Genomic DNA, 65513 nt, shown 5'->3' on the forward strand with positions numbered 1-65513 from the left:
CTCAGACCCCTTTTTCTGTATCTCACCACCTCCTGGCCTGTCTTCACTTTGGTTGTTGATGCCATCAAGAGACATTGTGTAAAGTATTGTATGGTTCTACAAAAGCATTTTCATACAGCATCTTCTTTATTTTTATGACAAACCTCCGAAATCGGCAATATCCCCATTTATAGATGAGAAAATAAGGCGCGGGCAGCTTAGATGACTCCACCAACTTGTGGCCGACCTGAGATGTGGGATGAGATTCAGACATGAGCACATGAGAGTGTTACAACTTAAGGCAGACGCAGGCAGGGTAAGCTGTCAGGTGCCACAGAGAGCAGGGGAGAGAGGGATCATCATGGGAAGAAATGCATCTTTGGAAGAACCGTATCTTTAAGGATGGAAACAGCTGGCGAGAGGTGTCCAGAGGCTACTTCTGCAGGGAGCAGTGTGAGGGCACGCATGCCAAGGACAGGGTAGTTGGCTCAGGGTGCTGGTCCCAGCTTGGCCCTGACCTCCCGGAGCCTGCCCTCACATGCGGTACAGCCGTGATAATGCTGATCCAGTCCCACAGAGCTGTTGTGAGAGCTGAACGGCTCACGCAGAAGGAGTTTGGAAGGCATAAAGTGCTTTACAAATCAAAGCCTTATTATTCCAACTTCAGACAAGAGGAGCTTGAGGTTCAGTCTTTTTTTTTTTTTAATTGCTTTGTGCAACTATTTTGTTTTCTTAATTTTTATTTATTTATATTTATTTTTATCCTTTTTGTGGGGAAGTCATTAGGTTATTCATTTTTTAATGGAGGTATTAGCAATCGAATCCAGGATGTCAGGCTTGCTAAGCATGTGGCCTCGCACTGAGCTATACACCCTCGCCCCCGATGTTCAGAGTCTTGAAGACCTTTCCCAGGATCACACAGGGAAGCTCAACAGGACCCAAGTGTCAGCACCAAACTCCAACATTAGACCCTAAGTCTTAGTCAATATTTGGAGAGACACCAACTGTTGAGTTTTCTGTCCATGAGGACACGCTGCTTTCTGGGAACACAAAGAAATAAACTAACTTGAGAGAAATCTACCTGCACATTCATGGGTCTGAGCAAGGAGGATGGAAGGGGTTTCTCAGGGAGGGTCTTCGGTTCAGGGCCCCCGTGCTCTGCAGAGGGCAGGCCCAGTTACCTTCTCTGTCCCACCTGGAAGTGTCTGGCTTTGCACAGGGCTTCTCAGACCTCTCTATGGTAAAGCCCATGGACTCTTCTCAGTAATGGTATCAAGTACATAAATTGCCTAGCACTTTGAAAGAGACCAATTATATTGAAATATCTTATAATATTAAAAATACTATCAAAATATTAAAATATCTTATCAAAATATTAAAATATTTGTTATAGAGTAATACATATTTGCTTCTTTATGGAAGTATTAGATAAAAGATTTAGCTGTGGGCCTAACAGCTACTTCAATTTCTAGGGAGAGATATGCACAAATGATATTTCAAGGCAGTTGTCATACCTGTAAAGTATTATTTAAAAATATACAATTTCTACTGGTGACAAGTCATAGATAGCTGTAAGTACTGCAGTGGCTTGTTGGCAACCTTTGCAACTGAAACACGTATTACATTTCAGTTAGAGATTAGTGAAACAAAAATGTCATTTTTTTCTTATCCAAATCTATGTACATTCTCCCTTTCCACCCCAGAATTCTATCCATGAATCTGCTGGGACCCCAGATTAAGAATCCCTGGTTTAGAGGAAATTAAAGAAGGCTTTTGAGTGGAAGGCAATACATTGTGGAGGAAATAACACTTACGATTGCACTTATGTTCACTTTTTTTCATTTAGTAGTAATCTATTCACCATGTTCAATTATACTTCACTGCAGATACTGATTAGATTAATTAATGATTTCTCACCAAGAAGTATTAGTAAAATGAATGGCTGGACAATTAAGAAGCAAAAGGTACGTTTTTAAATCACCAGTGTATCACAAACTGTTACCCTAATGAATTTATGCTCTGTGCTTCAGTTTCCCCAGATCACTGATGACCAGGGTTAACAGCAGCAAAGAGAGTAATATAAGGGTCAAAAGTATGGCATGTGGAGTCTGAAATAAATCCGTTCCAGCACCACCACACACTAGCTGGGAGGTCATGGGCAAATTACTTGACCTCTCCATTATGTTTTAATTATATGAAGTGGGAGTAATGATATCAACTTTTGAGGGTCACTGAGAATTAAATGAGATTTTATTTGCATTTGGCACTGCATCTAACACATTCTATGTGCTCAACTAGAGGTTGCTATCACTGCCCCCCACAATTATTATTAGCTGTTATCACGGGGCATTTTGGCTATCAATTGAAAGTCAATATGCCTGACGTATGACAATGACAAACTGTAGGCTGCTTCCCAGCAGGATCCTCAGGTAGATTTAGAGGGGATGAGAAAGGATCAAAACCTGCCCCATGCTCTGGTACCAGCATCCTCAGCGAGAAAATGGCACAGAGAACAGCCCTTGTGTGATCAGAGAGGCCTGACCTTTGGTGTGTTTGGAAAAATAGGTTATGTTTGTCTTGGAGAGTCTCTTATCACCTTTTCAGAGCCCTCTCAGTTTTTTGTTGTCTCGTCTCCTAAAATCCAGAGTCTCTGGTGTCCAGGCTTCTCTCCCTAACCCTCCACTGTGCACCTCACACGAAACAGGAAGGGGAGGGAATCTGTATGTTTGGGTCTCTCCAATGTGCTGCACTGTTGTGTTCTCCTTAAGTGATAAGTGGTCTCAAGCTTGAGAGCTTTTTAAATTTTTCTGTGCTTCATTCTTTCCAGGTCCTGTTTTGGAGGCCACACTGGCCTAATTTTAACCAACCAATAATACTGAGGTGTTGAGGGTGATTTAAGCTCCCAGTCTGCTGCATAAAATATATCCGTATCTCAACAGATGCTTTTCATACCAATACTGAGATGGTGTACACACATAGACCTGGATTGCATCCTGGGTCTGCTGAATCCTAGCTGTGTTACCTTGGACAAGGCATGAATCTCTCTGAAACCATTTTTCACTTGTAAACTAGAAATGATCATAGCTAATTAGAAGTTTTGTTAAAATTATGAAATGAGATTTTGTTTATAAACATCTTACAACACTATATATATTTCAAATGATAGTTACCATTAATAGACATAATGGGACTTTCAGCTCATTGGAGCACATTTGATGTGAGACTGGAAGAACTTTCAGATGCCTCTTATCACCTTATATGGGATCTTACTTGCTTTGCCAATGAGTGGTGTTTCTTCTACACTGAAAAGATAAACATGCTTCAGTCTTTTCATGAACACAGCACTCAGGAAAACTCTACCCAACCGATCTTCAGATCTAGTTTGGAGGTGATCTGGGCATCCTGGAACAAGATAAAAATCAAAGCAAGGCCAGCACACTGACTTGAGAGTGACTGCAGGCTTCCAGCCTTTTTCCCTCTTCAACTTATAATGGCTTGAAGAGGCAGTCAGTGAAGCCTCTGGGTCCTCCTTAAAGTCTGGGGCCCTTCAGCCGTAGAATCCAAATTACTCTTCTGGACGCTCTCCCAGAGCAAAGCTCTGGCTTCGAGAACTCTCTGGACGGCAGCCATGGTAAAGACATTTGCTACTGCCAGCGTGTAGAGGAGGAACATGGAAAATATCGCTCAGGCAGGAATACAGTTGAGTGTTTCTAGGATACGTCAGCTGGGAGGAAGCTTTGCCACCAGCCTCCCAGGATAGAGAAACCGTTCCCTCCGCTTGCCACTTGATTCGTCATCAGTAGTGTAACAGAATGCAAAGGCGCGTCAAGGGACTGAAGAACAGTCTGGGAGAACAACAGTTCATGAACTGAAGAACAGACTCTCAACCTGCATTTCCATCCTGCGGGGCTCACGTGCTTCTTCCATGAGCCTAGGTAAAGCATCCACGGGGAACCATTGTGCCTTTGGTGACACTCTGTTCCACATTGTGTATACCTTTTTCTTTTTCTTTTCTTTCTTTTTTTTTCGCTCTTTGCTTTTCTGAATGTTAGATGCAGAGCTTTGATTTAATCAAACACCTTTCTCAGTTCATGGCATAGCATTATGTTTGGTCCCATGTATGGAAGGTCTCTTTCTTATTTTCTTTTAGTTTTCCCTGCTTCTCCCACCTCTCATTACTATTCCTCACTATAGAGTGGGCATCTTCCCTATAATGTTTAATATACATTCTTGATATGTTCGTATCTGCAGGAAATACGTGGTGGTGTTTCGTGTATGTCTGTGCTTTCACCTTATGCAACAGTGTCTTGTATTTCTTACCTTTTTACTCAATACTGTATTCTAATGTATACTCACTAGTTTATTGCTTCTCAGGGCTGTGTAATATTCCACCTGATGATGGACAGCTACTTGCTGCTGCAAATATGCTGCTGTGTGCATTTTTCTATGTGTGCCTGATGGGCTTGTGTGACAATTTCTCAGGCATGTTCCCAGAAGAGAGACTGCTGTATTGTAAGGCACATAGACTCACTAATTCTTCTTGGAGCTGCTAGACTACTTTCCAGAAAGGCGTGCTAGTTCCTTCTTCCACCAGCTAGGCATGTGGATTCCTGTTTCCCCTAGCTTGTTGAAAACTTGAAGTCCTCTAATTTTTAAGTTTTTGTCCATTAAGTGAGTATTAAGTCATATAATATTGTTGCTTTAATTTTTATATCTTTTACTATAGGTGAGGAGAGAATCTCTTTAACTTTAGTCATTCAGGTTTCTCCTTTTGTGCATTGTATTCATATCAATTACTCATTTTCATATCTTTTCAATGATTAGTAGGAATTCCTGTTATAATCTATTAATCCCACTGATTTTAAACTTTGCAAATTCTTCTCTAGGTATGGTACACATCTGTTAATGTTGTATACTGTGCCCACACTGAATAGAAATTCTTAATGTCTGTGTAGTCAGATCCAACAATTTTCTACCTTATAACTTGTGTTTATAGAGTCTTGTTTTAAAAAAATCTTTTCCCACTCTAAGGTCATGTTTTCTCCTACTAGCTTTAAAGTTTCACCTTTTACATTTTGGTCTTTAAGCCATCTGGAGTTTGTTGCATACATGGCATGAAGTAAGAATGTAAATATTTATTTCTCATAAGTGAGCCAGCTTCTTAACACTATCTACTAAACAATTTCTCTGTTTCCCACCTCTCTCATATTCTATTTCCTTACACATGTGCTCTGTTCCTGGGCTTTCTTTCTGTTCCATATTTCATTTGGCTGCTGCTGTGCTGGTATATACTATCCTCTCTTCGCTCTTTGTATGTGTGTGTGTACACACACCTGCACGAACAAAATTGACAAGTATTTGTGAAACCTAATTCTTCAATGTAGATTTTAGAATTGGATTGTCAAGTTTCTCAAAAATTTCTGCTAGAGTTTACATTGGAACATATTAAATAATGTTAATTTAGGGGAGAGCTGACAAACTTATACTATCAACTAATTTCACCTATTCATTCATTATTCATGTCTTCTTCTATGACTTTTAGTAGAATTTGAAAGATTTATCTATAAAACTGTGTACATTTCTTGTTGTTTCTATTCCTGGAATAGAAGTTAGACATTCTTGATATTATGAATGCCACTTCAATTTCTATTAGTTTCTTGTTGGTTATTGATAGCATAAATTGAATTTGTATCTGGCAGCCTTGCTGAACTCTTATTAGTTTAGTAGTCTATTATGCTGAGGGTTTTTAATGCGTATCTGACTTCTTCTATTAGATGGTACCCTGAGGCCAGATGCGTGCTTGCTCTTTACATTTTTCATCACTAAATCTCCTCAAACCTTTTCCATGATGGCTGACACTGTTAACAGAAATTCTGGCTATCACTTTTTAGCATTTACTATGCCAGGTACTAACCTAAGCACTTTACATGCATTGTCTGACTTGATCCTTACTTGATTTTATTTTTATCCGCACTCTACAAAAGAATAAGTGGAAGCTAAGCTGTCTCAGGTCACATAGTCAGTAAGACACTGAGACAAGACCATGTATCTTTGATTCTAAAGCTGAGGGCCTCTACACTGGTGCTGATCTAAATTTGGGCCTCAGACCTGTTCACGATTAGCTAGTAAACTCTATATTATTCACCCACACACACACTGTCAATGAAAAATGTGTATAGTTTTTATAATTTTACCTATGCTATGTTTATTCTGATTATATTTAACTCTAATTTAATATAATTATAATATATTAATATTATATCAATATATTTTATTATATTAATAATTAACATCATATTAATATAATACATTATAATTAACCATAATTATAATAAATATCTTTATATTAACTGTAATATTAAAAAATAAAAATTGTCTCTACTCATAAACTTAAAGTTGAGATCTTGTCTTTGGCATGTCTTCTCTTTTATTTACTTATTTTCTTTTTTTTAAGTGGGGGTATGGGGACTGAACCCAGGACCTTAAGCATGCTAAGCAGGCACTATACCGATGAGCTATCCCCTCCCCAGCATGTCTTCTCTTTCAAATGTATTTTTCTGATTACTACTTTTATTATGCTTTATAAAACCATCAGTTGAGGACATTTTAGAAAAAAACTGATTGTCTACTACTGATAGTTGGAGAAGCACTGATTTAAAGCATGGGTCCTTTCTCTACCAAATTATCTCTTACTTGCTTAAGTGCCTGAAGATTCAAACAGAGTAGAACAAAAGTCCTGAACCTCTATATTTGGTACTTAGTTGTCTCAATCATTTTAAATGGGTGATTTGTATTTCTGAGTTGCTCTAATCAAATGAGAGTCATCCTGAGAAAGCTTTTTCCTACAGAGAAATCCTTAAAATGTCCCCACCCAGCCTCCGCTGCTGCTTCAGACCACAGTGTCCACTGGATCTATAAGAGAAGAATCTACAGCTGGCCCTGGAAATACCAAGCAATGCCTGAGCTCTGAGCTGGGGAAAAGTTTTTTGTTCTAATACCAACCTCCAGATTCAACTCTCCTCCATTTGGAAAAATAAGTTCCGAGTTTAAGCATGGAGATTAACAATGTTGTTAGCAACGAAACTATCTCTGTGAAATACTAAAGTACAGTATTTGAACATAAGTTGAAGTATGTAAGCCATCAGCACAGTCAGCTTGTACAGTAGTACTGAAATACATCACTGAATCTGTGAAGGAATATATAAAATCATAGAGAACTACAGAATAAGAAAAAAATTTCAGATCAAATCACATGTCTTAGGAAAAGTTGTGTAGGACAGTCTTCTGACAGATCATCCCACATGATGGGCAACTCAATGAATTTACAATCTGGTTCTTTTTAAAAAACTAATTATCTGGCTGTGTTTTTGAGTGCACAATATTACCATGTTTCAAGCATAATAATTAGAGCTAGCAGAAGAAACATGGCTTTTACAATTAGATTTTAACTTTCTTGTATATCACTTGTACAAAGATCTTTATAGCAGCACTCTTTAGCTCATGGGAAAAACAAAACAAAACAGGAAAAATTCCAAATATTTAACACTAAGAGAATGTTTGGTAAGCCACTTTTATAAGTATAATGAAATATTTATTGCATAATCTTTAAAAATAAGTAAGCAGAATATACCACTATAGTGTAACAAATGCTCTACAAAAGAGTATTAGTGTAAATCACAAAATCGAAAGATGGAACACATATTCAAATTACAGCTGCATAAAAATGTGTTCATGAGTTCAGAAAAAGAATTGGAATTTAGCTAGATGGAATTCACTGTATGTTTTTCATCTGTAAGGCTATGATAAAAATATTTTTAACAATAAAAATTTTTATGTTGCGATTTTTAAAAATTATGTGAATGTATAGATAGTTTATGTAAATGTAGGGACTTCCATAACTTTCAATGCTAATAAGGAATACATAAAAATAAAAGACAGTGGGTGTTTTATAGTGAGACAGAGAAGAAGAGGGCAGTGCAGAGACATTCAAGAAATGACACAGTGATTAACATCAAGATGGCAGAAAGTTCAACACCCAACAGAACTTGAGGCCCAAGATGGCAGGAGATTTGGCTTCCAGTGGACCTTGAACTTCATTATATGCTCATTGTAATATATTAACATGGTAAATGGCACCCGAGAGGCACCATGACGGTTCTGAGGCTAACCATAAAAGGTCAAAAAGTGAGTGATGGCCCAATTCCTGGAAATCACTGCCCTTTCCCAAAGTAGCTGGAATAACCCTCCCACTTGTTAGCATATGAAATTACTGAGTCTATAAAAACTAACAACCCTACACTTTGCGGCTGCCCTCCCATCTAAGTGAGACAGCCCGCACTCTGTGGAGTGTGTAACTACTTTTACTTTAAACCAAACACTCACCCCACGCCTAATGGTCTCTCACTCCCTCGCCTGCCGAGAGGGTCCTCGCTATGTCTACGGAGTGTGTGTATCTTCTTACTTTAAACTAGCACCCAGCCCTGCACCTCGTGGCCTTTCTCTTGCCTTCTGAGAAGGCCTGCACTCTGTCTAAGGAGTATGTATCTCTCTGAATAAATCTATTTTTACTCAACTATGGCTCACACTTAAATTCTTTCCTGTGGGAAGCCAAGGACCCTCACTTGGCAGGGCATGTCCCAGGGATTCAACCAAGACCCGGGACACGGCCATCCTCTCACCCAACATTTTCCTGTATCAGTAGAGCCCTCTGGATGAGGGGTCAGTAACCATGGTCTGGGCCAGATTCAGCCTGCTGCCTGTTTTTGTAAGTAAAGCTTTATTGGAACACACCCATACCCATTTGTTTACGCCCTGTGTATGACTGATTTCCAGGGCCAAGTTGAGTACTTGCAACAGACGCAACTGATCCTGAAACCCTAAAATATTTGCTATGTAGCCCTTTATTTAAAAAGTGCTGTCTCCTAATCCAGATTATTGGTGGAGGAGATATGAATTAGAATCTATACTCATTCATAGGATTTCCATTTAAATAACACAGATATCAAGGAAAGATCTCTGCTTTAAATTATTTAGGTTTCAGTGTGCAAAGAAATGTACCTGATTGATTTATAGGTCCAAGAGGGTTTGGAAAACAACCATGAAAGTGTTTTCAGAGTTGAGAAGTTTTAGAGTATAGACTTTTATTTCTAAGTAAAATATTCATAAGTGTACCAGAGCTATGAGGCCTGAGTTTGGAGTAAAAGTGAACAAACAGAACCCAAGTGATAGCCTGAGTCACCAGGGCCTGTCAAGACTCCCCTAAAAGCTTTTGTAGCAAGGCTGTCTTGTAGGATGCTATCTCCTCCTAGGGACATACAATGTTTTTATGGCAGCATTATGATTTTTTTGAAGGTATCAGAACAAGAATCAGTCTCAGGAGAAATTAATAAGCAGTAACAAGGGGAACTGCAAATTCTATTTCTAGAGCAGTTGTCCATACTCGCAGGTTTTCTCTTTCTTCTGCTGCATCATCCAGGTCCTCCCTACCTTTCCCCTTTCTCATCCCTGGAAAGATGGTTTTCTGCCTTGGGTTGCAGGCAAGTGACTCGTTCCAAAATGGTTTTATATCCTGAATAGGCCATGCAGAAACTTCATATCTGAGTGCCGTTTTGTCCTAGAATCTTAGAAAATGTGTCAGCCTGCTTCCAGAACAACAGTTAACTCTGTTTTGAGGTCACCTCCATAGACACAACTTCAATCTTCCGTGAAAGAAATGAAGTTTATCAGTTCAGAAGCTGGAGAAGAAAGCCAGTAATTTTTGGTAGTTTGTGCAGTGAAACGAAAGACATTTTCTGAGCTCTTCTTTTTCTCAGATCACCCCTCCAAAGTGATCACAAGTAAATTTGTATTTGTAACATTATGGAATATTCTAGAATACTCCCTCCATACTATGCATAAACTTACTCTACACTGTATACCACTTGCTATATCCTGGAATCCTGGAATGAAGGCTGCTTGGTAGACAGACACGCACATACATGCACACACATGCACTGTGGTTGATGATAGCCCCCGAAAATGTGAGACTGAGGACAAGAGAGGAAGAGATCTGAGGAGTGTGGCCGGCTGTGGGGCCAGAGATCCTGTTAAGTCAGTGAGGATGTTCTGACATCCCTTTCTGGGTCTGTCCTTTTCTTTTTACCCGCCTTTGTTACATTTGTCCCCAAGGCATCCCCAACCTGGCAGCAGGCGTGCTCACACCAATTCTCCTATGACTGAAGAAAGTTTTCTGATTATTTTATAAGCATATTTTCTAATTATCTTAAAGCATCAATGACTCGAGTATGATCACTCTCAAGGATATTTCCATTAAAAAGAAAATTCAACAAAAAACAAGAGGAGAGGGCAATGCATAACTGGAATAAGTGTATTTCTGTTAGTTGCATTTCCACACCATAGTGACCCGTGGGGAAGATATTTTTTTTCAGGATTGTAGAGAGGGCCCTTACATGTCCCTCAGATCACAATACACAAGTACTCTTAACTCCCTCTCCCCTCCCTTTCTGTACCTACCTCCCTTAGCTGCTGAGAGCACTTACCCATGAGCCCCAAAGAGACTGCAGTTTGAGGCACAGCCCCCCACATCCCCCGGCAGGCATCATCCAGGTCTGCAAATGTCCAGAATGACGCATGCAATGTGAGGATGCTCAGCCGGCCAGCTGGCAGGGAGGTCACAGCTCTACTTTGCTTTCCTCTACTCAAACCTTCTCTGAAGAGAGACAGAAAGCGTCTGGGAGAACCACTGGCTGAACCAGATCAAAGAATTCATCACTGAGGGCCCATCGCTGAGCAGATAAAACTCAAGAGAGGAGCTAGAGTGAGGGAGACGGGAGGAGAGAGCCGGGAAGTGAGAACACGCTGGGGAGAGCAGGTGATGAGAGTCAGAGCTGGCTCAGGGCCAAACCCTGGAGCGAAGTTTATTCTGGGGGCCTTCATCTTTCTTAAGCTTTACTGTGCCCTCAGGCTGGCAGTTCCTACCCAGTGCTACCCTGGCCTGCCCCCTGTGTCCACACCTCTCTCAACTTTTGCCTTTGAAAGAGATTTATTCTGAGATAAACTTCATCCACCCTCTTTTCTTTCTTTCTTTTTCTCAGGCCCTGCCTCTCTCTTTTTCCTAGAAAGGAATCCCTGCTGAGGTTTTAGAGAGTAACAAAGAGTCAGTTAGCTGACCTTCTCAAATGAAATATTTTCATTTTAAAAGGAGCCAGAGAAAAGGTAGAATTTCAAAAGAAGCTCCCTAAAACTACCCCCACCCAAAGTAAGTCCTGGTCCTAAGAAGGTCTTGCTCGTTAAGTACCCCTGTGTCTTCTTCTCAGGATCACAATAATTGAGGGCTAAGGAACTATAAATTGTCTTTATGTATGTTTATATGATATTTACTAATGCCTAGCAAAGTTGAATTCTAAATTTATAAATAATACTAAAGTTATCTTTTCTTGGTAACTTTAAACTGATACTTTGTTTTTGGTTTCAGTCTGGATTTCTGATCCAGATTCTCAGAAGTGTAGTTACAGGAGTTAGTTGAGAACAGGGATGGGGAAATACACAAAGAGAAAAGAATCAGAGAACGGTTGAGTTTTTACTAAAAATGTTTCCTGGACCCCAGTCTGAGGGAATCAGTTGTGCCATCTGCTCTTACACAGTACAGACGTATGGTTAGACAAAGCCGCTCTGTTCTTTTCTCTTAGTTATCATTATTCTCTCGAGGGCAACTATCATAATTGCAGGAGTTTTTCCCATGAAGAAGCGAGAACTAGGAACTCAGAACACGTTGGGTGAAAACTTGTTTTTCTCTTGCAACAGTGGGAAGAGCTTTCACATGGGATAAAGTTAACCATGGGTCTCCTACACCAAATCTCCACACTCATGTCCATGGAGGGAGAAGCTCTTTTTAGATTTGTTTGGAGATGAGAAGTGGACCAAACAGTTCTTCCAAGGAGGAGAAAAGTTGGTCAGACACCAATTTATGGCACTTGCTTTATATTAATCATAACAGTTATATAAATATGTTTAATGTGCGAACACAAGAAAGAGTCATGGGTCCCATAGGAGGCTGAGGAAAGCTTTACATCTGTGCTTATGACCTTTTCCTCTGTGCCCCATTGTTAGGAATGTCTTGCGAGTCATTGTTGCTCCCCAGCTGGGCCATACCAGGTCCTCCTGGTTGACAGATGGCACAGTCAGGTAACTAGTTCTTCATAGCACAGTGTGAGGCAAGGTGGAACGTTAGCAAATCAGACAGCATGTTTAGCATATTTGGAAATTTTTCACTAGAATGAAACAAACCTTTGTTGATTTTTCCATTTGGCCTAAGATTTCTGATTGTTCTTCTGCCCTGCCCCCTCTGTTTTAGTCTCTAGATAGAACTGTCCATCGCTGTGAGATCAGGTCAATATTTACCTCCACTCAATGCCTGGTGTCCTCAAACACACATGCTGATAAAGTACAGAGAAGAGTTAATATTTTCCATGTAGTTCTCGGGTCTAAAGACAGCAACAGGACCAGCTTGTCCTCCTCCCAGAGAAAAGATAAAAAATGTATTAAACATCAAAAAATCTTTTGATTACTTCCTCAACGCCTTCAAGAGTCAAACCATCTGCAAAAGGCATCCGGCCCACCTCCTTTGAAAGTTGTTTCTTGACAAGGAAATTTGTCACTTGCTTGTGAGGGTCACTGAGCTCTGTCATGTAGCTTCTTCATCAAAAGCATGCCATGATCCTCATTAGCACAAATTCTCTTTCTAAAGATATTTTCCTTTGATGTAGCCACTTCTACTGTCTACAACTTGTTGAAATTTTTAGCCTTTATTCTCAGTCATTTCTGCATAGCAGGAGATGAAATCTTAATTGCTGTGTATTTATAGTCAATCTCTAGACTACTGGATTAATTTATGCATCAATTCAACAATTCATTTGATAAATATTCATTAAAATCACACTTGCGCCATGCACTGTGATAAGGCTCTGAACACTGAATAAGACAGTTTGGAAATAGATATTGGTGATGGTTGCACAATATTGTGAATGTAATGAATGCCACTGGATTGTACATTTTAAAATGATTTAAGTGGAAAAGTTTATGTTACATATATTTTACTATAAGGATCAAAATGCTTTACCAAAACAATTGAGTAAAATAGCCCTGGTCTCCCCACTGCACAGAGTCCAGCAGAAAGACCAACACATGCAATGAAGAATCCTTGGTAGGAAGACAGACGGATGTAAAGGACACACTGGATGCAAAAGAGGAAGCTGTGAACTAAATTTAACCTATCTGTGCTTGTTTGTTTCATTTTTTAGTGATTGTGCTGGTGGTTACAAAAGACGTCTAGAGCTGAGGCTTCAAAGATGAGCAATTCTTCTCCAGAAGCCAAAGGTTCAGGTCTTCCCTTTCTACTGGATTCTGCCATGCAGGCAATAACACATTTGAATAGCAGTAGAAACCTTTGGCAACCTAGTCTTAATTCCATTACTTCTTTCTACTACCATTAATTGATTCAGCCCACCCCGGGCAAGATTAGAGTAAAACAGGGAGGCGCCTAGGATACAAAATTTAAGGAGCCTCCAGCTCTTACAGGCAAGCAAATGCTGACTCTGTGCTTGCATGGCCCTAAGAAGTGGCCTCCTTAACTGCCCACAGCTCCATCGTACTAATCAGCATCCTATTCTGCAGTTGCCTGCTTACGTACACACTATAAACTATGTCTTGTACATCTTTGTGTCTCCTGGGGCTAGTCCAATATTTAAAGCCTCCATTGTCCATGGCAGCATCTGCCAACTTTAAGGCAACAGCTGAGAGATTAAGAAACAATTAAAAGTTCAGAGCCCACCTAGGGGGAAGGGCTCTGATAAATACGCTCTACAATTTTTCCTGGATTCCTGAAGGTCTAGATCAGACCAGACCTCACAAAGATTGGAACCTAGCTTCAAATCACCTCAATTCAGGATTGGATTACGGTGAACTGCCTCTTATTTAACTGCTGCCAGAAGTAAGTGCAGATCCTCATGGAAGAGAGATAACACTGTCTGAAGTCTGGCCACTTGTCACTGTTCCCACTGTCACCCCCCAGTGCAAGTCAACATCTCCTGTCACATGGACCGTTGTTACAGCTAGTTGACCTCCACGTCTGCAGTCCTGCCGCCCTTCTGTCCACACAACACTACATCCAGTGTGTTCCTTCTAAAACACAAATCTTATCATGTCACCCTACCCTTCTCAGATACTTTCCTAAAGTTCATTAGCTTTTATAAAATGATACTGAGCTTTGTAGAATAAAGCCCAAAGATTTTTTAACATTTTTTATTGATTTATAATCATTTTACAATGTTGTGTCAAATTCCAGTGTTCAGCACAATTTTTCAGTTATTCATGGACATATACACACTCATTGTCACATTTTTTTCTCTGTGAGCTACCATAAGATTTTGTGTATATTTCCCTGTGCTATATAGCGTAGTCTATTCTACAATTTTGAAATCCCAGTCTATCCCTTCCCACCCTCCACCCCCCTGGCAACCACAAGTCTGTATTCTCTGTGAGTCTATTTCTGTCCTTTATTTACGCTTTGTTTTTGTTTGTTTGTTTTTGTTTTTGTTTTTTAGATTCCACATATGAGCGATCTCATATGGTATTTTCCTTTCTCTTTCTGGCTTACTTCACTTAGAATGACATTCTCCAGGAGCATCCATGTTGCTGCAAATGGCATTATGTTGTCGGTTTTTATGGCTGAGTAGTATTCCATTGTATAAATATACCACTGCTTCTTTATCCAGTCACCTGTTGATGGACATTTAGGCTGTTTCCATGTTTTGGCTATTGTAAATAGTGCTGCTATGAACATTGGGGTGCAGGTGTCATCCTGAAGTAGATTTCCTTCTGGATACAAGCCCAGGAGTGGGATTCCTGGGTCATATGGTAAGTCTATTCCTAGTCTTTTGAGGAATCTCCACACTGTTTTCCATAGTGGCTGCACCAAACTGCATTCCCACCAGCAGTGTAGGAGGGTTCCCCTTTCTCCACAGCCTCTCCAGCATTTGTCATTTGTGGATTTTTGAATGACGGCCATTCTGACTGGTGTGAGGTGATACCTCATTGTAGTTTTGATTTGCATTTCTCTGATAATTAGTGATATTGAGCATTTTTTCATGTGCTTTTTGATCATTTGTATGTCTTCCTTGGAGAATTGCTTGTTTAGGTCTTCTGCCCATTTTTGGATTAGGTTGTTTATTTTTTTCTTATTGAGTCGTATGAGCTGCTTATATATTCTGGAGATCAAGCCTTTGTTGGTTTCACTTGCAAAAATTTTCTCCCGTTCCGTAGGTTTTCTTCTTGTTTTATTTCTGGTTTCCTATGCTGTGCAGAAGCTTGTAAGTTTCATTAGGTCCCATTTGTTTATTCTTGCTTTTATTTCTTCTAGGAGAAAATTTTTGACATGTATGTCAGATAATGTTTTGCCTATGTTTTCCTCTAGGAGGTTTATTGTATCTTGTCTTATGTTTAAGTCTTTAATCCATTTTGAGTTGATTTTTGTATATGGTGTAAGGGAGTGTTGTAGCTTCATTGTTTTCCATGCTGCTGTCCAGTTTTCCCAACACCATTTGCTGAAGAGACTGTCTTTATTCCAATGTATATTCTTGCCTCCTTTGTCAAAGATGAGTTGACCAAAAGTTTGTGGGTTCATTTCTGGGCTCTCTATTCTGTTCCATTGGTCTATATGTCTGTTTTGGTACCAATACCATGCTGTCTTGATGACTGTAGCTCTATAGTATTGTCTGAAGTCTGGGAGAGTTATTCCTCCAGCCTCTTTCTTTCTCTTCAGTAATTCTTTGGCAATTCTAGGTCTTTGATGGTTCCATATGAATTTTATTATGATTTGTTCTAGTTCTGTGAAATATGTCCTGGGTAATTGGATAGGGATTGCATTAAATCTGTAGATTGCCTTGGGCAGTGTGACCATTTTAACAATATTGATTCTTCCAATCCAAGAGCATGGAATATCTTTCCATTTTTTAAAGTCTTCTTTAATTTCCTTCATCAATGGTTTATAGTTTTCTGTGTATAATTCTTTCACCTCCTTGGTTAGATTTATTCCCAGATATTTTATTACTTTGGGTGCTATTTTAAAGGGGATTGTTTCTTTACTTTCTTCTTCTGTTGATTTATCGTTAGTGTAAAGAAATGCAACTGATTTTTGAACGTTAATTTTGTAACCTGCTACCTTGCTGAATTCTTCAATCAGCTCTAGTAGCTTTTGTGTGGACCTTTTAGGGTTTTCTATATATAGTAACATGTCATCAGCATATAATGACACTTTTACCTCTTCTTTTCCAATTTGGATCCCTTTTATTTCTTTCTCTTGCCTGACTGCTGTGGCTAGGACTTCCAGGACTATGTTGAATAGGAGTGGTGATAGTGGGCATCCTTGTTTTGTCCCAGATTTTAGTGGGAAGCTTTTGAGTTTTTCACCGTTGAGTACTATGCTGGCTGTAGTTTTGTCATATATAGCTTTTATTATGTTGAGATATGTTCCCTCTATACCCACTTTGGCGAGAGTTTTTATCATAAAGGGGTGTTGAATTTTATCAAATGCTTTTTCTGCATCGATTGAGATGATCATGTGTTTTTTGTCCTTTCTCTTGTTGATGTGATGTATTACACTGATTGATTTGCGTATGTTGAACCAGCCTTGTGTCCCTGGGATGAACCCCACTTGATCATGATGTATAATCTTTTTTATGTGTTGTTGGATTCTATTTGCTAAAATTTTGGTGAGGATTTTGGCGTCTATGTTCATCAGTGATATTGGCCTATAATTCTCTTTTTTTTTGTAGTGTCTTTGCCTGGTTTTGGTATCAGGGTGATGGTGGCTTCATAGAATGAGTTTGGGAGTATTCCCTCCTTTTCAATCGTCTGGAAGAGTTTGAGAAGGACTGGTATGAGTTCTTCTTTGTATGTTTGGTAGAATTCCCCGGTGAAGCCGTCCGGTCCTGGACTTTTATTTGTAGGGAGGTTTTTAATTGCTATTTCTATTTCCTTTCTAGTGATCGGATTGTTCAAGTGTTCAGATTCTTCTTGATTCAGTTTTGGTGGACAGTATGTTTCCAGAAACTTGTCCATCTCCTCTAGGTTATCCAGTTTGGTTCCATATAGTTTTTCATAATATTCTCGTATGATAGTCTGTATTTCTATTTTGTTTGTTGTAATTTCTCCATTTTCCTTTCTTATTTTGCTAATTTGTGCTCTCTCTTTTTTCTTCTTTGTGAGTTTGGCCAGAGGTTTGTCGATTTTATTTACTTTTTCAAAAAACCAGCTTTTGGTTTGGTTGATTTTTTTCTATGGTCTTGTTAATCTCTATCGTATTTAATTCCTCTCTGATCTTTATTATTTCCTTCCTTCTGCTGCTTTTTGGGGCTTTTTGTTCTTCTTTTTCTAATTCATTCAGGTGGTAGGTTAAATTGTTTATTTGAGATTGTTCTTCTTTTTTGAGGAAGGCCTGTATCGCTATAAACTTCCCTCTTAGCACTGCCTTTGCTGTGTCCCATAGGTTTTGAGTGGTTGTGCATTCATTATCATTTGTCTCAAGGTATTTTTTAATTTCAGCTTTGATTTCCTCATTGATCCATTGTTTTTTCAATAACATATTGTTTAATCTCCATGCTTTCCTTTTTTTCTCCTTTGTTTCTCTGTTGTTGATTTCCAGTTTCATGGCATTGTGGTCAGTAAAGATGCTTGAGATAATTTCTATCTTCTTAAAATTGTTGAGGTTTCTTTTGTGCCCAAGTACATGATCGATCCTGGAAAATGTTCCATGTGCACTTGAAAAGAATGTATATCCTATTTTTTGGGGGTGTAATGCTCTGAAAATATCCACCAAATCTAGTTTTTCTATTGTAGTATTTAATTTCTCTATTGCCTTGTTTATTTTCTGTCTGGAAGATCTGTCTAGTGATATTAATGCAGTGTTAAAATCTCCAACTATGATTGTATTCCCATCAATATCCCCCTTTATCTCTGTTAGTAATTCTTGTATGTACTTAGGTGCTCCTATATTGGGTGCATATATATTAACGAGTGTAATATCCTCATCTTGTATCACTCCTTTAATCATTATAAAATGTCCTTCTTTATCTTTCTTTATGGCCTTTGTTTTAAAGTCTATTTTGTCTGAAATCAGTACTGCAACACCTGCTTTTTTGGCTTTTCCATTTCCATGGAATATCCTTTTCCGTCCTTTCACTCTCAATCTATATGTGTCCTTCTCCCAAAAGTGGGTCTCTTGTATGCAGCATATTGAAGGTTCTTGCTTTATTATCCAGTCTGCCACTCTGTGTCTTTTGACTGGAGCATTTAGTCCATTAACATTTACAGTAATTAATGATAGATGTGTGTTTATTGTCATTTTGAACTTATCTTTGCAGTTGAATTGGTATATCCTCTTTGTTCCTTTCTTCTTCCTTTTGTGGTTTGGTAATTTTCCTTTGTATTATCATGGATTTTATTTAATTTTTGTGACTCCTTTGTAAATTTTTGGCTTGTGGTTACCCCTTTTTGTAAATCTATCAACCCATTACTATAACTGTTTTTATTAAACTGATAGTAACATGATCTCAAACCCATCCTACTGTTAAAAAAATTTAAAAAAGAAAGAAAAAAATATTCTATATTTCCCTGCCTCCCTCTCCCACTCTCAGTGATTTGTATGTCTTCTTTTATAATTTCATGTTTACTTTATTTGTAATTCATGATTTATCACCTTTCCAGTTGTGTGTTTCTCATTTCTGTAGCATCCTGCTGCTTTTCTATTTAGAATAGCCCATTCAATATTTCTTTTAGCATGGGTTTAGTGTTGCTAAACTCCTGCAGCTTTTTTTTTGTCTGTGAAACTCTTAATTTCTCCTTCTATCCTCAAGGATAGCCTTGCTGGATAAAGGATCCTAGGCTGCATCTTTTTTTCATTCAGGGCTTTGAATATATCTTGCCACTCCCTTCTGGCCTGTAGTGTTTGTGTAGAGAAATCAGCTGAGAGCCTTATGGGGGTTCCCTTGTAACTTACTCTTTGCTTTTCTCTTGCTGCCTTTAGAATCATTTCTTTATCCTTGACTCTGGCCATCTTGATTATGATATGCCTTGGTGTGGGTCTATTTGGGTTCTTCCTGTTTGGGACCCTCTGAGCTTCCTGTACTTGGATATCTGATTCCTTCTTTAAGTTTGGGAAGTTTTCAGCCATGATTTCTTCAAAAACCTTTTCAATCCCCTTTGATCTTTCTTCTCCTTCGGGGACCCCTATTATGCGAAGATTGGGACGCTTTATATTATCCCATAGGTCCCTTATGCTATTTTCATTATTTTTTATTTGCTTCTCTTGTAGTTCTTCTGAATGGGTGCTTTCTATTGCCCTGTCTTCTAGATCACTAATTCGTTCTTCTGCATTATCTAGTCGGCTTTGCACAGCTATTAGATCATTCCTCATCTCTGTCAATGAGTTTACCCATTCTACTTGGCTCTTCTTTATAGCTTCAATTTCATTTTTGACATATTTTATATCTCTAAACACTATCTCTTTTAATTCCTTCAGCAATTCGATCACTCCTTTTTTGAAATCTTGATCTAGTAGGCTATCGATGTCTATTTCGCTGATCTTCCTTTCAGGGGATTTCTCTTGTTCTTTTAATTGGGAAAGGTTTTTCTGCTTCTTCATCTTGCTCATACCTCTTTGGCACTGTGGTTTATGGAGTATCAGTTGTTTATTTTGGTCCTTAAGGATTTTATCTATCTGATGCCTATTTAGGAATAGAACTTAGGAAAAAAAGAAAAAAAAATAAGAGAGAGAGAGAAAGAATTTTAAAAGAAGGGAGAAAGAGGGTTTGAAAACAGTGTATAATGAATAATAGAAGAGTGAGTTGAAGCAGAGTATTAATCGGGTTGAGACGTCCTTTTGAAACCTTTACAAAAAAAGGGGTGGGGAGATCAATAGATGTATTTGAAACCTGTGTCTAATCAATAGCAGGACATCAAAACCCAAGAGAAATAAAAATGAATTAAGAAGTAAAGATTAAGAGAGTAATAGAAAATAGAACAGGTAAAAACAGATTAAAAAAAGGGGGGGGGGGTTGTCGGTGTTCTCCTGGAGTCTGTGTGCTTTTACTGTGAAGTCTTTCTGTCTTCATCCTGTTTTGGAAGCTCAGCTTGCTGTTTTCAGAGGCCCTCCGTTGGTGCCCTCTTCTGTGCTGCTCCCAGCACCTGTCGGCAAGCAGATCGCGCCTCCTCCTAACACTGGGTCAGGTGCAGCTCTCCTCTGCTGTGGGCGGGCGGGTCGCTCCCTCTCCGGATGCCGCAGTCAGATGTTGCAGACTGGCCGGGTAGGAGGGCGGGTCGTGCCCCCTCCCAGCACCTCGGTCAGGGGCTGTGTTCCTGCCCGAAAGGCGGGGGGGCCGCTCTCCCTCTACCTGCGCCGCCGGTAGCTCCGCTCTCTGTGCGGCTGCGCGCTCCGCCCTGGTCGGCGCTCCGCGGGTGGGCTCGGGGAAGACCGAGGGACAGCCCTGTCCCTGCTCTGAGCCAAAACCCAGCTCCTTGTTTGTCTTTGTGGAGCAAGTTCTCTGAGGGACCAGGATGGAAGGATGCTATCTGCCCCGGGCTGCAGGCCAGTCTCAGTCTGGCCTTTGAGGCTGCTAAGCCCTTCGGTGCGGATGCAGGTTTCGCCCCCGCCCCCGCCTGGGTGCTCAGCGCCGGGGGATATGGCGGCTGTGCCTGAGCCCCGCCTCTCTTCCCCCGAAAACTTTCCGCGGGTTTTCAGACATGGGGGTGTGCACCCTTCCCCCGAGAGCACATCAACCTTGCTGTTTTATGGAGGGCCCAGGTTGTTCTGCCCTATGCACCCACAGCCACAGCGCGCAGCCCCTTGCGTTCCCCAGGGGCTGCCTCCGTGCAGCCACTTCCATCCTCCGCCGGGCTTGGGCAGCCTGGCCCTGCCCGCCGCTGCCGGCCCGCGTCTCAGGCTGGGTGTCAGGGGGACGCTCTGTGCCCGTTTAACTTAGTTCTGTTAGTCAAGGGCTGCTCTGTACAGATCGGAGCCTTGGAGGCTCCCCCTCCGTCCCGCTGGCCTCTCAGTTGGAGAGGGGAGACCCAGTGAGCGAGCGCCAGTACTCCTTTGCCGCTGCCTCCCCGCGGGACCCGTCCCGCGCTGCTTTGCCTTTTGTTCTTTCTTTTTTCCTTTTCTCCTACCAGATTTTTGGCATCTTTATCTTTTGAAGAGGGCGATGTTCTGTCGGAGTTCCACAGGTGCTCTGGTTGGCTGAGTGGGTCTGTAGATGTGGGTTTTGGTGTATTTGTGGGAGAGGGTGACCTGCGAGCATCCTTCTACTCCGCCATCTTCTCCGTCTCCCCCAAAGATTTTTTAAACGGTTGACAATGTGACCTTGCCCTGCCCATCTTCCCACCTCATCTGTTCTTTCTTCCTTTGAACTTGAGAGAACAAGACTCTCCATCTTCTGTGGGTTCCCACTGGCTCTTCATTTTCAAGGAATGCTCATCCCTTTTTTTGCCATGGTTTAACACCTGGTAAGGTCTTCACAGCTCTACCCAGTGTTGACCTTCCCATTCCTGTACCAGGTTAGAGTTTCCTGCTGTTTATGCTAAAGGTCTCTATACTTGTCCACTTGTAACACTCAACTCATCTTATTGTTATTACTTGTTTATTTTTCTTGTAAAATCCCTCAAATGTGACCCATTTCTTCCACTTTTTTATTTTTAACATTTGTCTCCTTTCCAGACAATAAATTCTGTGACAGCAGAAGGACCCGCTACATAATTTCCAGAGCCCAGTGCAAAATTAAAATATGGGGCCACATATTCAAAAACTGATTAAGAATTTCAAGACAGCGACAGTAGACCACTAAACTAGTAGTGGGGGCCCTTCCAAGCACAGAGTCTTGTGTGGCTGCACATGTCATGAACCCATAAAACTGGCCTGGATGGTAGAAACAGGTTGGACTAATTAACTTCTGGAACCCTGGCTCCTACCACTGTGCCTGACACATATGCACATACAATAAAGATTCGTTGAGTGAATAAATGAAAAAAAATTCCTCTCAGCAACTCTTTCAAAATTTTCAATCTTTCCTCAAAACCCTCACCCCATGACTTCTGCAGACACAAAGTTGAACAAAATGAACAGAACCCCTACCCTCCTGGAGCTTATAGCAGAGGAAACATTATAAACAAAGGTATGTGAGATAAAAAAAAAAGTAGAAGCACAGAGGGCTTACCACCTGGTAAAGGGGAAAGATGTGGATCAAACAGCTGATCACGTAGGTAAACTAAACTTAACATCTGTAATAAGCTCCACATTAAAGAGATTCATGAAGCTCTATGCACTTAGAAGATAATGTGACCTAATCACAGAGGCCAAGAATTTCCCAAAGAAGTGACTTTTGGGGTAAAACTTAAGTGCTTTAAGTTGGAACAGAAAACTCTTTATATTCGGATCCCAACCTCCCTCTGTAGCTTATCTTCTGTGAATTAATTTCAGCCCACCTACTACAGCCACTCACCCTTCACTCAAGTTTTACGGTGACTTCTGTGCTTCTGCTGATTCACCTCGCATGCCATTGCTTATAATTTTCCCTTTGCTATAATTTCCTCTCCTCCCCTGCTCCATCACCTTCTTAATCAAGCTATCTCCTACTCATCCTTTAAATACAAATATAGTTATTTCTTTCTCTAGGAAGCCTTTCGTAATCCCTTAGTATGATTCTGATGTTGTTCCTTAGCAATATTCTTTCTCCATATTCGTATCTTTATCAGGTTTAACATGACACTTAATGGTAGGTATTAGGGTTTACAGAGAGACAGGGTCATGTTTGAAGTTACATTCTCCATGCTAAACGTGCTAGATGGCATGTAACAGAAAAAAACTTATGACTGAGTAAATAAAATAAATAATGAATGAATAAATGAATGGAAGGAATTTGCATACATTTATGACCCCATATGTCCTTTTATAAACTCCATCTAAAACTTAGCACTAAATTTATCAAATATGATAAATAAAAGTCTTCAAGTAAGCAAGCTTTAGGCATATTTTAAGCTTTTACCTGAGAAGCGATTGTGCAGTATTAGATTCAGTTTAGTCATTTAGATGGTCAAAAACAGATGAGCTGTCCACTTTCCACTCTGACTGCTTTGGGTCACCCCATCTGATGGCTATTTGATGAGCTCTTCCATTTCCGTGCAATGTATCAGCCAGCAGTTAATCCAGGGACTTACTGCAGTAGATTCAAGGTTCAAATACCGTATTCATGCTTCAGTGTCCCAGAGAGCATGGCTTGATGGGATCCCAGCTGCTACATTCCATCCACCAAATGATGTTAATTGCAAGCAGAAAAGAAAAGATAACCTATGTACATTTCATTCTTAGTTAGAGAAGATTGGGAATAAACAGAATTTTCTAGATCAAATTGTCAAACTAAGTGTAAATAAGTCACTAAATCTAGATGGAATTCACCCAAGGATTTGAAGGAATTCAAGGGTGACATTGCAAAACTGTGGCCATTTTCCAATAGTTATTACTAATAGCTCCCAGAGCAGAAGGTTGCCATCATCATTACCAACAGTTCCACAGCAGAAGGTTGTCTCCAGCCTATTAGGACATTGTCCAACAAGGGACTGAAGAGTTGCCTCACTTTCACATTGAGGGAAGACATAGAATTCCTGACAAATAAGGAGGACTTTGAAGATTTAAGGAAGAACAACTGCCTAAGGAAAAAAGGGTGCCTGTTTTCTGCTAGGGAAAACCTTGGTTAACTAATTCAGTTAAACTTTTTTTGAATGGTAAATTGAAACACAGCAAAAGAATAACCAAAGGACATATTCTAATAAAAGTTTCCCCCCCAAAAAAACATTTTAATAGTTCTAAATTCTAAAAAGTAATAAAATAAATGGTATTTGTGGAAGATTGTAGGGGTAGTGTCCACTAAGATAGAAAAGATCACCCCAAATCCTCATTTTATCCCCCCTGAGAATTATCTGACTGAAACATAAGTCTGATCATGCCTTTTTCCTGATTAAACCCTTTAGTAGTTTTTCACAGTTGGCAGAATAAAGTGCAATGACTTAGCATGGCACGAAGACGTCTGCAACACTTGAGCTCTGTTTTACCAAGCACAGCTCCTGCCAGGTTTCTTCAGCACTGAAATAGTTGTCTTTTGATAAAATTGCCCTTTTCCTTTTTCCCTCCAAGGTTTTACACACGCTGCTTCCTCTGCCCAGAATGTCCTCCTTCCCTTTCTCCTACTAACACGTTCCTTTGATGACAATTTAGCAAAACCCCTTTCCTCTAGCTGAATGTATCTATCCAGAAACATAACCTAAACATTGGTCCAAAGAACAGAGCCTTTTATTCTCATGTTTGCTGACGGTAGTTTCTTTCCTCTAAGGTAGTATTGTGTCTGTGTTTGTGTGCATGTGTGTTTAAGGAATAAGGGAAGAAGAAATGTGTCTTCACTCATCAAGAATCAAGCTTCCTACCAGAATCCTTAGAAAGTCAGTGGTTTCAGAGCAAATTTTTAAAGTACAGAAAGAAACTTCAGATTAATTTCTAGGATCAGAAATTTAAAACAGAAAAAGGACAAATACTATGCAGCAGAGTGGAAATATCCTCAGTATGATGTGTGTGTTTTCCTTCCAAAAAATCTTGAATTAAGACGTCATTGGGTGGTTTCCTGTCAGGGTCATGATTGGGGCAAAATTCAAAAGCAGTAGGAATTTCCAAGCACAAAGAACTTCAAATGATCTCTCCTTTCATGCTCAAAGTCAAAGTGCTGCTCCACAGGGGAGTATGTCAGAACTGGGGAGACCCAGAGTAGATGTTTGTTGGTTGTTTCCTTAGAATTCCCCTATCCCGTTCCCAACTGCCTCTGATTTCTATTTAAAAATCCATGTTATCTATGAACTTCCTGGGAAACTGAATCCTATCTCTGTGCCAGATTTGGAGCCTGGATGACCTACGTTAAGTCAATAAATACATTTCATGCCTCAGGCTACTGTGATTGATAAGGAGGTAGGTTTGCTATCTGAGCTGGTTCAATCAGGGTTAACTCTCAGAATGGCCGTTAGGAATCCAGTGTAAACACATTCTCTCTTTCCTGCTATGTGAGGTACTGTGTAGCCCTGAGACGTGTGGCCACCATCTTGGAACCAGCCTCAGGATGAAGCTGGCATCAGAATCACATCCTTGGTGACACTGTTGAGACATTAAATTCAGCTTTATCTGAAGGCAGCCCCACTTCTGGAATTTCCATTTCACTATCCAATATATTTTCTTCATTTTTACCAATTTGAATTTTGGGGGGGCCACTTACAGCCTAAAGCTTCCTAAGTGATGCAGTCTGTGGACTTATCCAGTGTTTTCTTCTAATTTTACAGATGAGAAAATGAGGTTCATGGTGGGGACCGACTTACTCAAGATCAAACAGGTATGTAGTCGTCAATTTGATACTAAAAGACGGATTCCCTATCTCCTAGTCTGTTGTTTTTTTTTTAATTAATTCTCATATACTTCCCAGCCCACAAAATTATGTAGACTGATGCTGCTTTCTAGCTAAATTAGGATGCCAGGCAGACTTTCACTTACAAAACTAGTGAAAAATTTATTCCTTTCTATGGCTACTTGGGCTCTTTGGATATATAGCAGTGAGGTTTTGAGACAGTGGAATGAAGTCATACTGAGCCATCCTATTTTTTAAATCTCTTCTTGAACTTATGTTATTTGCATTACAAGTGTCTCCCTTGTGGGGCTAGACATGAAGCATGTGGCATGTTCCTCAGAGTATTTCTATAGCAACTAGCCACATAAAGAATACTTCGCTGAAATACAGGGTTTAGGAGCAGGTATAGAGTCCCAAATCTGACCCCCCAATGGCAAGTTTTTCTTACTTGTATACATCTGCGTGTGTGTGTTTACGTGTGTGTATAAGTGGTATGTACAGAAGAATGTGATTTGGGAGTTCTGCATCTAATCCAAATTTATCTTTTCCTTTTTCTTTTCTTTTATTGAGAAGACTCTTGGTACCTCTCACTCACATTCTCTCCCCTCTTCTCTTCTTCCTTCCTTCCCTTCCTCCCTCCTGTGTATCACTCTACCACAGAAATGAAGTTTTCAGGTTCCCCTATTTTGAGACACATCACCATTATTTGCAAGGAGAAAATGCTCTGTCTGTTTCAGCTAAGCATGTGTCATGCATAGTGGTTGCCATGGAAATACTCAAAGAAAATACCTGAAATGAGAGAAACGCTAATAGGATAGACTAAAGTGTGCTGAGGATTGAGGTGGAGGGGAGAAAAAGGGGACAGCAAGTTTGGACCATTCTTTCAAGACATTTGGCAGATAAGGGAGGAGAAAGCATGAAAGAAAGAGGAAGGTTGAACCATATTCTTTCTATTGGGAAAGACTTGAGAATACTTAAGTGCTAATGGGAAGAATCTGATTGAGAGGGAGAGTCTGAATATGCAAGAGACTGAAGGGGAAATTGTTCACAAGATGATAAAGTGGAAGGGTCCAAAGCACAGAGAGAAGGGCCAGTGTTAGGATGGACAGCTTCTCTTTCCACAGAAGGAAAGCAAGGTGCTGATGTAGGTAAGTTTTTAGTCTTCATGGTTAAAAATTGGGGGTGTTCTGGTTGACAGTTCCATAAGGCAGACACACACACACACACACACACACACACACACACACACACACACACACACAAAGAGAGGTCTTCATTATGTTTACCACTGTATCCACAACATCTTGCACAGTGCCTGGCTTATGATAAGCATTTAAAACATTATTTGTCAATGAAATGGATAAGTGAATAAGTGAATAAATGGACTTTTTTTTTTTTTTTACAGAAAGTAAAACTGTCACTCAGGATGAGCAAAGGCCTTGCCTGAAGTCCCTCCCCAAGTAAATAAACAGTAAATATCAGTTTATAGCCTTCCCTTCCCTTCCCTTAGTGTCCCCTTGCCTCCCCTCCCCTCCCCTCCCCTCCCCTCCCTTGCCCTACCCTTTTCTCTTACCCTGGAAGATTTTACCCACATGGTTAGCCATCTATATGATGATGACTCACAAATGTACATTTTCAGCCCATAGCTCTTTTAAGGGCTCCAGAGTCACATCTAGGAGTCTAGTCAACATTTCCTCTTGGGGAGATTATCTGACTAATTCTGACTCTATCTTCAAAGCTTCACTGAAAGTCTCACTGGCCCAACACGGATCAGGTGACCATTCTTGTTCCCACACAGTGTGTTATGTCCTAGGCAAAGATGAGCATAGCATGATGGGACATAGAGTGAAAGGGTCCAACTCTACCATGAGGGTCCGATAACACCTCCCAAAGACGTTATTTAAAAGGGGACTGTTTGTAACAGAATTTTCAACACTATTCCTCCATCTTTGGCTCCAGGAAGTCAATTGGTCAATTAAGAACACCATCTCCTCCCTGGTTAGCAGATGTCCCTGACTTTGAATGTAGACATGTGACATTCCAATGTAGACTCCTCTGCAAGAGCTGGACTGTCATCCTATCTTGGCTCCCAGCTCAGTCTCTCTGCTGCAAGTCCCTGTGTGATAATAAAATACAAGATCATAGCTTGGAAATGGAGTGTGCATCTGGTGTGGATTGTTGTTTTGGTTTAATTAGGACTTGCTGTTTACTGAATTCCTATAATCTGATTTGACAAATCGTGTTAGTTACTTGCTCTGCAGACCTTGAACACAAGGCATACATCAGGGACTGTGACTCCCTCTTCCCCCTTTAAAAATCATCTTTTGGTACATTAAAGAAAAAGCAAGCGTGCCTGGACTTCTGTTTGTTTGTTTGCTTGTTTCTTTATTATCTACCTATAGAATTACAAACGCTGTGATAGATATTTGATTCTCTGTAGGAAGAACAGCCTGGCTCCAATATGCCTTCAGCACATTAAATTCAACACATTCTAAAGTACACCTAGGCATGCACAGCACAGCAGCAGTTAGAAACATGAGGAGAGCAGTCTTCACTCTTCCAGGATTTCTCCTGGAACTGGTTCAGGAGATAGATCCACTGACAAGGAACTACAATCCAAGGCAGACCAAGACAAGAGCCATAAGAGAGGTAATTATCCCTTTCATTTGTTTATCCCAGCTCAGTTTACAAAGAAATTCCACATACGTTACCTCACTGGATCCACACAAGGGCTCTATGAGATGGGTGTTATTATCCTCATTTGAGAGTCATAGATAACCGAGGCTCAGGGAGATTAAATGTCCTGCCCATGTTCCCACAGCTAGTAACTGACACAGGAGTCTTTAAATCCAGTCTAGCACAATGCAAGGACAGAGGAGAGAGAGAATCACTTTAGCAGAAACAATGAGAGAAAGTCTCATGGAGGAGTTGAACCCAAGTTGAGCCTCGACCTTCTGGAACAGAAGTGAAAAGAAAAGGAATTCCAGAGAGAAGAAACTTTTTAGTAAGGAAATCTGTGGAGGTGGGAGAAGAGGCAGTAGTCTGGGTACCCATGACCTTCCATCAAAATTAATGGAACAAATATAAATTGAGCACGATATTAAGTACTTTACATAATTCGAAAGCAAAATGTTCTTACCCTGAAGGATCATGTAGCTTGAAGGAAAACATAAACACAAAACAAACGAGATTAATACAAGAGAATACTTAAATAACAGTCCTACTGTGAAATACACATAATAGGTGTTGTAAGAGTAGGGCTTTTATTTTTACTTATTTATATTTTATCGATATTTTGATTGGCTACAGCAGATGGGGCAGATTTTTAGAAAGTGTGTGATTAAACTGCTCTGAAGAATCAATGTTTTAGGGAGAAATTAGACATTAAGTTGGGCCTGGAGAATGAGAAAATATTTCAAAGCTCTGAGTAAGCAGGCCTGCAATGCTCAGTGAACAGCGAGTGTTCTCGGGGTGGATGTGGGGGCGAGCCGTGCTGCCTAGCAATGCTTACTGGGCTTGAGGAGAGATTGATGGATTTAAAGAAAATGAGGGGAGCCTTCCCTGCGAGGTGCTGAGCTGTGCTGACTCATCCCACCTTGAAACTAACCAACCCCTTGAAAAAACGGGGAAGAGAGAAACCGGAGAAAGGTTGTCTCTGCAGCCAAGCCAGGCAGCACGGTAGCCCTTGCATACTGACTGAGTCTAACGTATTCCTGGCAGGATGCTGGACACACAGAAACATGATTTCACTCAGGCCTCACATCACGTTTTGAAATGGATCAAACAGGGATCATAAATGCGTGTTTCAGGTAGTAAACACTCTTAGGGAGTTAAAGAACCTACCCAAAGTCATACTGATGGGTTGCAGCAGAGCCAGAATTAAAAATTAGGTCTGTTGGAGCTAGCTCTAAGTCCACATCAACTGTACATCAACAGAGTAACCATTTTCTGTTATATTTCATCACAGCTCATTAGTTTAATAATGTGACAGAAATATGCTTGAAATTCATAAAGCTGGTAACTTTAAATTGGAGCCAATGCTCATTTACCACTCTGAAAATCCTAGGGCCCTTAAGAACTAGGCTAAATCTACTCTGCCTGTGTTCTACCAATGGAACCACAAAAGCCTGAACGACGGCACACCTGTTTATGACATGGTTTACTGAGTAGTTTAAGCCCACTGTTGAGACCTACTGTTCAAGAAAAAAAAAAAGTTTCCTTTCAAAATATTCCTGCTTATTGACAATGCATCTGGTCATTCAAGAACTCTGATGGAGATGTACAAGATTAATGTTGTTTTCATTCCTCCTAACACAACATCCATTCTTCAGCCCATGGATCAAGGAGTAACTTCAACTTTCAAGTCTTAGTATTTAGCAAATACCTTTTGTAAGGCTATAGCCACCAGAGATGGGGATTCCTTTGATGGATCTGGGCAGAATAAATTGAAAACCTTCTGGAAAGGATTCACCATTCTAGATGCCATTAAGAACACTCATGATTCATAGGGAAAGGTCGAAATATCAACATGAACAGGAGTTTGGAAGATGTTGCTTCCAACCCTCATGGATGACTTTGAGGGGCTCAAGACTTCAGTGGAGAATATAACTGCAGAAGTTGTGGAAATACCAAGAAAACTAAAATTAGAAGTGGAGCCTGGAAGTGTGACTAAATTACTGCAATGTCATGATAAAACTTGAGCAATTGAGGAGTTGCCTCTTCTGGATGAGCAAAGAAAATGGTTTCTTGAGATGGAATCTACTTCTGGTGATGATGCCGTGAAGATTATTGAAATGACAACTTAAGTATTTATAATATTACATAAGCTTAATTGATAAAGCAGTGGTGAGGTTTGGGAGGACTGACTCCAATCTTGAAAGAAGTTCTACTGTGGGTAAAATGCTATCAAACAGCATTACATGTTATAGCGAAATCATTCAAGAAAGGAAAGGTCAACAGATACAGAAAACTTCATGGTCGTTGTGTATTAAGAAATTGCCACAGCTATCAAAACCTTCAGCAACCATGACCTTCATCAGTCAGTAGCCATCAACACTGAGACAGGGCCCTCCCTCCACCAGCTAAAAAATTACAATGCTCTGAAGGCTTAGATGTTAGTTAGCACTTTTTAGCAATAAAGTATTAATTAAGGTATGTACATTTTTTTAGACATAATGTTGTTGCACACTTAATAGACTAGAGTGTAGTGTAAACATAACTTTTATGTGCACTGGAAGACTAAAAAAATTGTGTGACTCACTTTATTGCAGTATTTGTTTTATTGCAATGATCTGGAACCAAACCTGCAATATCTCCAAGGTGTGCTCTACTGAGAGAGGGCTGTTGAGATCTTTGACTACACTTGTGGGTTGGCCTCTTTTTACTTGCAGTTCTACCAGGTTTTGAAGCTCTTCATTTATCTTGAACCTCTGTTATTAGGTGCATAAATGTTTATGATTTTTATGTCCTCTTGATAAATTGACTCCAATGTTATGAAATGGAACTTTTCATCCCTAGTAACATTCTTTGCTCTGATAACTAGTTTGCCTTATGTTAATATAGTCACCCCAGTTTTTTTTTCCAGCATTTCATAAGGTGTATCTTTGTACACCTTTTTACTTTTAACCTATTTATGTCTTTATATCTAACATGGATTTCTTACACAAGTAAAGAGAATTTCTGCTTCTTAATCAAGTGTCTAGCTTTTTTACATTTAATGTGGTCATTAAATGGTTGGTTTTAATTATAACAGAATTTTTTAAAATTTCTTTTCATATCGTTTTGTTTCTTCTTTTCTCTCTTCCTTTGGATTAATTTTTTAAGATTCTATTTCTTCTCATTTGTTGGTTTATTAGCTATAACTATTTGCTATTTTTAGTTAGTTGCTTTAGAGTTTATAGTATACATTTAAATATTCAAAATAAACTTTCAAGTAATATTATACCATTTCTTGTAGTGTCTTAAAAGTGGAAGTATTTTGCTATTTCTCTCTTCCAGTCTTTTTTCTATTTTTATTTTGTACAATAAAGATTTGCTCTACTGTCCCTGCATTGTTTCCAAATGGAAATCTGCTGTCCTACTTATCTTTTTTCTCTGCATATAATATGCCCCTATCCCCCCACAGAGGTTTCTACATTTTTCTCTACATCACTTATTTGCAGCAATTTGATTATGATGCACAGAGGGGAAGTCTGCCATCAGGGAGACCTAATTAAGAAGCTGGCATGATGCAATCCACATGTGACACAAGGAAATCCAGGGTGGTCATGCAGAAATGAGATGGGAAATGCAACCAGCAAAGATTTAGAATAAGGGCTGGCATGAGGATAAGAAGAAAAATTGAAAAAGGGAAATGGGGAAGACTTTTTTTCCTCTCCAAAATATAGGAAAGATTAATGTTTCAGTTCTCTCTTACATCCAAAAGGCAAACAGGAAAGAATAGCCATACATCAGGGTGAACTTTAATTTTACATAGATAATAACTTTTAAAATAATCCATGTGATAAAACTATGTTAAAAGCTCAGTAACTAAAACCTTCAAGAAGAAAATGAGTCACTTTGACAGGTTTGCAAATATTTACTTCCCCAAAAGTTGTGAATAACACCAGATTATCCTCTGAACTCTTATCTCTGAGAATCTATCAATTTATGAAGACAAATACAAATGAATAAAATTTCTAAGAGTGACAAAGGATCCTGAAATTTGATATAAACTGATACTGCAAGTGAATTTCAAGAGAGTAAGATCATGGGTATCTTATTCCAAAGATATGGTTTTCATTTCAGCCCTGCTAACGTTCTATTTGTATGACCTTGAGCAAGTCACTTAACCACTGAAGACTCAATTTCTTCAACTATAAAATGAATGCAATAAAATTACTGTTCCTTATCCAACTAATTAAAGTATTACAAGGATCAGATAGCATAATACTTATGAAGATGTTCTGTCAACTATAAAAGATTATGCAAATGTTATTCTAATTTTTCATGAATTCATTTATTTAATGCAGCTTAAGGTGAAATGAAGGTTCATCAATGCACTGACTTTATAGCATGCAGCAGATTACAACAAAAACAAAATAGAAAAATTTAAATCAGAAAGAGAAAGGATTGAGTCTACCTGCTGCTTTCAAATGGAAACCTATGTAAACCATTTCACAAATGGATATGGTCTTTGAATCAACAATGTTACTGTAGTAACCCATTTTTGGTAAGAGTGGAAGACGACATAGGACAAGAGAAAAAACACTCTTTAATACTTTAAAAGTATGATTTACGTCTAGTTCCCAAATTATGATAGGGATTCGGTTGACTATGCAATCCACACACAGAAAAGAGCAATTTTCACGGAAGCCAAGAAGGAAGTGAATTTTTTTTCCAAAGGCCAGCAATACTATTGCAATGAGATACACTGTATACAAAAGTTTGACACCTAGTGGATATATCAGGCATAAAATCTAAAGTCATAAACTAAAGGAAGACTTTAAGAATGCCTAGAAGTTAGGAAGGATATCCATCTTGAAATAATATCCGTATGTCATTTTCCTTGTATCCTGGAAGGGCCTTCATGAAACTATTTGGTGAGACTGCCTCGTTTTTCTGCAGTTCACTCTTAGTTCTCTCTGCAAAAGGCAGTTTAAAAAAAATGCTCCCATTCTTGAAGATTCTTCATAGAAACTGCCCAGATCAGAATGTTCCCCAATTCCTCTGGCAAATTCCAATGATCATCCACCTACCATCTGACTCCCACTGAAGCACAATGTTCGCCAGTCAGAGGAACATGGGATTGGGGCAGATTTTAAAGTCCAGTCATTCATTTGTTTCTTGGCAGTCTTCATATTCTGTAAGCCAAGCACTGTTCTGTGTGCTTTACACATTGTTAACTCATTTAGTGATTAATTATCTCATCATCCCAATAACATTTGTTGAGCTTACACAGAGCTCTCAGAATATATTAGACCCTATGCTTGTTGTAAAATAGTCCTTTCCTCAAGGAACTCACAGTAAACTAGGTGAAGCAGACATATAACACAATGTATTATAATTATCTGCCTACGAGCAGTTATTAAATATGCAGAGAGAAGCACAGAATCGTGGAGAAACAGTACTTAATCTAGGAGATAGGGCATGGGGGAGGTGTCAAGGGAGCCTCCTCAGGAAGGTGTCACCTGAGTGCTGAGCCCCGCTGTGAGCCAGTCCGCTGAGTAGGGCTGAGGGTGGGGAGAATGAGCAGGTAGAGTGGAGTGGGGCTGAGCTGGTGGTGAGGAGGCTGTTTCAGGCAAAGGGGAGAGCAGGAACAAATGCAAAGATGCAATAAGCAATCAGCTCAGTGTTCCTGGGAGGTAAAGACTGAGACAGACAGTGCAAGAGATGAGGCAGAAGATGTGGACAGGCCTGAGTGAAGGAGCTTTGCCCTTGCCCTGTGAAGAAAATAGAAATACACTGAAGAATTTTAACTAGGGGAGTAAGAGTTCAGATTCATACTTTATAAAGTTTACATAATTTAGAAAGTCTGCTTGATAGAGGGTGTGTGACTGGAAAGGTACAACCAGTTAGGACACCTGTACTATTAGAATAAATATGAGCTCAATACACAACCATATTATCAGTATTATAAATTACTGTATAGCTTTCGATACTGCATTTGAATATATACTAACAGTGAATCAACTATACCAAAGAAATCTTATTTTTTTTTTTTAACTTCATTAAATTTTAAAATTTCCTCCTTCATTGTTTGCTTGAAGGGAGCCATGGGTTAGGCTCACTTCTGGTAGAAGACCAAAGACAACTGAAAGGAGTCAGACCTTCTCTCTCCCACTCTTGTCTTGGCCATTGTCTAGCTGTGAGTCATGGGAACAAGACTCAAGTTCCTCAACTGCAAAATAAATGGACTGATGCTTAAGTTCTGCTTAAACTTGAAAGTTCTATGAAGCATTTTTATTCTTTTTGGCATTTTCTTATTCTTCAAAGGAAATTGGAGACAGACATATAAGTACCTTTATATATCTCATCTTTCAGTGTCTGTGAATAAGACAAGTAGTGTGAATATGAATGATAATCGAACCTCCCAGATCTGCAACACGGACATTGTAAGATTTAAATACACATACGGCACTCATATTAAATAGTACATAATACATTTCTGTATATGCCAGGATATGAAACTAACTATCCAGAATATCCTTATGTGCCAACCTAGTGAGTCAAGTCTAAGTTTTTTAACTTAAATTTTTTTTTTTAAACTCCTTCTTTACTTATCCTTGAAAGATGCTCTGATTGAATCTGTAATTTGGGAAACGGTAAAAACTGGCTGAAGGCTTTAGTCAAGAAAAATATTCAAAAAAAAAGAGAAAAATATTCAAATATTCTTAACTAAAATTCTATTAACATTTAAATTGTCAATAATAATAATTTCTTGAAATGTTCTACTGGGATAGAAATTAAGTGGTCTTTGCTACAAAATGACAATGTTTTAGGAGCATATCTGATTTTTATCACTATAAATTTCATAGCAGGTAGTAAGAGTTGGGACATACTTTGCTTTGCTGAAACCTATTAATAATGCAGGGATTTGCTTAAGCTGACAAGTGATTATCCTGCATATTCAAATATAAACAAGACCCTGATTTACTATCTGGATTGTTCTTTCTCTTCAAGGGTATATTCATAGAGGAGCTCTACTTTTTTTACCTGGGAACCACACCATCCACAACAGTTCACTTTTATGGTCTTTGATTGATTTCGGCTCAGCTGATCAGATCTACCATCTACCACCCAAATCATTAACATGGACAAAATAAATGACTAACCATGGCATTGTCCTACGATCAGGAATGTGATGCCTTGTCAATAACTTGGTGTATATGTTCACCTTATAAATGAGAATTCAATTATTTCATCACCAATTATCTAGGCTTTCCATCTGTTGAAAATAAAGACATTATTTCCTTCTCTGTAAAGCAGTTTTCCCCACACAGCGTGATTGTATGTAGGTGCATATGGCCTGCAACACATAAACACTCTTGCTGTAAGAAAAGGGAGCAGATTCTATGTGAGGAACCCATGGTGGGAAACAACCAAGTAACATGGGCCTGGAAGTCTACATAGGTGGTCTTAAGATTGCCAGTGGCTGGCATACAGTTAAGGGGAAATGCCTGCCTGGAAGAGAGTGCCCTGTGCAAACATCAAAGTGATGCTTCTGAGAGGGGCAATTTTTATATTGCTGTTGGCAGGGCTGGATACTCATTCGAAGTCCCTACAAAAGGCTTGGCATATTCTGCGCTTGGCGGGAGCTGGTTGGGATTGTGACATTTATCCACTTCCAATCCTTTAAACTGACATGACGCCTCCCTGTCTCCAATCTCAGACTGACGGCCTGGGGTGGTTGCTTTCAGGCCACCGTGACAGGAGCAGACTGCTGTGGTTTTGTATTTAGTGGAGCAAGGCAGCAATCCACAGCTGAAACACAATGGAGACTGAGACAGAGAGGGTGCTTTTAGCTGAAAAGTTCCTACAGCACTGAACTGCTATGTTCAATTGGTCTCTCAAGTGGTCTGTCAGGATGCAGGATGAAACTATTAGGATGCTATTTACATTAATTTACATTTAATTTGTTTTGTGAACATTTTATGATACATAATATACTAATACAAGTGTATACGTATTATAAATAAATACATACATATAATGGGGGACAACCTGAAACAGTTTTATTGATAGGGATGCATAGTCTAATAAGCTGGCAGCTCACTGGGGTTGTTTCTCGTGTTAATGCACGCATTTCTGGAAGAGGGTCTTGCTTTGCCTCTGGAAGACTTGCTTTGCCTTAGATCCCGGAGTCCTGTTTGTTGTCCACTCTTTCTCATTGTTATTAATCATTGTATTGTATTAGCTCCCCTTATAAGAATGTAAGCTCCAAGAGGGCACAGCTCACCGTCTGTGTTGTTCCCTAATGTATGCTGAGGGCCTGGAGCAGTGCCTGTCACACAGCACATATACCATATTGGCTGAATAAATAATAGAACCCTATAACCAAAGGTTTTATTTCAGCCCCCCAGATTCTTTAAAAGTGGGAGTTTAAACAGCAAATATTCAATAAATTGATTAGCCCTTATTGATTTCATGATTTTCATTATTAGGGATGTTTCCCAAATTTCACTGTTATAAAAAGAGCTACCCCAGTGCGTTAACTAAACAATCTTTTTCCCCAGATGATTTACTTAAGGGATTCCTAAACGATTCCTCTTCAGACAGTAAAGACCAGTTCTTCTGAATTACAGTTTTGCATCTCTAGAAGCCCCTTGTTAAAGTGCCAATGGCACCATAGAGGTGACACATTTAGGCACACTTGTCCCTTATACTGCTTTCCACTGCCAAGGAACTGCCAGTTCCTGTTCCTGTACAAAGGAGGTGGGAACAAAGAGTAAGGACAGTATGTGCTATTGTTCTTTGTGCTATTGTAAACGGAATTGCTTTCTTAATTTCTCCTTGAGGTGGTTCTTTGTTAGTGTTTAGAAGCACAGCTGATTTTTGTTTGCTGATTTTGTATCCTGCAACTTTACTGAATTTATTAGTTTTAACAGTTTTGTGGTGGAATCTTTATGATTTTCTATATATAAGATTATGTCATCTGCCAACAGAGACAATTTTACCTCTTCCTTTCCAATTTGTATGGCTTCTATTTCTTTTTCTTGCCTAATTGCTCAGGCTAGGACTCTCACTGTTGTGTTGAATAGAAATGGTAAGAGTTTAGCTTTTCACCATTGAGTATAATGTTGGCTGGAGGGCTGTCATATATGGGCTTTATGATGCTGCAGTACATTCCTTCTGTACCTAACTTGTTGACAGTTTTTATGGTGAAAGAATGATAAATCCTTTTGCATCTGTTGAGATGAATATGACTTTTATCTTCCATTCTGTTAATGAGGTATATTACATTTATTGATTTACATATGCTTATCTATGTACACATCATTTAAAAACACTTTTATTATCTTTTATTATCAAAACACTTTTATTATCAAAAATCCGTATTTGCCAAAAAAAAACTCAACTGAGAGTATTTGCTTTATATGTAGCTGTCCTGAAGCTCTTCTTTGGAATACAGAGTGCTTCTTTCATGTTACTGATTCATTTTACACACTAGTTTTCCAGGAACATAGTGTCTAAATAGAAGTACACAATCAAGATCCTCTCACTGCTTTCTCCCCTTTGGCTCTGCTGCTTTGTCATCCATGACCGAGAAATCTCCTTTTTTGGTCTTCACTGTATATATCCATTTCCTTTTTCCCTAACAATATCAATATGGCAACTGAAGGCTCATTTTATTATTTCTTCAACTTCAGACACATGGGCATCATTTTCTTCTTTGTAATTTCCTGCCTATTTGTTTACAGACATAAAACTCACTTTTTATGCTGATTTCTTTTCTTTACCATATGATCAATGACATGAGAGATTTGTAGAGCCCATTTCTGAGTGTTGGCTCTGATAAATTGAGAGCTGTCATTCCTGTGTGGTGTACAAATAAGATGAAAGTTTCCAGGTTCATAACCAGTGCGATTACCATGTGCCTTCACAGCTTTGAAAAGTAAGTGATCCATAATTTACCATTTGTGGACTTTTGAATGACAGCCATTCTGACTGGTGTGAGGTGATAGCTCATTGTAGTTTTGATTTGCGTTTCTTTGATAATTAGCAATATTGAGCATTTTTTCATTTGCCTGTGGCTATTTGTATGTCTTCATTGGAGAATTGCTTATTTAGGTTTTCTGCCCATTTTTGGATTGGGTTGTTTGTTTTTATTATTAAATTGTATGAGCTGTTTATATATTCTGGAAATTAAGCCTTTGTCAGTCTCATCTTTTGCAAATATTATATAGGTTGTCTTTTTGTTTTACTTATCGTTTCCTTTGCTGTGCAAAAATTTGTAAGTTTAATTAGGTCCCATTTGTTTATTTTTGCTTTTATTTCTATTGCATGGGTAGCCTGTCCTAGGAGAACATTGCTAAGATTTATGTCAGATAATTTTTTGCCTATGTTTTCTTTTAAGAGGTTTATAGTGTCTTATCTTATGTTTAAGTCTTTAAGCCACAAATGATAAATGAGGGTGTGGGGAAAAGGGAACCATCCTACACTGTTGGTGGCAATGTAGTTTGGTGCAGCCATTATGGAAAACAGTATGGAGATTCCTTAAGAAACTAAAAGCAGACTTACCTTATGATCCAGCAATTCCACTCTTGAACATATATCCAGAAGGAACTTTATTTCAAAAAGATACATGCACACAAATGTTCATAGCAGCACTATTTACAATAGCCAAGACATGGAAACAACCTAAATGTCCATCGACAGATGACTGGATAAAGAAGTTGTGGTATATTTATACAATGGAATACTACTCAGCCATAAAAAAGAATAAAGAAATGCCATTTGCAGCAACATGGGTGGACCTGGAGATTGTCATTCTAAGTGAAGTAAGCCAAGAAGAGAAAGAAAAATACTATATGATGTCACTTATATGTGGAATCTAAAAAAAAGACAAATTAACTTATTTACAAAACAGAAACAGACTCACAGACATAGAAAACAAACTGGTAACTTATGGTTACCAGTGGGGGAAGAAAGTGGGAAGGGATAAACTGGGAGTTCAAGATTAGGAGATACTAACTAATATATATAAAATAGCTAAACAAGTTTACACTGTATAGCACAGGAAACTATATGCAGTATCTTGTAGCAACCTATAATGAAAAAGAATATATGCATGTATATGTATGACTGAACTATCATGCTGTACATCAGAAATTGACACATTGTACACTGACTATACTTCAATTAGAAAAAATATATGTGATACAGAGAAGATGAATGTTTACTGGTCAGCTACCATAAAGCTGGTTCCACTGCTAGGCATTTTCACATTTTCTCCAGCATTTAATCCTCATAAAAATCCTGGGAGGTGGTGTTAGTCCCATTATACCCTTGAAGACATAGATGCCCACCTGACCACAGGTGGCAGAATCAAGACTCACACCCAGAAAACTGACTCCACCTCTAGAGTTCTGGGGTATCCTGTCACATTCTCACTTGTAAACCACTAACCCAGGTGCACTTTGATGCCTTAAAGCCCCTAGCAGGGCTCCTGGCTAGTCTGCTTTAATAGAGCAAAGTTAACACAGATCACTTATTAGTCAGGGGCTGCTTGGATCAGACAGGTAATTTCTTGTTGTAAGCCTTAATTAATTGGACACTATTTCTCCCTCCTTAGTGCTCTTGTATCACATTGAATGTGGAACCCATTCACTGCCATTCACAAGTTGACATTCATTCACTTCCACTGCTCAGAAAATATCTGCCTGCCTGCCTTAGGGCTTGAAGTTTCCCAAAGTTGACTTAGGGTCAATAACAATAGTTACTAAAAGTAGAAATGTATCAGGACAGGAAGTTCAGTAGTATCAATGAACACAGTATAACAAACATACAAATAGTGGATTAAATGAATAAGACAATTTAATTATGTTATTTACATAATTACTACTCTAATTATATTATTGCTATACAATTTATATGGATAATATATTCATTAAATGAATAAGTCAATTATCTAGCAAGACTCAGAAGTAATGTCATAGAAGATATTTGGAATATGGCATGCATTTGTTCTTATTTTGTTTTTGTTTTTTTAGAGAAAGAGGGAGATAGGGAGTTACCAAAAAGGAGGGAATATGGGCCTCCTTCAAGCGTTTAGAAGCAGGTGACAAGTTCTGAGAATCTCAGGCTCTGCAAAGGAGGGTCCAGAAAAAATCCCTCCAAAAAAACCAACAGCGATAAAAATGTTTAAATCTGTCCTCACAGAGATTTAATTTAGCGTCAGTGAAGACATTATATGTTTTGTTAATTTTTATGTTATTATGCTATATTATTTTTAATATTATTTCATTATTATATAACGAAAATGAAGCCATAGGTTATATCCATACACAGTATATTAAAAGGTAAGAAGTTTCCTGGAGGAAGATAAAGTATGGAAAGAGAACAGGAGTGCTGTTGGGCGCTGCATCGAAGTCAGCCAGTGAAAATTTAGAAAACTCCTAAAACCATCTTCTGAAGAAAAATTTGATAATTGTTTCTTTTACAGACAATTAGTTGTCCATTCCATTGGGATGTTCAGCTGTGTCCTCATGCCAGTGTGCTGAGAGAGGGGGAAAGACTTGGGAATAGAAGAGGAATGGGAGATCCATTTTTACAACTTATCAATCTATAGTATAGAGTTCTTTATTTGATTCCACCCCCAAAGTACTAGTTAAGAAAGTCGCCCAATTAGAAGACTCGAATAAAGTGGCAAAGCTGAGATGCACACTCCAGCCCTGTACCATTGTTTAACTTTGTCTCCACCAAGCTGACTTCTTGAGAGCGTTCCTGTAATTTCATACCGCCCTCCAACAATAACTGAGTAGAAAGAAGAGTTGAAAAAAGAGATCTCTCTTTTATTTAGCCTAAGTGTTAAATTACCTTGACACAGGTATTCTCACTACTTCTGCTCTCTGCTCCATCTAGGCTCCCGCGGTCATAATTTCTGTCAGAATCCATGATGACAGGAAGGAAGCAGAGCACAAGTCATCAACACCATCTTCCATGTTCCGGCTACTGTGGTGACACTTTTGCACGTCACAGGCCTGCATGCCTCCCACTGTTCTTTTTTTCAGTCAATAAATATTTTAAATGCATCCTTCTTCAAGACCTTCATAAACCTGACCTGTGTTCATAGTCACTGTGTATGTGAGTCTCATCAGATACAAAGATTACTTCACCTTCTTGAAGCTAGGCACCTGGCTTCTAAGGACCCCCTGGAAATTCTCAAAGACCCCCATGGTGCCCTATATGCCTGCCTGTTTCTGTGCTTTATGGACACAAGGACAAAGAGTACATGTCTACCCTTTGTTTAGGCAGCTAGATATGAATAAGTGATGGCCCTGGAATCAACATAATGATAAACTAAGCAGTCTGAAGTCTGACACCTGAGCTCCCACAGGAATACCTGTGATGGTGCGGCAGGTGGGGGTGGGAGGGTGGAATGAGCAGGAGAGAATCAAAGAGGTGATGTCAGGTAATGAAAGAAGTGCACTCACCGGCTCAGAGCCTGAGGGAGTATCACTTTTCTGTGCGTAACAAAGAACCAAAACACTCGAGTTGGTGAACCTGCCCTAACACATTGTGGCGAATTTTCCAAGATACACAAGAGGTGATCCTGCTAATAGAAATAGACTATAACCTTGAAATCTGGGGAAAAGAGAAAACTGCAGCTTATTCACGCTGGCAGGCAAATTCTAAGAAGGCAAGGCTAGATGTAACAGGTGATGGATAAAGAGTCAAAATGGTGGCCTTTTGGCAGAAGAGAGAAAACACCTGAATTTTCTGAACTCCGTGGTTGGCAAGGCAACAAAGAGAATAAGTGTCCTTGGGCTGGGTGCAGTGCCAGATGCTGGCAGCTCAGACCAGATGCCTCTTCCTTCAGTGATCCAGGGGGAGAGTTCCACCACACACCGTGCTCTGCAAGGGGCTCCCTGGAGACTCTAACCCTGCCTTTATTTTCCTAATAAGCAGGACACATCGGCCGGCTCCGACCGGCTGCTCTCCTGGAGCCGAATTCCCTTGCACTCACCTGCAGCATCAGTTTCCCGGGGCTGCCTGCCGTAACAAAGTACCACAACCTGAGTAGCCTGAACAACAGAAATTTAAAGCCTCCTGTTCTGGAGGCTAGAAGCCTGAAACCAAGCTGTTGGTAAGGTGGCTTCCTGCCGAGGGCCGTGAGAGAAGGATCTGTTCCAGGTTTCTCCCCTTGGTTTGTAGATAATCATCTTCCTCTGTTTCTTCACATTGTCTTTTAACTATGGGTCTCTGTCTCTGGTTCCAAATTTCATTTTTTATAAGGACACTGGTCATATCAGATTATGGCCCAACCTGACAACTTCATGTTCATTTGATTACCTCTGTAAAAACCTCATCTTCAAATAAAGTAACCTTCTGAGGCACTGGGAGTTAGGGCTCCAACATAGCTTTGATTTTAGAGTGGAAGGCACAATTCAACTCACAGCACCTACTGAGCAACATCTGAGGATGTTTTCCTTATATTTCCCTCCACGACTTTTACCCTGTAGTGTGTTACCATCCCTCCTCTTCTCACCCAAAGTACAAGAATGCAGGGCTTCTAAAAGCCAGAGGAAAGTTTGATGGATTAATTTTTATCAAAAGAGTTAGTGACAGGTGGAGGATGATGGAGTAAGGCTGGGATCAAGAACACTGATACATTTTCTTTCCAGAAAAATCTCTAAGATTCAAGATGGCCTTGGACGTGCAGGACATTTGGAGAGCCCCAGACCAACTGTTCTGAACATCCACAAAGAAGGTTACAGGAAGGTTCCTAACTACAGTAACAATAATGATTATGATGATATAAAGTGTTATTTTTGTCTTGTGGAATTATTTTCTCTCATAGCCTTTAAAATTTTTAATTTGTCACCGTTGGGGGTTTGCAGAAGAGAAGACATCATGGTGTAACAAGCTGGTAAGAGCACTGGCCGTGGAATCAGACATCCTCAGTTTCAATGAAGCCTCCTACCCACCCAGACTCCAAGCTCTACCACTTGCTAGTGACGTGACCTTGGGCAAGTTACTTAACTTTTCAGAGCCTTGTTTCCCTTCTCTGTTAAAGGGGCATGAAAATACACGCTTTTCAAGTTTGCAGTAAGGATTAAGAATTTCATAATTTAAAATAGTAATGATATCATAAGTTGATGTGTAATATACAGTCACGAGTAGAGTTATCATGGGTATACAATCACTGGGCGTGTTAGTGTGGATGTAGAAGGGTGATCTAGGTCAGTGGTTTTCATCTTTGGCTGTACATGAGGATCACTGGGAAGTTTTTTCAAATTCAGATGCCTAGACTGCACCGCAAGTCTATTAAGTAAGAATATCCAGAAGATTCCAATGGGCAGTCAAGGTTGAGAACCACTCTTCTAGATTAACTACTGTACTATAATCTAGAAGGGAATCACCCTTCTAAATTAAAATTCAACTGTACTGTGGGCTAAAGAAATGCCTACTCAAACCATTACAAATTCCGTAGACATATTTTATACATATATATGAATATATGTATGCTTTATATATACATATAGAGAGAGAGAATGAATGTATCAATATAAATTTAAGTCATTTAAATTTACTTTTAATCACATTTATAACTGAAGTGAAATTAAAATCACATTCATCAACTGAACTAGGGTATATTCATTTTGGTTGCCAAGCAATTTTTAGATTTTAGAAATTAAGACATTCAGATGGAAACATTTAGGAGAATGATGAAAATTATTCTGTAAGGTGGTGTAAGATGGACCAGTAAACTAGGAAATACTTGGTACTTTCCAAACCCTTCTCTCCAATCATAAGAGATCTGAATACCACTCCTTTTTCCTCCTCTTTAGGTTTATTTACTACACTGCTATGATCTGAATGTTTGTGTCCCCTGCCTAATTCATATGTTGAAATTCTAACCCCTTAGGTGATGGTATCAGGAAGTGGGGCCTTTGGGAGATGATTAGGTCATGATGGAAGGACCTTCATGACTGGGATTAATGGTCTCATAAGGGAGGCTCAGGCGAGATCCCTTGTTCCTTCCACCATGTCAGGATACAACGAATAGTATGCAACCCGGAAGAGGGTCCTTAACCAATCACACTGCTGCTCTGATCTCAGACTTCCAGCTTCTGTGAGAAATAAATTTCTGCTGTTTGAAAGCTGCCCCCTCTGTAGTATTTTGTTATAGCAGCCAGGACGCACTAAGGCATACATGATCTTCCTACCAGCAAGGGGGAACACACCTCCTCTGAAGTCATTTCATTGTCACTTTCAGCAATGGAGGTTCACAGCCGGAGACCAAAGTACGAACCTACGAATGAATGTAATCTTATGCCTTGAGTATCCCAAAGGCAGATATGCTTGCAATACAATCCTTGGTTGTGGAAATTCTTCGGTGGATACAGTCAGTTTAACGGAGCCAAGATTTGGGCTGAATTCAGCCCCCTTCAGAGGGCTGGTATCTTCTCCCTGGCAGATTGGCGCCTCGAGCTTCCCACAGACAGCCTGATGGAGAAAACTCAGGCACTCTGACTCTGACAATAAACAGAGTATGGGACTGTCTACATGGAAAAATTGGAGGAACATGTGATGGAAAGTCAAGTCCAGACACAGACCTGCCAAGTGGTTGATATTCCCACTTTAAGGATTGCTTTGAGTTGAGGATGAAAGACCCCAGCAAATATGCAAACATATTTGGGAGGAGTTAATACCGTAAACCATTATAGATCATCAGCTCCTTAGAACAACATAGTTTACCAGGCTTGTTAATCAATTTATAAAGTCAGCTTACAAAGATGAAAAGAGTAAACAGAAAACCATGAGAGTCAGTGGAGGGGGATATAAGATGTGATATATTGTTCTGCTATTTTTGTAAAAAAAAAAAAAAGAAGAGGAACAATGGCATCCGTGTATGTATTGCAGTCAGTTTGCAGGGTATGCCTCATTGTCCATTGATGTATCGAGCTTAAGTAGGAAGTTCCATGAAGCAGCATCAAAAGAGGTTAGTTCAGGATGTTAACTGCCTGTGTCACTATAGGCAGGCTAAAGGTGGTGAACAAGCTATTTGAATGGAAATTCCACAACAGAAAGGTGTCCAACTCCTGGATACTGGAGAGGTGGTTCTTACTATCACAAGGGTGAGATGCCAGATGCTAGGCGAATAGTAGAGGGTTTTCGAGTAAGCGTTTCAAAGTGACCTTCTCTACTGAAAAGACTTCAGTGGCTTTCCTCTACCCCCTGGATGCCATCTAAGCTCCTCTGCCTTGCATAAATGGCCTTCCCTGGTGGGTGCCTGCTGACTCGTCTGACTCTAGTCCTCAGGGCATGTCCTCAGGGCTTCAGCAACATGAATCTGCAATCCCTTGTGCTCTTTCCCCCTCTTCTGCTTGTCTAGCTTCAGTTCATCCTTCAAGACCTAATTTGAACATGACTTCTTTCAATGAAGCCTTTCCTGACTCTCCCAGGTCCCGAAAGCCCCTTCCTCCTCCTCCTGTAAATCTCCTTGTCTATTCCTTGCTATGACAGGTGTGGCATAGATTAGGTGTCTTTCATTTTTCTATACAGTCTTTTTGTAGAGGGACTGTGCTTTATTCATCCTTGTGTCCTAGAGCCTAGGATAATGAATACATGATTGGATGGATGGAAAGAAAGATTTGCCTGGCTGAATTCCAAACCTTTTTGGAAACCCTTGCATCATCACCCATGGCTTGGTTAGCCTAAGATATGGAAAATGCGTGCAGAGTCACTGTGTAAAACCTGTATCAACATTATTATTGTCCCTAAATTTCTACAGCTGGATCTTAGTCAGAGTTTCTTAAACCATTTTTTGGCTTAAAAATTCACTGGTCCCAGAGAGCCTTTTTGGATTAGCCATGTCTTTCTACTTCCTCTAGCTGCTTCCCCCACCAACAATTATTTAAGTAATTGATACACTTTGCATTTTTTAGTATAATGTTTTTTGATTATCTTCTAGTTATATATTTTTTGATTTTTCCTAACCATAAAATAAGCTTCTGTAATCTCCCTTCTAATGTTTAGTGTTTTGGTCTCCTGTCATGGACAATGCAGTATAGTGATGATAAACCTACCATTCTTTTTGTTTGTTTGTTTTTGTTTTTTTAACACTTTTTATTGATTTATAATCATTTTATAATGTTGTGTCAAATTCCAGTGTAGAGCACAATTTTTCAGTTATACATGAACATATATATTCATTGTCACATTTTTTCTCTGTGATACCATAAGATCTTGTATATATTTCCCTGTGCTGTACAGTATAATCTTGTTTATCTATTCTACCATTTTGAAATCACCTGCACCCCAATGTTCATAGCAGCACTATTTCCAACAGCCAAGACATGGAAACAGCCTAAATGTCTATCAACAGATGACAGGATAAAGAAGATGTGGTATATTTATACAATGGAATACTATTCAGCCATAAAAACCAACAACATAATGCCATTTGCAACAACATGGATGTCCCTGGAGAATGTCATTCTAAGTGAAGTAAGCCAGAAAGAGAAAGAGAAAGAAAAATACCATATGAGATCGCTCATATGTGGAATCTAAAACAAACAAACATACAAAGCATAAATACAAAACAGAAATAGACTCATAGACATAGAACACAAACTTGTGGTTGCCAAGGGGGTGGGGAGGTGGGAAGGGATAGAATGGGATTTCAAAAAAAAAACCTACCATTCTTCAAAGCCTAGTGCTGCCATTTACTCACTGCATGAACTCTGCAAGTTACTTAAGTGCCTCATTTTTTCCATATATTAAATGGGAATAATACTAGTTTTTTTTTTTTAAGAGACTGTCCTTTCCCCATTGTATATCTTGGCTTCTCTGTTGTAAGTTAATCAAGTGTCCATTGATGGATGGATAAGGAAAATGTATGTATATCAGAAAGACAAATACCATATGATCTCCCTTATATGTGGAATCTAAAAAAATACAAAACAACAAAAAAACTCATAGCAGAGAACAAACTGTTGATTTCTAGAGGCAGGGCTGGGGGACTGGTAAACGAGTGAAGGGGGTGAAAAGGTACAAACTTCTACTTACCAAATAAATAAAGCCTTATGAGATATAATGTACAGCACAGTGACTATAGTTAATAATACTATATTGTATATTTGAAAGTTGCTAAGAGAGTAAATCTTAAAAGTTCTCATCACAAGAAAAAGTATTTGTAACTATCTGTGGTGATGGATGCTAACTATACTTACTGTGGTGGTCATCTCAAAATCATTAAGTTATACACCTAAAACTAGTATCATGTTATATGTCAATTATAGCTCAATAAAAAAAAACAGAAAAAAAGAAAGACATGAAATCATGTGTGTTATAACATGCTTAGAACAGTCCTTAGCATATATTCAATTAAGGTTGAGTATTATTGCCTTCACATGAGAACTGGTGATGCCTTACATGTGTTCAGTATTTTACTAAGGGCCCTTTATGATGAATGAAAAAAAATTCACATCAAAGCACATCATTAGAGAATTTCAAAACACTGACTATAAAGATACCCTCAGTGCTTCTTGAGATGGGAAACATAAACAAACAAATAAAAACACAAAAATGTCACATGTAAACAACTTGAAATAGAATGATAATGAATTTATCAATAAAATCTAGAATTTAGAAGATAATGGAGATACACTTTTAAAATACTGAGGAAAATTTAAATTCCAATCTATATTGAATACCCAGATAAACTATCACTAAAATATGAGAACAGAATAAAGTGAGGTTTTTTTTTATATGCAAAGTCTCTGAACACTGATCCCCCTTGGGCCCTATCTTAGGCTGCTCTAACAAAAATACCGTAAGTCTATGGTGTGAGGTATCTTAAACAACAACAATTTATTTCTTACAGTTCTAGAGATTGGAAATTCCAAGATCAAGGTGCCCACAGATATACTGTCTGGTGAGGGCCTGCTCCCTGGTTCACAGCCAGCCATCTACTCACTGTGTCTTCACGTGGTGGAAGAGGTGACAGCGGTCTCTTCATCAGGACACCAGTCCCATCCAAGTGATCTAATCACCTCCCAAAGGCCAATCTCTAATTACCACCACATTGGGTACTAGATTTCAAAATATGAATTTGGAAGGGACACAATCAGCCAATAGCAGGCTCTTTCTTAGAAAACTCCTAAAGACTGTCTTTCATCAAAAAGTAGAATAAACAAAAAATAAGGAGGAGCAAGCATTTCAGATCTAAGAGGCAAGATCCTACACAGGAAAAAGCAAAAAACATTTTTTAGAATAATGATGAAGAGAAGGCCCAAGAAAACAGCTGTTTACCAGGCTAGTGAACAGCCAGTGCAGACAGGAGCAAGAGGGTGGGAGGCTCCAGAGGTGATGCCTTCACCAGAAAAGGAAAAGATAGATAGACAGATAGATAGACAGACAGACAGACAGATAGATAGATAGATTGATTTTGTGATATACTTGATTATAATCTTACAAATCTGACAGAGTTTGGAAGTGAATTAGTGACAGGACACTGAAAACTAAGCAAATAATCACAGAAGTGATGATTAATTCCACTGACAGAAAAGCTGGATGAGGAATAGAATGCAATGATTCTATGTAGCCCAGCTGTGAAGTCTATTAATATCATCACAACACTGTGAGTCCTGAATATTGCTATAACCAAATTCGTGACATAAATATATTTGGAATAAAGGGAGAAGAGGTCTAAGTGTGCAAAGGGGACAGAGAGTCAGAGAGTTAAAGCCTTATTTTCTATTGTAGGATATCAACTAAATAAAATCGCAAAACCAAGAAATAGCAATGTAAAATATTTATCTAGCAGGATGGAGGTAAATAATAGAAGAACGAACCAGAAAGAATTACATGGTTCTATATTCGGAGTAGAAATCGGGAGTGAGACAAGGTGGAGCTGTTTTTCATTATAAACCTTGTAGCCCTGTTTGGATTTTTAGACTGCATACATAAATTATTTTGACAGAAGTTAAAATTAATTAAGATTTGTAAAGCAAATTAAATGCATAAACACTTCATGGTAGAGAGTTTAACCAAGTTTCAATGCAAGTGTTTTTTTTTTCCTTTTATATCAATATGGGCAAGATCATGTAGAAATCTAAATCTAATCATATATTTGAGAAAGAACTAATTTTGTTCCTTTCATTTTTAAGAGAAATCGTAAGCCATCATCCCTCTTCCTTTGCCTGTTGGGATGCTGTTGACGGTTCTAGTAAATGCTTAGCTTGGGAAACCAGAACATCAGAGCTTTCCTCTTGGCAGGCATTAGGATATGAATCATCGAGACAGGAGCAGAACGTTCCCAGCTAACCCCACTTGCATTTAACATTTGTTGGTGCCATCATTACTACCAAAATGACTGTAACCAAGAGATTATGATAACCCAGGGCGAAACTGAGGAGTATCTGGAATGTTTTAATTAGGTCTATTGACTGAAGACAGCAAAGCTTCCAACTCTCTTGATAGCGCATTTTCTCAGAGTACATCTGATGAAAGGCTATTATGAGAAGGCAATTTCTTACATGGGCTAAAAGTCTGTCCTAAGTTTCCTATATTCCTTGAAAATCTTGGGAAGGCACAAAGAACAGTATGCCAGCAATGGTCATCTTCGATCAAACTAATTTTCAGGCAAAAGAGGAGAATGGTACGTTGACTCTGGTGTACATTTATGTATAAAATAAGTGGATATTGTCATGGTACGAAGACTTTAAGTCACAAATAGAAAGAAAAACATGTGGGGAGACTGAAGGGAGAAAAGGGTGATGGAAAGGGTTATACCCAGGGAAGAGAGAAATGACAAGATTAGGGAAGCAAGAGAGAAAGGAACGAAGGGGAAGAGTGGGAGGGACACAGGATGAAACCTGCATAGTATATGTGGCCGTGTCCCCCGGCCTCTCTCGTGTTGCCCAACAACCTGACAATTTTTCCTGCCCTGGTCCCTTTGTCTGTAGCCAGGCTGTTCCAGTTCCACCCCAGACCTGACCTCTTTACCAGAAAATGCCAGGGCCAGAAAATTCCTTTTGTTGACTTCCAAGGACCTTTACTCTACCTGGCCCAGGACCACAGGACCCAGATGCCCAGGCCAATGGGCCCTCAGCTCCACCTGTTCTTTGATAGATAAATGGATCTAGCCTTTCTTCTATTCTCACTCTAGGGGAAAAGAGGGAGATTATATCACAAGCTCTGCTCCTTCTGCAGTGGCCCAACATGCCTAATGGACATCCCGGCTGTGTACGCAGTAGGGCCGTGTACAGGGGTGAGGAGGATGAAAGTGTAGATGTGGATGGGTGGAACACGGTGTGGTATGTGGATCTGTGCGTGTGTGTGTGTGTGTGTGTTTGTAAGTGTGTGTGTGTGTAACTTCTGAATGGTTTCCTAGTACCCTACCTGGCAACTCACTTGCCTGTGAGTTCATACATAAGGGTGAGGCTCTAAAAAGCCATCTGGGAGCTCTCTCTGCATCGGCAGAGCTTCTGAGGCAGTGAGCCTCACCCACAAGGTGATCAGACTGGCACACAAACATTTCTCTATGAGAGCCAACGGCTCCCAAAGATATCTATGTCCTAACCCTGTCCCTGAGCCTGTGAGTATATTAGGTTACAAGCAAAGAGGAATTAAGGTTGTAGGTGGAATTAAGGAATCAGTTTGCCTTAAGATAAGGAGATTATCCTGGATCACTGGGTGGGCCCAGCCCAAGGTAATCACAAGGGTCCTTAAAAGAAGAAGGGGAAATTGGAAGAGAGAACCAGACAGATGGCAGCATGAGAAGGACTTGGTCTGATGTTGCTGCCTTTGGAGATGGAAGAAAAGGGACATGGACTAAGGAAAGGGCAAGCCTCCAGAAGCAGGAAGAGGCAGGGAAACATATTATTCCCTTGATCCCCCAAAGGCCAACACCTTGAGTTTAGCCCAGTGAGACCCATTTTGGACTTCTAGCCTCCAAAATTGTAAGATAATAATTTATATTATTTTAAACTGATAAATTTGTGGCAAGCAGTAGGACGCTAATACACTCCTGGTAACAGTCTGTATACCCCCTTTCTTTTACTCAGAAGTTTTTCCAAAGAGGGGAGGAAATAATCCTGACTTCTTGAAGTCTGGGAACCAAGCAGGGGGGTCTTACCATTTCATTTGCAAACTTTCCTTTAAGCTCCATATTTTGCACAGCATTACATCTCTACTGGGCTTCCAGGATGTTTGCAATCAATCTTGTTTTCATCTCACCCCATATTCTTTTTTTTTTCCAAAGGCAATTGGTACTTTCAATTCTGAGCCTTTAAGGGGTTTTATGGTACAAATCAGTTTGCCTGCTGTTGGCTTTTCTCCCTCCCACCCTACTTTTGAGAGTTTTATTTGCTTTGTCGTATCGAATCAGTTACCATTCATGAGTCCACTGTCTATCATCTGAAATGTACAGATGTCCCTAATCTGCTGTCACTGTCCTCGACGGTTTATAAATTATAACATTTTTGCATTTTAAACCCATTTTACTGGGATTTCCGAAAGGCCTAGGGACAAACAAGTTATTCAATTCATTATGATTAACTGGAATTCTTTTTATCTCTTTTTAAGCACTTTACAGATTAGAAAACTGAGGCGAGTGGCTAAGCAATTTGTGAGACTTTAAAATCCAGTCCTGATTGACTTCCAAGTCTGCATTCCCATGAACTCATGGCCTGAAGCAGTTGGTGTCTGGAAAGCAACTGGAGCTGAACCTCCCAGGTTGACAAATAACAGCTCTGTGGCATCCTTATACGCATGGAGTCTGCACAGAAATACCTTGATTTGTTCAAAATGCATTTCATTAAATTATCAGGCATAGAAATCTCCTCGAATCTTAAAGGCGGCTGCCCAGTTATGAACCATACTTCCCAACTCCTCCTCCCCCTTTCACCTACGTGGCTCCCAGTGACTAGCTCGTGTCCACGGAATATGAGCAGGAATGAGGTGTGTTATCTCTAGGCCAAAGAGGTTAAAAAGCAGGTTGGTATTCTCCATCCTTTGTTCTCCTCCACCTGCCTGTTGGAGGCTGATGAGTAACTTTAATGTGAATTAGAGGCAAACTTTTATGGTAATAAGCCACTGGTAATTTTTAGCTTGTTGGTTACAGCAGCTGGTATCAGCGTAACCACCACTTCTGTGCTGATTAGGCAAAACCAAAGCACAGACCCAGCAAAGGGCAACGTCTTTTCAGAGGAAAGAATGCTTTTTTGCTTCTCACAAAGTCTCTTCTGCTAGCCAAGCTGCACAACTGTGGGTTGCATCCCCTCAAGAATGAGAGAGTTTGCCAAGTTGCACAAAGGCGATATATAGGTCTAGTGGTGGCCCCACAGGAATTAATCATCAGTGATTCTCCGTGAATGAGGAAGTTCAGTAAGTATGGACAATAAACCTGCATTAAGTCTCTGCCCTTTGGACATATTATCCATAGATACAAGAAACTGGATAGCTTAGAACAGTCCTGTGCAATGTTCAAGAAGTGAATTTAATCAATAGAATAGTCAGTGATTTTTGAAAAATGGCTTAAAGTCTTGGCTCTCAGTGTGAGAAAGTGAGGTCCCCTTCCTTGTTTAAAAGCTAACTCTCTGATGAAACACATGAGGGACAGGAAATGAATCTGGTCACAATCCAAAAGCTAAATTTTCCAGCCTTGATATAATTCTTCCAGGAAAAGTACAATGCCGTGGGGAAATAGGGAATGGCTAGACAGAAAATTCAATTAGCCCTTTGCAAACTGAGTTTGCTTACACATTTTAAGATAAAAATTATCCTTAATGTGTCCTTTCCTCTCCTATCCAAATACATTTTGCTGGATACATGGCCAAAACACATTTTCATATGGTCCTTCATTTAGTTGTGAATCAACATCTTGGATGCTCAGTGGATACTTAGCAATCATTGTAACTTAGAGTAAGAATATAAAAAGAATGAGGAGAAAAGAAGGAAGAACTAAACGGAAGGAGGATGAGGCAATGATTTTAGGTCCACTTACCCAAGGTTATCTTGAACACCCTGCCCCTGAGAGTACAGATGTATGGATCCTTGGATCTAAACTCCAGGGACTGAGTTCCCCATCACTGAAAGCATCTAAGCAGGCTGGAGGGGGGTCCCCTTTTTCAGAATTAATACTATTTAGGGTAGGAAGCTAGAAGAGATGATTGGTAAGGCCTCTTACAAACCTAAGACTCAATGACAATGAAATGGCCACCAAAATGCCCTTTATATCTGGAGGCCCAAATGGGCAGCCCATTTTTCTGAGCTCTGGGAAGTAAACCCACAGGAAGATGGTGACTGCCATATGGTATGGAGGATGCAAGAGCTCCTATTTAATATAGAATTTGCCTCCTATAGAGGCACACACAGTTCTTTGATTTAAAGCAGTAATTACTTCCTTGGCTTTGCCCACATTAGGTTGTCAGGCTTGGAGTTCTGTTGCTGGCTGTGCCCTCATCAGAATCAAATTACCAAAAAGGTCAGCGTCATTAATATGTGGCTTGCAAAGAGTGAAAATGCCAGACAGAAAGTCTGCGAGCATCTAGAGCCTTGAGTCAACAGCGTGGCCCTTGTTTGTTTATTTTACTGTTATTATTATTTGCTCCAAGTTTTACAGCTCAAGATCATAAGCCTAAAACCACCTGTGGAAACTTACAAGTCATAATGGTCACCTAAGCACCTTAGATGTTTTATCTAACCTGGTGGAACAAACTCCCTGAGTCTCTTCCCAGCCAGATGGAAACTCCTTGATGGTAGAGGCCCCACTTCTTTGAATTTCACACAGCAGTTATCTCGGGACATTCATACATCTCTGAGCACGGATTAATTTACTAGTTTAAAACTTACTCACAAGTGGAAATACAGTATTAAGTAAGAGCCCACTGAAGACGTTCTGGGACTCAAGATGAAGACTTCAAGGAGAAGGCCAGTAACCTGAGTCCTGGTCCCAGCTGCAGCACTGACACTTTGTATAACTGCGGAGCAGCCACTTTACCTAGAAATCACTAGTTTTTCTGTCTTGTAGGATGGAAATTGCTTTCTCTTTGATGTAACTTGAGAGAAAACTGTATTATGTGATTGGTTCATAATTGATGTTCAGGATTTTTTTTTCCTTCATATAATGAGACCTATTAAAATACGTATGACATCAGTTCTTAGTTAGATATTAAGTTATTTCAGAACAATAGGTAAATGATGATGCTTTAAATTGCTAAAAACCATGGCTTACACATTAAAAGACCGCAATTGTGGTCTCCTGTAACTCTGCGCTACTAGCTTGGACAAGTTGTGTCTGCTTAGTTGCTTGCTTACTTGTTTGTTTTTACTTCTCTAGGTCTCAGTTTCCTTATTTTAAAATGAGAATAACAGACTAGGAGATTTCCAAAGTCTCTTTCAGCTTTAAAATTCTGTGATCGTAAAGGAGATTGTGTATATGCACCAGCATGTGTATGGCATATTTTGACTGCCAACTTGTCATGGCGAACAAAATTCCTACTATTTGAACCACTGCTTATGACCATGAGTTTTAGATGAGCCCCATGCTGCCACCTTTAAATATATGACACCAGAGAAAAGCAACTCATTACAACATAACTTTTGGCCATATGTTTAGCAAGCAAATTAGCCACAGATTAGCAGACAGTGGGTTCTTCAAGAATGGAGACCCAAGAATGGTCTATATTAACATATTATGTTCCAGAACCTAAGTGTTGTTTGGGGAAGGAAAGCAAATGACAAACTCCTTGCTTCAGTTTTGCCTAGAGTGGCCTCGGTTCTCAACTTACTTCGAAAATGCAAAAAAGACATTAGTTATCATAAACATTATTCCTTTGGAACAGAGAAGACAATATTGAATAACATTTTATGATAAAGAAACTTAACTACTTAGAACCTACTTAGAAATAATTACTAGTAATTAAAAACAGAAATGTAGTTACTAATATAACTGTAATAATGCAATAATGACCCCCCACTCTGTTGGTGGGAATGTAAATTGGTGCAGCCAATGTGAAAAACAGTATGGAGGTTCCTCAAAAAACTAAATGTAGAACCACTATATGACCCAACAATTCCACTCCTGGGTATATATCCAAAAAAATTAAGACACTAATTTGAAAAAATACATGCACTTCAATGTTCATAGCAGCATTATATACAATTGCCAAGATGGATACCTAAGTGTCCATCTACAGATGATTGAATAAAGAAGATGTGGTACACACACACACACACACACGCAAATATACAGTGGAGTACTACTCAGCCATGAAAAATGAAATTTTACCAATTGCAACAGCATGGATGGACTTGGAGGGCATTATGCTAAGTGAAATAAGTCAGAGAAAGTTGTATGATATCACTTACACGTGGAATCTAAAAAATATAACACACTAGCAAATATAACAAAAGAAGAAGCAGACCCACTGATATGGAGAAAAAAGTAGTGGTTACCAGTGGGGAAAGGGAAGGGATGGAGGAGAGAGGTGGGGGAATGGGAGGTACAAACTATTGGGTGTAAGACAGGCTACAAGGACGTATTTTACAACATGGGGAATATAGACAGTATTTTTTAATAACAGTAAATGGACTATAGCCTTTAAAAACTGTATTTAAAAAAATAAACAAAAAACTATCCATTGATATGACAGGATCAAAAAACTTTTACATAAAGTTAAAATATTTTCTAAAATGTTCTATGATTAAAAATAAACTTTACTACATATAAATAATTACTAGTAATTAAAATCATAAATATAATTACTAATATAAGTTAGTAATAAAGCAGAGAAGGAGAGAACAAAGTCAAGAAAAGCTACTATAAAGGGACCAAAGGCAGAGAACTCCATCTCCTCTTTCATATACATTTACTTTCATATACATTTACTAAAATATTGGACTCTTTCCCAGAAATTTTGCATTAGCCTACCTGTTTCTCAAGATCTATATAAGAAACCATTTCTTCCATAAAACCATTGATCTTCTCAACAAGATATACTCTTTCCTGTATTCAATTAAATGAGACTTTATGGAGGGCTTACTCTAAACCAGGCCCTGAGCTCCATACTGTAAGAACTGGGCACATTCCTAATTACCCCATTTTCTGAAACTTCACAGCATTTGGTTCATACTAATACTTCAGGTTTTCTTTATACTTAAGGCATATATTAGGTTTTAACTTGATTAGGGTATACTTGTTTTCCTGGCACAATCCTTTGGACATAACAGATGTTCAATAAACACTCAGAGAATCATAACAGAGGCAATAATCTCTCCCAGTTGTAAATCATTCACTAATGAGAATAAACACTATTATCTCTAATTGAACGAGAACATAAAATCTGATCTATCAAAATTCAGTTACATTAAGACTTGAGGATAATTTTTGCTGCATGCATCTCTATTACCAATACAAATAAATACTTAGATCTCTTAAAAAACATACTTAGGTTAATTTAGGCAAAATAGCATTCCAGGCTCACAAACTAATCTTCTAGCATTAGCCACACATCTGCCCTGTGTATCATGTATTCTCAAGACAGCTGAGGATCAGAGAGACACAGAAAACGACCCTGTAAATTTCCAGCCTTGCCTGTGTATAATAAAAACCCTCTAGAAATAACCCTCACAAATCAAATACAAATTCTGCAAGGCTTGGGCAAAAGTCAGGGGGTTACCAAAACTGGCTTTCTGTGCGCAGACTTGGGGAAGTGGGAGATTTAAGATTAGAGGAACTGGTCAGGAATTTCTCTAAACTATGACACATAAGTGAGTCCTGGGTTAGGTCTTTGGGTGATTCTTCACTGACAGCAGATTCCTACTCATTGAGCTCTAGACAGCGACTGTGCCTAGCAGAGAAACAGAGGTTCCAAGCACAAGGAGTGATGTGGGAGGGGTTCGGAGGGCTCTTTACTGAGATATGAACAAATAGCTGAGTGTTAACTCTTTGAAAGCGTTTCGCTAACAAAAGCATTTTACCCTACTTGCAAGCTAAAATTAGCCTGCCTGCCACATTTTCATGGATGCAAGAATATCGACTTTTTCTTGCATGGAGTCATCCTGTGGGAATCAAGATTTGGGATATCCGGTGACAATGACAGTTTCAATGGACTGCATTACAGGAGAGGAGCCCTGAGCTTAGGGAACTTGAATCTTTTCTAATGTGCAGTAAGCTTTTCCGATCTTTCCCTCAGAGGGAGACACTATTTCCATTTTCCAAGGTATTTGCTATATAAATGTACTGGAAAAGGTAGTGAAAGACTCATGTAGAAATATCTTCCAACACGTGGATCTTATATTCAAGTGACAAAGACAAATATATGAATGAATGAATGAATGAATGAAGAACTAGTAATTGGTAATATAGAACTAAAAATCAGAGTATGGCCATGAAGATTGATAAGGAAGGCTATTTTTAGCATCCTTGTTAGGAAAGGCTTTTAGGAGGAGATAACATTGAGCAGAGACATGAACAAACTGAAGGACAGAGCCATGCAAATATCTGGCCCACGAGCATTCTAGAATGAAAGGACGCTCAGCGTTAAGGCCAAATGCAGGAGGAGAACGCTCGGTGTATTTGGGGAACAGCAAGAAGCCCAGCATGGAGTGAGCAAAAGGCTGAGTGGTCGGAAATGAGGTTGGAGAGTGAGCCAGGAACCAAACTGTATCCTAGTATGCCAAGGGAAGAATTTTCTTTAGCTTTTAAATTTGACAGTTTGCTGTTTGGCAAATACACAAAAAATGAATGCTTTTCTTTCCTTTCCCTGAATTGAACGGTCATAAAAAGGCTACAGAATGGAGAATGGTTGAGAAATCTTCATCCTAAACTGTGGCTAGTCATGGAAGGATCAGAACCTCAAGAAGGAAGACAAAAGAGTGGCAGCAGCAAAGATAAGAGGCAGTGGACCAGATCCCTGGGGTCTGAAGAGGGAAGGCACAGGTGGCGTGAATGGGGTTTAAGTGTCTAAACAGCGGGAGGCCCCAGGTTCCTCAGGAGGAACACACAACCCAGATACGGCAGAGCTCCTGCTTCTCCTCTCTCCACTCACACAGTCCCTCTAGCTCTAGCTGGCTCCCTCCCTGTCTCTCCCCCAGTTTCCCTACATACATGTTTCTCTTCCCATCTTGTTCTGTTTCATCTCCTTTACACTTTTCTTGTCTTGATCTCCCCTTCTTACAGTTCCCATTTCTCAGATCTCTCATCTTACTGTCCCTTTGCCCCATTGTCAGCACATGAAAGCCTCTCTCCTCTTTCTCCTTTGGGGGTTCTCCCTGAATTTTGAAGCCCTGTGTTTCCTTTTTCTCTGGAACCCCCATGGCTGGTCCATTTCTCACCAGTTAGAGAGACAGTGGGAAAGAGGAAGACACTTCCTTCCTCCACCTTTTCAAATAAGGGTAGTGTCCTTTCTTTCCCAGGCTGGGGTCAGAGCATAGTGCCCATGGGATGAAGAAAGGAAGGGAAGAAGCAATTCCACCCCAGCAACATTACAGAGGAAAAGGCCATTGCCCCAGTCCCCATGATAAGAGCCATGCCAGCAATTACACAGTGCCTGGTACATGGTAGGTAATTCACAAATGTTTGTGAAACCAATGAATATGCTATTATAATCATCATCATAGTTATCTTGGAGAATTTGGTGTGAACTTTTACATCTAAACTAGGCAGCATCTCAAAGCTATTTTTCTCTTTTATGGGTTGAAGGAGAAAACTTGTTTTGTTTGTTTTTTACAAACAATGATTGCCATGGTAGCATTGAAACTAGTTTCTATGTTCTTACCACAAAACCATAGAATTTGTGATAGACAAGATATAAACAGCATAATCTCAGATGATATTTCTAGAGAAAAACAACCAAGTTAAGCATTGGGAGATCCAAAACAAGTGGCAAGTCAGTTTACATCTCCAAAAGTTGGCTGCAGTGAATTCTCATTTTCCTCTGACTTCCATTATAATCTTAAAACTCACATTCCCACACACTCCTCCCTTCCAGCTAGTGTCATCACTTGTCATTAGCCCACCACTGGGACTGGCGAATTGCGGTCAGATTGATTCCTTCATTCATCAAACATCTCCTGAGGAACTTCTGTGTGCCAGCGGCTGGGCTGGGTGCTGGCACACAGACTGCTGCATGCTGGCAGGGAGCAAAGTCTAGTGGAGAGACCACTGTGTACAGATCAGCACAGTCTGCTGTTGTAGGCCTGTGATGCGGACACTTGTAGGGTGCAATGAGGGCCCAGAGGAGGGGGGATCGGTTGCCACAAAGGTAGTGGTTAGGGTAGAGAAGAGAGTCAGAAAGGCTTCCACATGGTATGCGACACTTTTGTGAGCTGTATCTCAAGTGAGGGTTGTTCTCTAGGTGGACACGTGCAAAGGCACAGAGACAGGCAAGACAGCCTGGTCAGGGAGTGTCAAGCAATCCATTATGGCATGAGCAGAGGATGCAAGGGAAGAGGGTGGGGAGACGGGCCCAGCAAGAGAGGAGGCTGTAGACTTAATTGGGTGGGGGAATCACTTTTGCAAATGTCCCTGGAGGAACTGTGTAAGCTGTATTTCTGGAAAAACTTACCAAGTATATTCCGTCTTTCCTATTTGGTTCCATTGAACTTTTGAAGAATGAGTCAACATCTCTGTTGGAACAATGCATATATATATATGTACATACATAGATACATAGACATATGCACACATGTGTATATAAACCTGTCCACAGCTCGACTCTACCCAGACATTGTAAGAAGTCAGCAGATAGTTGGTTTTGCTTCAGAAAACACATTCCAACATAAGGATTTTATATTTTATATAAATATCTTAATATAAAATATTTCATATCTTTCGATTGCTAAGATCTTTTTCATTATGAAAGTTAACATACTTTTTAATGAGAGGCAGTTATAAAAATCAGAAAATAAAACAAAAGTAGAAAGAGAGAAATAAATATATTTATATTTCCCAGATAGTTATTATTATTTTATTTTCTTCCACGCTTTTTTCCTATGCATAAGTTTTGTGTGTTTATTTGCTAATCTAAGTGTGAGTATGAATGATTTTTAGACTGCAGAGGAGGAAATGGTTTAATGGGATTTCGCTTCAAGTAGATGGTCATAAAGGTCACCCAACAATATCTATGGATTTTCTGTTTTGTGTCAGGCACTGTGCTAAGCGCTGTAACAGAGCCGCAAGCCCCACAGGCACAGCGCCTCCCAGGCAGGTTACCATGGAGATAAGAGGGCCTGGAAATAAAAGGGACGTCATGGGGAGAGAAGCAAAGACTGAGCGAACTTTGGGCTCTCTTAGCAACAACTCCCCACCACCACTCACTCTGCCCCTGTCTCTTCAGTCATGTAGTCCCTGAGTGGTCCCATTAGGAGGGCCTTTGAGCTCTTGTAGGCCAAGTAACAGTGCTTGTTGGCTGAAACAAACAGGACATATTTAGGGCTGGTTTTTTTTTCCCCCCTCGTGTCTGGACTGTTACTGACTTCTTTAAGCTACCGTTCCTCTGGCAGCCAATGCTCCCCCCCTGCTACCAACCCCCCTGCCGCCATGGCAGCCCAAAGAACAGGAAACCGGAGGCGATCCTGCCAAAGCCCTCAACCCCAGCAGGCTTCTTCCTTCCTGCCACAGGGGTGATAAGATACAAGGCCAAAGGGAGGCAGCCCTGTTGGCTGAACGCACTATGTGTCATCCCTGTCTTAGAAGAACAAGGCCATCACTCCTCCTTCCCACCAAAACAGCCAGGCACCCCAGCACGAGAAACAAAGGAGCAAGCTGGGCACCGTGAGAGTTACTTCTGCTGTCGGGAGATCCAGCATCACATGTATACAGAGTTGGTGGTTTCTAGTCCCCCACTGCCAGCCACAAACGTTTCCTCCCTCAGGCAGCACAACATCTCAGACTGCACCTTTAGAAAGTCATCTCTTCCGGTTAAGCTTCTCTTAATCCCACGAGAAAACGGACTAAACATTAGCTACATGAAATCCCCTTGAACAATTATTAGTTACTGATCACATCAGGTGACATACGCCAGATTCCACTGCAACCCGATAAGTATCATTATGAGACACTGGCTGCTCCGTGTTAATGGATAATTCAGGTTCTGGCCCCGGCAGCCCTGGGTGAGTTCTAACAGTGGGGCCTCTGAGAAGCCAGAGACTGCAAGAGGCTGCAGGAATCCTGAGCGGTTTGAAGGAACATATCACAAAAGCAAACTTTCTTTACTTCTCTGTTTTGCACCACACACATCTTGGTACATCAAGGTTATTCTCACAGTAACCAGTCATCCTATGAACTTTAGAATCCATTCAGGCAATCACATTTCTCCATCAGCAAGACTAAATGTCTCTGAAGCCAGGAAATTCCTTTAACTCTGGTTAAACATTATATAATACAAGCCTGCTTTGAATGGGCAAGCCATAAACTGCGCAGCCAAGTATGGGGAGAAAGAACCTTGGCCTTGGAGCCACCATATGTGAGTTCGAGTCACTTCTAGTGATCTGACCTTGAGTAAGCACTGTTTCTCTGGATTTTAATACCGTTCAAAATTGTGCTTTGTTACAATTGCTTATATAAAATATTCCCTAGCTCCCTTTGCTACCAGGCCCAGGCAGACTAAGTTCACGCTTTCTTCTGTGGTCTTCCTGTCCTTTGTACAAATCTGTATCCTGCAGGTGCAGCTAAGCTCATTATGGGTCCTTCAGGACTCATGGCTTTGACTGCCCATGGCCTGCCCGGTCTCTGGTTCATAAATGATCACAGTATTTACCTATCTGAACCACAAAACAGAGCCATAATGAACACTCCTCAAAGGCTCCTAGGAGGCTCAAAGAGGACAGTACTCAAGCCAGGGCTTCATAAACCATAAAGCTCTGGGTGATTCTAAGATGTGGTCATTATTTGCAGGGCAATATTACTTCTCAGGGTAGCACCATTCATGAAAATCAAGAAACCAAAGGAAAGGAAATGAGAAGCAGTCCACAGTGATTAACTCTGGAGGCCCAACTGAGAGGCAAGAGGTGGAATGGAGGGGAGAGCATGAGACTTTACATTCTTGCTTTATGTCAATTTCTTAGATTAGAAGTATGAGGGGGAGGGTACAGTTCAGTGGTAGAGTGTGTGCTTAGCATGCATGAGGTCCTGGGTTCAATCTTCCATGCCTCCGTTAAAACAAAAAAAAATAAAATAAAAATAAATAAACTTAATTACTTCCCCCCTCCAAACTTTTTTTAACTGAATGATTTTTATACTATGTCTTACTGTTTTTTTCAAATCAAAAAAATAAGTACATGCAATATCAGGCAGCTCCTTCAGCGTTTACCTGGGGGCCCAAGGACATATGTCAAATGTTAACTGAAACCAAAGCTTGCCTTGCTATTTACTACATTTTTACTGACAAGGATAATCCTCTTCTCATTCTTATACTGCACTTTAAGCTTTCTGAGATGTTGTTTATTATTTACTTTATTCTCACAGCAACCTTGATGTCATTAGGGTAATTGCTCTTAATTGCATTTAATGAGTAGAAAAACTGAGACCAGAGAGATTTAATCAATTGCCCAAGATTCCAAATACAGCGGACAAGTCAAAACTAGAATTCAAGAGACCCAACTCAAGCCCTCTGCAGCAAGTGAAATCCATGGAACAGCCCCCAGAGACAATATTCTGTACCCTCTGTCCCTGGCGGAGACCTGGGCTCCTAGGAAAGCTGTCACCTACAGACAGATGACTTCTGATACCTTATTTACTGCTACACATCGTGTCATTCACTGAGTTCCCATGCGAGGTTGAGAGAACACTGAATTTGGAATCAGACAGCTTACTGACTTGAATCTGGGCCCTGCCATTAAAAAGCTGTGTGACCTTGAGCAAAGTCACTTAACCTTTCTGAAAGTCAGGATCCTTACCAAGTGGGAATGACACCACACCTTACTCTCAGGGATCCATCCTGTGAGCATCTAATGAGACAGTGAAGGTGAAACTGCTTTGTGAACTGTAAGACACTTGGTAAATGTCAGGTATGTTACATGCTTACAAGTCTCTGAGGGATACTTGGCACACATATTCCTAAGGCCACTAAGAGGATGAGAAAATCTAGGAGGAAAATGATAAAATCATTCCCAAGAGGAGGAAAGAAATATTCCCACTCTATGAGCCACCTCAGTCTATGGTAATTAGATCCCAGTGTTCTTAAGTATCTACTTACTTTTCCCTCCAGGGACAGTGTTGTCTTCCCCTGCACATCACCCCAGTTGCAACAGTCATTTAATCAGTGCCACTTTCAGAGCAAATAAATTTCAGTCTCTGGGTCCTTTGCCTGAAGCCGCATAGTAGGATAAAATGTATTGTAAATGCTTCTGTCCTTGGTCATTGAAAGGGAATCATAAAAATATTGAGCTTCCTATTAAGTTTGGTAAAATTCTTTTTGCTGAAGAAGATAAGGACCTAACATCCTTCAGTGAGTTGGCTGAAAGTATGGATTAGCTGGAACATGAAATTCTGCTATATATATGGTGCCTCAAAATATCTCTAATAGTCCATGCCCCATTATGCTCTAGATCTGGAAGTAAAAGAACAGAGAGAAATGTGTCATGAAAAGATACAATTCAGTGGTCCATGTAGGAAATCTGACTAAAGAATCTATCACAGAAATGACACACTGCATGGAGTAACCAAACTAAACCCAGGTCTGGAGCAGGAATGGCTGGATGGGGGTGTCTTCATACCATTACATGTCTACGCAATGAAAGCCACATCTTGAACATGGCTCCCTTCTCCTCACCCTCAAACAGAGTTCCTAACGTTGATCTTATAATTTACAAAGCATCTGAGATAATTGTTTTAATAGCTTGTCAGCAGACAGAAAATTATGTTTCTTCCAGTCTGACCCTAATTCTTCCTATTTCATCTTCTTGCCTCTGTATTTCCTAAGACGTCCAGTACAATGATGGATAAAGACAGCAGTGGGTATCTCAGACACATTTCTGACTTTAAAGGAAAAGATTCTAAGGTTGTAAGTGTGGCGTTCACTGTGCACATTTCTTAGATTCTTTTAATTGAGTTAAGAAACTTACCTTTTTTTTACAGTTTGCGGAATATTGTACATAACCACCAACAATGGTTGTTTTTTTAATCAAATGGCTTCTCTGTATCCACTGAGCTTCTCAATTGATTTTTCTCCTTGAATCTGTTAATGTGGTGAATTACATTGTAGACTTCTTAACATTACTATATCCCTGAATTTCTGGAATAAACACTCCTTGATCATGAGATATTTAAAAAATCATAAAATGGCTAGGTTCAGTTTCCTTATATTTTATGAAATTTGCATTTATGTTTATAAATGAAAGCTTGCCCCTCTCAATGATCCTTTCTAGGGCTGTTTTTGTCTTGTTTTGCCATCAAAGTTAGGCTAGCTGTATGAATCAACTTGGGGAAAAATCCCTTGCTTCCTTTTCTCTGGAAAAATGCTTATAGGATGAAGAGTATGTGTGAAATTCTTTATTTGATGGGTAAAGTGCACTATACATGTTTATGAAATCAAGTTTGTTAATACTAATATTAAAATATTTGAAATTCCCTGCCTTTTATTAGTGAGTTTAATCACTGATATTATATTTATTATAATTATGGATATATCTGGATTTATTCCTATTTTTGTTGTGTGTGTTTTCTATTTTTCATGCTATTTATCAGGTTTCAATTTTGTCTTTTATTATGTTCTGTCAAGTTTGTTCCCCTTTTATTAATTGATAGTTTTGAATATACACACATTTTAATTCTATTTTTTAACATGGATACCTAATAAAGTTCAATTTTAATCATTATCTTTTATTGACTGGTAAAAGAAATATAGAATGCTTTAACTCCAATCCTCTCCCATTTTTATGTTATTCTACATTAGTCCCACCTTGTTTTTAAACTTTCCAAAACAATCTTTTTTGTTGTTTATATAATTAACAATTATTTTGATTTACCAGCATGCTTACTAATTTCTTTACTTTCTTTTGTTTTTTGTATCTCAAACCTTCTTTCTGGAATAATTTTCCTTTTTCTAAAATCCACCTTTTAGTAATGTTTTCAGTGAATGTGATTAGTAAACACAGTCATCTTTCGTATAAAAATAATTTTATCATACCTTTCAATAACAACTTAGTTTAATATTTTGAGGATATTACTCCATTTTACTTTAGCTTCTATTGTTACTGATGTAGACTCTCCATTACTTTTCCTTGTGGATAATCTGGCTTTTCTCTCCTGCACCTTATAAAATTTATTTTTCCTTGTCTTTGTTATTCTGCAGTTTCACTACGAAATTCATCTTCCTTGGGATTGCTTGTACAATTCTAATATGAGGACTCATGTATTTTTTCAGTTTAGAAAAAACTGAAGTCAGTATCCTTTTGAAT

The 65513-nt window shown here is 39.5% G+C and overlaps 1 long non-coding RNA gene across 1 annotated transcript; it reads left to right on the plus strand.

The window, feature by feature from the left end:
* The first annotated feature begins 3261 nt into the window (after positions 1-3261).
* Positions 3262-27613, plus strand: LOC141574321 (uncharacterized). The gene is made up of 3 exons (XR_012501219.1): positions 3262-3914; positions 25399-25448; positions 26866-27613. It is a non-coding gene; the product is annotated as an uncharacterized LOC141574321 (long non-coding RNA).
* Positions 27614-65513: the final 37900 nt, after the last annotated feature.

Source organism: Camelus bactrianus, chromosome 21, assembly GCF_048773025.1.
Source record: "Camelus bactrianus isolate YW-2024 breed Bactrian camel chromosome 21, ASM4877302v1, whole genome shotgun sequence".
Taxonomy (NCBI): domain Eukaryota; kingdom Metazoa; phylum Chordata; class Mammalia; order Artiodactyla; family Camelidae; genus Camelus; species Camelus bactrianus.